Genomic DNA, 72089 nt, shown 5'->3' on the forward strand with positions numbered 1-72089 from the left:
CTGTGTTCCATCCAATAGCTGACTGTGAGCATCCACTTCTGTAATTGCCAGGCACTGGCATAGGCTCACACAGGACAGTTATATCAAGGTCCTGTCAGCAAAAACTTGCAGGCATATGCAATTGGGTTTGGTAGCTGATTGTGGGATGGATGCCCGGTTGGGATAGTCTCCGGATGGTCCATCCTTTCTTCTTAACTCCAAACTTTGTCTCTGTAACTCCTTCCATGGGTATTTTGTTGTGTATTCTAAGGAGTAATGAAGTATCCACGCGGTGGTCTTCCTTCTTCTTGATTTTATTGTATTTTGCAAATTGTATCTTGGGTATTCTAAGTTTCTGGGCTAATATCCACTTCTCAGTGAGTGCATATCAAGTGACATCGTTTGTGATTAAGTTACCTCACTCAGGATAATGTCCTCCAGATACATCCATTTGCAGAAGAATTTCATAAATTCATTGTATTTAATAGCTGAGTAGTACTCCATTGTATAAATGTACTACATTTTCTGTATCCATTGCTCTGTTGAGGGGCATCTGGGTTCTTTCCAGCTTCTGGCTATTATAAATAAGGCTCCTATGAGCATAGTGGAGCATGTGTCCTTATTACCTTTTAGAACATCTTCTGGGTATATGCCCAGGAGCAGTATTGCTGAATCTTCCAGTAATACTCTGTCCAGTTTTCTAGGAACCGCCAGACTAACTTCCAGAGTGGTTGTACAAGCTTGCAATATCACCAACAATGGAGGAGTGTTCCTCTTTCTCCACATCCTCGGCAGCATCTGCTGTCACCTGAATTTTTGATCTTAGCCATTCTGACTGGTGTGAGGTGGAACCTTAGGGTGTTTTGATTTGCATTGATATGCACTCACTGAGAAGTGGATATTAGCCCAGAAACTTAGAATACCCAAGAACTTTTGACGTAATTGGGTGGTTAATTACTTAATAGAGTCACAATATGTTGAGAATATCAGGGGGTGGGATAGATGGGAGAGTCACTGAAGTAGGGATGACAGAGTTTGAGTTTTGTTCTTTCCCTAGCCTATTCCTGTAGCCCTGTTCTCTGTTCCCTGCCTGTCACGATGCAAACTAGTCTGCTCTGTCATGATGGACTGACCTCTCTGAAAGAACCACACTTGTGTTTTCTAACCACACCTTCCCACTTATCCAAAATTCCATGGATCCCAGGGTCTGAATCTGAGCAGGGTGCAGTTCACCCTCTACTGGTGTAAGTTCAACTCTATCTTTGCCTCTGGCTTGATCTCTTAAGTTCTAGCAAGGTACTTTGAACCTCAGTTCACTTTTTGTTTTTTTTCTCTTAGTTAGCTGGTGTTGGTCCAAACTTCTAGAATCTGGCACTAGGCAGTTTATTTAGGCATATTTAAATAGAGAACAACTTTGGTGAAAGTTTCCTGGTAACAATTTGCAAAACACAAGAAAATCAAGAAGAGGGAAGACCACCGTGTGAATACTTCATTCCTCCTTAGCATAGGGAACAAAATAGCTATGGAAGGAGTTATAGAGACAAAGTTTAGAGCTAAGACGAAAGGATGGACTATCCATAGACTACCCCACCCGGGGATCCATCCCATAATCAGCCACCAAACCCAGACACTATTGCATATGCCAGCAAGATTTTGCTGAAAGGACCCTGATATAGCTGTCCTGTGTGAGCCTATGCCACTGCCTGGCAATTACAGAAGTAGATGCTAACATTCATCTATTGGATGGAACACAGGATCCATCCAATAGATCCTAGAATGTACCCAAGGAGCTGAAGGGGTCTGCAACCCAATAGGTGGAACAGCAATATGAACTAACCAATATCCCCAGAGCTAGTGTCTCTAGCTGCATATGTAGCAGAAGATGGCCCTGTGGGTCATCATTGGGAAGAGAGGCCCCTTGGTCTTGCAAACTTTATATGCCCCACCACAGGGGAACGCCAGGGCCAATAAGTGGGAGTGGGTGTGTAGAGGATCAGGGCGGGGGGAGGGTACAGGACACTTTCTGGATAGCATTTGAGAGTCTGCTCAGGGGAGAGTATGGACTGCAGAAGCTAACAGCTTCTGGGTCAGGCGGGAGCCACAGAGCTTCTGGGGCAGACAGCATTTCAGGCTCCAGACATCTGGGCACCAGAGGAGAGGTGTCCACCCCGCCCAGGGGGGCTTTGCCACAGCATCTGGGGGAGCCATCTTGGTTCTGGGATTCTGCCTAGACTAGTTTGCGCAGGGGAGAGTGTGGACTGCAGAAGCTACACAGATTCTGGGTCAGGCAGAAGCCACAGAGCTTCTGGGGCAGACCACATTTCAGGCTCCAGACCACACTTGTGTTTTCTAACCACACCTTCCCACTTATCCAAAATTCCATGGATCCCAGGGTCTGAATCTGAGCAGGGTGCAGTTCACCCTCTACTGGTGTGAGTTCAACTCTATCTTTGCCTCTGGCTCGATCTCTAAGTTCTAGCAAGGTACTTTGAACCTCAGTTCACTTTTGTTTTTTTCTCTTAGTTAGCTGGTGTTGGTCCAAACTTCTAGAATCTGGCACTAGGCAGTTTATTTAGGCATATTTAAATAGAGAACAACTTTGGTGAAAGTTTCCTGGTAACAATTATCTCAATTCCATGTGCACAATAAAGTTTAAGGTGTGACTACATCAGACCTCTTTTGCAAGATGCCTATCACTTCTATCATGAGAATGAGTTCTGTAGCTAAAGGGCCTAGAATCTGATGTAGCATTGTTAATACATAACACAGAGGTCATAAGGCTATGAAGCACAAGCAGCATCCCCCCTTAGGATGAATTCTATTGACAGAGAAACAGTGCTCAAGATAAAGGTCTCTGGAGGGAAAGTAACACATCTATTGGTACCTGTTTTGCAAAACTGTAGCCAAATGCCTTAGGAGAGGAAGGATTTATCTTTGATTACTCTTTCAGAGAGGTCAGTCCATCATGACAGAGCAGACTAGTTTGCATCGTGACAGGCAGGGAACAGAGAACAGGGCTACAGGAATAGGCCAGGGAAAGAACAAAACTCAAACTCTGTCATCCCTACTTCAGTGACTCTCCCATCTATCCCACCCCCCGATATTCTCAACATATTGCGACTCTATTAAGTAATTAACCACCCAATTACATCGAAAGTTTTAAGTACTGTGTGGGTTCCATTTCAGACACACTGAATCATGCCTTACTATTTCCTTGGATGTTTCTTTCAAGTTGACAATCAAAAATAAGCTTCCAAGCCATCCAGATGGTATATAATGTAACCTGTGTTCAGAGAATCTTTAGCCATATCATTAACAAACTCAACTGTAATGCAATAAAACCATAACAAAACACACTCCCCTGGACTGCTTTGTTACCCTGCAAAGGATTCTTCTCAGCCCTGCTCTTAAAGCAAACAATGCAGGCAAGAGACACAGGCAGTCACAGATATTCAACAAAGCTGAGGAAATGATTACTCTAAACACAGACATAAGAAGGTGTCTCCAATGGTGGGGAAACCAGCCTTTTAGTTTCTACATGTGGATTTAAAAGTTTTTAATGAAAGTTTATGAACTGGCTGTCATATTCATGGATTATGGTGACATTTTTCTCCACCAAACCATTATGAACTGGATTTCCCCTTTAGAGTATTTCTTCCAATCGTTCTCATAAAAAGCTCCTAGCGGTAGGGGAGGCAGCACAAACTCCTATTGTAAGTGACATTATAAGGAAGGCAGGGTCTTTGAAGATTGCTAGTTGTTAGTTGCAAGTAGGAAAGTGTTGTGGTATATCACACTGGGAACAACTTAAGCGTAACATTCAACTGCAGAGGGGCATACTGACTGTCGGGGACAGAGTGACAAAGCCACAGCTCTGCTTTCCTTGGTTCTCTCTCATAGCGCCCCGTACATTCTTGGTCTCATTATTGTCTCCTTGTTCCTGAGGACGGCAACCTTAATCATCTCTCCAGCCTTAACACTGTGACTCTTACCTTAGGGTAGAATGAGTTTTCCATGGTATAATTGTAGACAAGTCCACAGGAGTGTGGCAATTAATATGCATGCTGCCTTTGAAGGAACTGCAGAAAACAGAGAATCTAAAGATAAGAAGAAAATCAAAGCCAGTCCTTGAATTACAAGAGTTGTAAGCAGGCAAATGTTCTCACTAAGCATCAGGGATAGGAGCAACTGTTTTTTCTCATTAGAAGCACAAGTCGTTGTTGAGGGACAGCATTCATGACACTTAGACTGAGAAGGCAAAGAGCTCATGCAAAGAGTGCATCGTTGGAATGTAGTGAAGTTTTCCAACAAGCTCCAAATAGGCATATTCTCCCCAGCTTCGAATGTTCTAGGAGATCTCGTTCTGTTACTTCCTCTGGCTACTTTGTCATCATAAGGCTATGCATTTTCTTCCTTCCTTCTTACCCTGTAAAGAATCTTTCCATCTCTGTAGATCTCTGAACACAAAGCTAGGGTGGCTATCTCACTCTCTGTTCAGAAAGTCCACCTTGCCATCTGTCTCTACACCCAATGCTGGAATTTAGCATTTCAAGAGTGGACCACAAATCTGAAAGGCGTATTGGCACCATAAGAATAGGTCTGGAGTTTTTACTGGCAAGGTGGAGGTTTAAGCAATACTGGCAGCAAAATTTGAGATGAGGTTCTATTTGTCCAATCTGAGAAGTAGCAGCAAGATCTGAGAAAATGTTAACCATACCAGGGTGGGAGAGATGTATCTTGTATGATGAGTATTGAATTTCAATCACATCTCTAAGTAGATTAGATTAATTTTCTTAAGATACAAAGAAATTGCTGCAAATAATTATTTAAAAAGTATTTCAACTCAACTCAGAACACAGCTAGGAAGGCTGCTCAGGTGTCCAAAATTCTACCAGGTGTTAGAATAATTATAGACTGAACTTCAAAGTATGTATGTTCAAATGCACATGAGCATACGCGTGTGCACGTGCACACACGAGAGAGAGAGAGAGAGAGAGAGAGAGAGAGAGAGAGAGAGAGAGAGAGAGAGAGAGGGGGGGGGGGAGAGAGAGAAATAACTGGTTGGAGATCCAGTACTAATGTGTATTGTATTAACAACAGAGGAAGAAAGAAAGATAGAAACAGTTAAGGAAATTGGGGTGATGCACAGAGTTTTTCTTAGTTTTGGAAGTGATTGAGATCTCCTTGTCCACCAGCATACACAGTTACATATGCCAAAATCAACCGGTGAAAGGCCTATGAGCAAGGGTTTGACTTGTGTAAACTTGCCTGGCTGCTTAGCATCTGCACTTTAGAATGTCTGCATTTCCATTCTTGTCATTACCCATGGCACAATAATGGTTTTTATAGGTTAGAGGAGATACTGAGTCGTCTGATCTTTAGAATTCATTGTGTTTTATATCAGAAAGTGTCTGCTAAAGTATTTCTCCAAACATAGGCAAGAGTGAGAACCTTTGAACATATTTCTGAACATCAAATGCTCATTAGATTGGTCCCGGGGCTATCTTTGTTGTTGCCATAGAGAAGAAGCAGAGGGGTCTAGAGATGCTGGATAGAGAACTGAGCTAAGCCGGCAGGCAGGCAGGCAGGCAGGCAGGCAGGCAGGCAGGCAGGCAGGATAGCAGGGACAGCTCATGATAACACTGAGGCCAGAGAGGAGAGCTGCCCCTGCTTGTCTCCCCTGTGCAGAGCCACTTCTATCACATCCGACCTCTGCAAGCTCCACTTCAGAAAGTTGACATAGGGGCCAGTGATGATGTCCCTAAGGCTATGACTAGGTTCCTGCTGCTGATAGGTTTTCTGAGCTGGTGACAGGGGGAGTCCTCCTTTTTTTATTGTGTCCAGGGATTTCTGAAGATGTAAGACAGAAACTGAATTCCTGAATCCCCCAGGCTACCACCATCTTATTTGGAACCTGCAGCTAAGGCGTCTGAAATGGGCTGTAACTAGGGCTCCGACTCCTCTTAGCAATCATTTCCTCAGCTGAAAAAGAAAGATATATTTTTCCCAAGTGGATGTGTGGCTGCCTACAGCAGCCTCCCTCTAAATGAAAGCATTCTCCCAGTCTCCGGGGAACGGCACCGACAGGATTTTGAATTTCCTAGGTTTGTTATTTGAGCCTAACAAAAGAAAAATCCCATCTTAGATGCAATTAGACCATTTCTTTCTTTGTCTACCCAGAGAAAAGGAGAAACGCAAAGGGCAGAATTTTACAGCCAAGATAGGTCATTTGAAGCCCGGTGTGTGTGAGATACAATCTGATAACAAATAAGAGCTTGTGTGTGTCCTTTCTGCTCTTTAAAAAAGGCAATGCTGTGCCTTAAGAATATTCTGAACAAGAGAGAGAGAGAGAGAGAGAGAGAGAGAGAAGCTTAGAATACTCAAGTAACAGGTAATTTTCTGACACAGACTGGAGTGTAGAAAGGCCCCCAAAGAAATTAGTTTGAGGGTAAGGACCACAGACTGGGAAGGTCCTATTGATTCCAAGGGGTGACAGAGCAGCAACCATTCATTATTCTGTGCTACAAACTGTATCACTGCCCAAGGTTATGAATCAGAAACAGATATTTTCCTAAGGAACTTTGTTGAGTTATAATTTGCCTACAATAAAACTAATGAGCTTAAAAGGTAGGATTGGCTGGGTTTTGACAAATACATATGATCTTCTTCCCATCACAAAAATGCTGGTCCCACATCCTGCAATGTTTCCTCTGACTGTCGCTGTCCTCTGTTCAATGGCAATCTTGATCTGTTTTCCATCACTGCAAGTTTCTCATTTGCTTTGTTCTCATTTTTTATTTTCTGAGTAGTTAGCATGTTGTTACTCTAGCTAACACGACTGATCTCCTTTCAGCTACATCCTTATTGTTGGCATTTAGTCTAGGCTCCACCCCACAGTTTCTCAGCAACACCAGGTGTGCCTGGATCACTATATAAGGGGCTACTTGCTTCTCTCTCTCTCTTGCTCTCTTGCTCTTGCTCCTTCTCCTTACCCTCTCTTTCCCCATTCCCTTCCCCCTCTCACTACACATGTTCATGGCTAGCCTCTCCCCCCACTCCTCTTCCTCCTCCTCCTTCCTCTCTCTCTCTCTCTCTCTCTCTCTCTCCTCTCCCATCAACTCGCCTCCCCATGTCCTAAATAAACACTATTTTATATTATACCCCATCTTGTGGCCGGTCCCTCATGAGGGAAGGGTTGCCTCAGCATGGGCTGGCAGAGGCGCTCCCTCCCCCCCCCCCCATACTAGGCCATGACTCCACCAAACATTTCTGGTTGTTATCTTTTTATAAAACACAACACTTATGATCCTGGACAGTTTTCTCTATGAGGTAAGGGCATGTTTCTACTTGGGTGAACAGAGAGTGAACATTATGTGTTTGGAGTCTAGCCTTCATTTCTTCTATTTTCAGGCTGTCTTTGAAAACTTAAATCTACATTTAAAGCTGTGAAAGGAGATCCCATATATCCTGGGGTGAAGGCAGAGAGACAGTGACCATCAAGGAGAAGTACCTAGATCTGATGTCAAAGAGTGTTTTGATGCTTTAGACCTTGAAAGAGAGAAGATGGCACATTAGGTTGGTTCTGTGGCGGGGGATGGGTGGTGAAGTTGATGGGTTAACCCAGATGATGACGATGCCAGGGGCTCATATGATGTCAGCAACCTGACTGGACAGTTAGGGATTCTAGGCAGTGTGCTGTAAGTCTTTATTTAATGAAGGAAGAACAACACAGCAATGGTATAGTATGTAGACACACACACTACTCAGGGGCCCCTGGGAGTCTTTATTATTTTAGAAACTATCCAGGTACTTTTTTTGTGGTGCTCATTTGGCCACTTGGAACCTCCACCCACATTAAATGCCATTTCAATGATATTTTTCATACCTATTTTCATAAATGTTCATTGTACTAACTAGGCATTCATTTGTAGGCAGTCCATTGTCAAAACCCTATTGCATTTGCTGTATCTCTCTATCATAGAAAGCCTCACAGTATTACCCTAATTATTTTTGCAATCACTGTTACCTTGTTGAGCCATTTGAAAATAGTTTTTCAGTGTACATAATGATAGAGGATTTATACCGTGGCCTTTTTTGAATGGGCCATCTGTGCAATTCCCACAATCCTCAAATGTAACATTAATATAATAGCACTAGCTAATATGCAGCTCTTATTCAAGTGTACCCCGTTGTAAGGGTTACATTTTAAATGACTTTCTTAAAGACCAAAATAGATCTCATGACTCAAAACAGGATACCTTGGGGGAGGGACTAATAATTCCTGGGGTTGTCACATGGGAGCAGAACAGCGGCACTAGTTACATTTGAAATCAATCTTATGAAAAGTGTCCAGTAAGTATAGTTTAATTGATCTAAGGAATTTGTATATTGATTAAAATCTATTACCTCACTTTCACTTTTTTTTATTCCTGGCTTTGTGAGCCCTGCTGGTAATGAAGCAGCAAGACTGAGCCATTAGCTTCTTGAAACATTCATCTCAGCTCCATTTCTCCAGTGACTTGTAACCAGCCTGGCTACAGAAGAAAGCCCCTTTACTGCGCAGGTTCATATCAATCAAAGACCAAGGAAAGGATCCTAATACATTTTAAAAATGTTTTCATTCATCTTGGCGTTTAGTTGTCATAAAAACGGTATGCTTAAATTGTCCATTGGGTGCAAATGGCTCCATAAACTCTTGTAACTGAGTGGCATGGCATAATGGGAATACCTTCACAAAGAACAACCGAATAGATCTTTTTTTTATTGTAATCATCAAACAGCGTGCCCCAAGGTATTGATTGAATCATACATAAACCTGATATAGAGCTATAAAAAGGGTGATAGCATGCTGATTCCAAACAAACCCCACACAGGTTAGTCTGAAGATAGCTTAGTTCTAATAACCTCCATAATGTATGTTGGAAGGATCACAAATAAAAGAAAAATAGTTATAAAGAAAAATATATCCTGTGTGTATGTAAACTTATAGGGTACATTGTGTGCTATTTCATCAATTAAAAGTAAGAAATGTTTATTCAAATAAGAAGAGGCATGTTTAAATAGGGGCAGGACTAAATACTGGGTAATGTGGACAGTAGTTCAAGGAAGTACCTGAAGATGTCAAGTCAATGCAAATAGTGCTCAGAGAAGGGTAAGGTATAAACAAATCTGGACAAAACTGGTTTAAACAGGGTGTTTTGTATATTTTCTATTCAAAATAGTGAAGTGTTTTATTTAATTTTCTTTGAGACATGTTCTCACTATATAGTCTCGGCTGGCCTTGAACTTTTGATTCTCTTGGTCTCCAACCTGCTGGGCTCATGGGGTATACCTGCTTGCCTTACTGTGGAACTTTTTAAATAAAAAGGTGTTTCTTTGATTTTTTTTTCAAGTTGATTGATTCAATGAATACCATGAATGGTGTCTCCTTGACAATGTGTACTCTCTCATCATCTTTATCTGTACAGCATATTCGGGGATGGAAAATATACCTTCTATTCTTTGCTTGGGTTCTATTTTTGTTGTGTGTCTGTGTTCATTGTTATCCCCTTATCAATGATTACACATCTTCTGGAATTCTCTTTTTCCTTTTGTTTGCCAAGAGAAAAAAAATCCCGGCCCCCAACACTATGCTCTATCCACCATACCTGTTCCTTAATTATAAGTGGTAAATCTATAAAATATCACAGAGAAAATGGAGGGAAAATGACTTTGACCTTAACAATTACTCTGAACTAGCAAATAAATAATAGTACCAGCAATGAATGGAAAATATTGATACATTTTCTAGAAGGAAGGTTAAAAAACAAATCTTCTGTAAAAGAGACAAAAAAAAAAAAGACAAAAGCTTGCTTTCATCATAAGAAAACATGCACATATTTACGAAAGACTCCTATGTGGAATGCAGAAGGTGTTCTTAGAACTTAACAAGAGGAAGATAAAACAGCCATTTAAAGAAAAAAAGGGCTTCAAAGAATCTTGACTAAGTTGTTATGCAAACAGCAAATGTATGTGTACAGATTCACAGTGCTATTGCATATTAGAGAAGTACAAATTAAAACCCTGAGCTGCCCACGAACTCCCTCTCTGTTGACCACCACAGAAAGACTCACAACCTTGAGCTTTATCAAGGAGGGTGGAGAGACACCAGGAATACGGACCTACGCCTGGTGAGCATATAAAATGGCATTACAACTTTGACAATCAATTTAATGGTTTATTAAAACAGTAAAAATATGCCTTGTATAATACTTGTTCTACTTTTAGTTCTTTGGAGTGCTTACCTAAAGTGAGAAAGCGTGGATCTACAAGAGGCTTACATATCTGGGCTTTACCCTCACCATGCATCTTCTCTTATTCAGTGCAGATTACAAGGTTTCTGCATGTATATGTATAAACAGAATATACTCATATTTAGAATATATGTACTCATTTATATTGTATATACATATATACTCATATGAATATATAATGAGTATATCTATCTATCTCTATATTTATATTATACAGGGATTTGCAGTTTTGAACTCCGGTTGCCACACCCATGTGGCAGGTGCCTTTATACAGCTTCTCTTTAATAACACTATTATCTTTAAGAAATACAGCTGTTTCTCTACATCTGCTTTGATATCTCAAGTGTAACAAACAGATACCTAATTGGGCCTCAGGGCCTCTCGATAGGCAAGAATAAATGCCTGCCTAGTACTGTGGCTACCTGTGGCTGGTGAAGTTATGAATCCTAGAAGAGAACTTATCACTGCTGTTTCTTAAACAAGAATAATCTCAAATACATTTTAGTACTTAGCCCATGTTGGCAGATAAGTATATTTCACACCTCATCCAAGGAGGGCTTGTTTGTTTGTTTGTTTGTTTGGCTGTCAAAGACAAACACATCACAGAAACACTCAACTGTTCAAAACAAAGAGAATCTCTGACCATGGAGTACCCATCCCCAACTGCAGCACAACTACTCTATACCTAAGCTCAGAGAACATAGCAAAGAAAGACTGGAAAGATTATAAGAGCCAGAGGACTGCATGCCTGCTAAAAGATCATGTCTTTTAGCTACAAAAAAGAGTTGCACCTATAAAATTGTAACAACATGGTCTCTTAAACAATACCTGCATAATTATAATACCATTGATATACAACAAGGATGGAGAACCTCACAAGACCTCACCACTAGGTGAAGAGCTATGGGTAATTAATGGATGCTAAGAGTGGGAGAATCAGTTTTTTTAGACATGATAGACATGAGGCCCCTGGTGGATTGTCTAATCCTAAATGTGAGAGTGAGTGTGTGTGTGTGTGTGTTTGTGTGTGTGTATGTATGTATATGTGTGTGTGTGTATATATGTATATATGTAACACTAAGTGAACTGAGCTGCTAGTCTACCCACCATTCTTTCTATTTACCTATCTAGATAACAAAAATTAAAGAAGATTTTGTGAATTTGATAGAAAATGGGGGTGGTGTACATGGGAAGAGCTGGAGAGTGAAAATGTGGGATGACCATGATGTAAATACAGCTGTAGCTACTGGTGACCGCTCCCCCCCCCCCTGCAGTTTTCCAGAGGAATGTAATCCAGGAAGGGAGGGGTATCTACTTGCTCCATCAACCTCCTCTCTCTTCCAGGAAGGGAGGGGTCTTTATGCTCTGGGATCTGGTGGAATTTTCCAAATGCTCTGAGCTGACCTGTTCATTATAAAATTCTCAAAAATAATATAAATGTTAATTTTTTCTGCAAGTATCTGCTCAAGCAGAGGGTTTAAGTCGTGTTTTGCTTAGCAGGTAATATACCATGGGTTTAATTTCCAGGCACTGTCTAAACCGAAGAAGATAAAGAACAAAAGTTGAAATGTTGAGTTTAGATTCTGTCACAGTGGAACAAACTTCCTTCATGCAAGTCTATATCCACTAAAAAAATGGCTTTAGAAACATGCTTCCCCTAGCTCACAGTGACTAGTAAAAACTGAATCATATTTAGCAGACTTGAGAATCATGATCATGAGTATTGTGAGGAGAAAAACTCACATACTATTCTGATGTCCCACATATATTAATTACCCCAGTTATGAAATATTTTCTTTAATTACAAAAAAAAGACATTTAAGAACTCAAGCAAATACTTCCCCTAGTCCTTATGAAACTTCCATATCAAGTATGCCATACATGGTATTTCCGTCTAGCTGTTCCCTTTTCTTTCTTGGTCTGATATGAAAGTGCAGGAAGTTACTGTGAAACAAGTACAAGTGTCCTATTTTTAAATATTTTCAGTGAGGCCACAGGAAATCTGTTTGTTAGCCTGAGGCATTCTGACACTTAGAGGCTGCGTCTTCCCCAGGATTGATCAAACCAGACAGAAAACTCCTCTCTGGACCACTAGGGAGCCAGCCAAGAGCTGCTGCAAGAGATCAGCTGGCTAGGGGCTCTTCCTTAAAATGCAGCAACCATTTAAATAGTGACTGTCATCACAAACTAACAAAACAACGAAGCAACAGACAGAATCCTTTCACACATTCTGTCTTGATTAGTCTTGACTTTGCATCGCTCAAATAGAACTAGGACTGAACTTTGTGATTGCTTAGAAAAACAACTTTTCTGGGATTTTTTTCCTAGCCATTGTTTGCTGGAAATGTAATAAGGGACCTTAAAATTCTCAATGATATTAACCTCTCAAGAATATGAATATAATTTAAGATTTTTCACTCATGGGAGGCTCTTACACCCACAACAAATCACACAGCTCAATCTCTTCTCTGCTGAAGATGGAAAAGCACAATCTTCTAATTACCTTTCAAGAAGACAGGTAATATATAAATAAGTCGATAAGCATGGGCCCTGTAGGTGACGCTGCAAATCCCCAGCTCACATCCCCATGGCAGTGTACTTCTTATATTCCTTTTTCTCCTCTTCTTCCCTATACCTATAACTGCACTGGGGTATTTTTATCTGGCTGTTAAAGTCTTCTAGGGATTACTGAAGGAGAAACCTGAAATTGCCCACAGACTTCTCATTCCCATTTAGATGCATGGTCAGCTCCTAGCCCCAGTTTATGGGACTCGATTAAGGCCCATGTTTGTTTTTCTTGATCTCTAGAATTCAGAGGTAGCTGGATGCACAGTAGTAACTTGAGAACATAGCCATGTCAGAGTCCTTCTCTTTTCTGGCTCATTCTTTCCCAGTGTTTCTTGGGATCACATCCTAAATGAATTCTGACATTTGCTTTCCCAACTCAGAGTCCTCTTCTTCAGGAATCTAAATGAGGAGACAACTGAACACTTTTAGGTTTAGACAGTAGTTTACCTGACGCTTCTTCTGATTTGCATGCTCTAGATAAGAGGTTCCTTCTCTGCAAACTTGCTATGAATCGGTTAGCAAGGGTCAGGTCTTAAACTACTGATGAGGACTCTCCATAAGACAGAGAAGGTTAAGAATAGGGTTACATCCTACAGCTACTTTTCTCTTATAATTCTTTCCTGGAGATAGCATGTAGTATTCATGCAGAAGAGCTGGTTTCAGTTTCTGGGACTCACATTAGGTCACTGGAACTACAAGCTCCAGGGTTTTTTTGTCTTCTGCAGGTACCTGCACTTACAAGTTTAAATTTACATGCAGACACACTTAGAACTGAAACTAATAAAATAAATCTAAAAGGAAGAATCAAAACAAAAGGATGAACTAACCCGGACGGAAAATTAACCTACTTTATCTTAATTTTAATATTTCTCAAATTCTTGCCCTAATCACCAAGTATATTGAAAAGGTGTTTGTAGCATATAATAAATATGAATATATCTACAATCATACCATGTTTTAGAGGGAGGTAATTTAGAAGATCTGAGTCTGAATAATGTGAACTGATACTGGAAACCATCTTCATGAGCCATCCCAGCCCTTATAAGATATGTTTCTGCCGTGGAATCTACTTCAGCTTCTGTTTGAAAATGTTGAATATTTGTAATGATACCTTGAGACCAGAGAGAGTACTAAAAAATTGATCACTCAACTGATATGTTCTGGATCAGTGGTTTTCATTTTTCCCTCTGTGGTATGCTATTTCATTGGTTTTATTATACACAGATACATGCATACCTATAATATATTACATAATATAGGAATCATGAATATCAGGTATGAATCATCTTAGCTAACTATTACTTAAAATCACATTTTCTTATATTTACAATTTGTTCTGATTATTTTTAAATGTTTTAGGATGTATTAATTTTAACAGATTACTTATTACAATATAATTTAGGTAATGTTGCAATGACCATTTTAAAAAATATTATTTCCTTAATATAATACCAAAAACTATTGGACTAAAGTTATGAATATTGCTCATAAGCATTACTGTTCTACCTTCATATGTTTCTTTTGAAATTCAGAGCTTAAAACATTATTAATAGGTGTAATATCTCATTCTAGGAGACTTTTTTTAATAATTATCTTGATGAATTTGATCTGGAATGCAACTGTGTATTTTCTTCTTTTTTCATGGCAAGGAAAAATATTCTCCACATCTTTACTGTGTTTTCAGAATCAAAGTCCCAGTTCTTTAGAAGCTTTCTTTTCTTTTTTTCTTTTTAAGATTTATTTATTTTTATATATTTGAATACACGGTGACCGACTTCAGACACACCAGAAGAGCACCTCGGATCCCATTACAGATGGTTGTGAGCCACCATGTGGTTTCTGGGAATTGAACTCAGGACCTCTGGAAGAGCAGTCATCGCTCTTACCACTGAGACATCTCTCCAGTCCCCTTTGGAAGTTTTCTTAACTTAAAAATTTAAGTTAACTAGGTACTCAATATTTCTGATTGATTTCATGATTGATAAAACTTGGCCCACTGCTTGCTCTCCCCCAACATTGTACAATTAGAGGGAAAAATGGATGTTGGAAGAATGGGGTAATTCTCCGTGTCTGATGTTGGTTGCTGTGAGAGATTGTTGCAAAGGGCTTAGGAGCACCGCAGTTACTTCTGGTTTTCTGAGCTCCACTCTTTAGCAAAGGGAAACATGTCATTTAGGAGTACTTGAATTCCCTACAGACTTGAGGGGAGTGGCATTTATTTTCTGTTTTACCAATGAAGGTATCAGAATGAGCTTTGTGACCTGATATAAAGACCTCTTTAATCCAATCACTCTGCCCTTGCCAATTCATACGATCTTATGAGAAATGGAGTTTTTGTATAGTCAGTTCTACTTGCATTCCAGTCCAATTCAAGGTTGCTTTGTACCAGGATTTCCAGAAATAGAAGAAGGGGAAGCACTTAGTGACAGCATGCTCATGAGATTAAGAATTTAGAAGTGTCTTGTACTACAATGTTAAAGTGTGACTACCCACATGGACTTTTACTACTAGCCAAGCAAGGTATGGGATGGTTGGTTCCAAGGCTTTCCTAACTCTAACATGTGGTTCTGAAAGTTTTTTTTTGTTTTTATGTGACGGAAAGAAACAAAGAGACTACCTCTATTAGACCAAAATCCTCCATAATCAGTTGCTAATCTCAAGATTTTAAAGGCACCTCATGTCTGGGCCACAGGACATGGAGAAATCAATCAAGAACTGGATTGGAAGCTTTGTCCCACTGGATAGCCCTCACAGTGTCAGAAGGTGCTATGGAAGCTAGTGGGGGAGAATTGTAATCAACAATTTGTTAAGGTGTTGACCTCATATGCAACAATACTGATGAGCCGTCAAAGATTTGCCCACTGGGACAATTGCTATGTGGGAAAGCAAATGTTTTCTGGCAGGATCTGAAGCCCACACCAAAGAAAGGAATTAATATCTCATACTGTAAACCCAGTCAAAGACCTGTTGCCGGAGAGGCTATATGCTCTATTGAGAAAGCTGCTGCTGTAGATTTGCTCAGCGGATGTGATATGTCCATCAAATTTGCCTTTTAAATAATTATCTTCACACAATGTAGTAGTGCACCTGCCAGCTTTGATTAGGGAGGCTTCTGTTTGTGCTAGTCAGTGGTACCTGGTTAACGAAATGAGAAGTGACAATTGGCTGCTTAGACATAAATAGCATATCTATCTCACTCCATAAAACTCAGGAAATATCACAGAATAAAGAGCAAAAAGGATGTAAGCCTTAGAAGCTGGAACATGGTGTGGAACACCAACATTGGGGCATGCCATAACCAGGACCACTCAGCAGCTATGACTCCATACACAAGACTGGACCTACCAATATGCTGTTGTCATGGAGAGGGAAGGAGCTCACTGGTCTTACTCCTCATTGATGATTTATGCACAGACAGCAGGTGATGGGGAGGGAGAGAAGTTTTCTTCAGTTCTGCAGCCATTAAAAAAAATATCCCATAAAGAACCCTATTCTCATGATCCTGTAAGCAGCCATAATGAAATATGCCAGGTTATTATATATTTAAAAAGCCATCAACACAGAGGGTATTACTGTCTCATTGGAGACTACTTAAAAATATATATTTATATAAATTTTTAAATAAAATTTTCAAGTTAGAAATTAAAAATATTGAATATTGCATAATCAAGGTGTGATTTAGCTTAAATAATGGTGTGACTTTTTAACAATTGAGAACTTGAGCCTTGACTTGTCACTAACCGGTAGCTTTTCATTTTCACAATAGTTCAGCTGCTCTGGTATGGTATGATAGTGTACCATCTTGTCAGTGTTTCCACTTGCATCTTCTTCCTACGATCATGGTTAAAATCAACAAGTCAAAGATTAAAAATGAAACCTTTCACTTCGGTAATGTTTTATTTAAAAGACTATTTATTGTTTTATTTTTCAGTTTTAAGGTAAACTTTGTTGAAGTTTCATGCCCACAAAAAACAAAACAAAACAAAACAAAACAAAACAAAACAACATTTCAGTTTTCAGACAGTGAAAATACGTGTATATTTCTCTCTTGAGGAATAAATTAAAAATAAACAGAAGATAAACACACAGGAGTGACCACTTATCTGTATAGTCAGGGATCACTCCTGACTTCTGCCTTTTTGTAAAATTTGCATACTGCTCAAGTCCATTGTGCCCTTTCTTGTGTTTGATTTGAAACAGCAATCAAATTTGCTAGGAGCATCTGATATACACTAATAACATACTTGGGTGTTACTTTCTCAGTGAAGATTTATTTTAGTATATGATCATTATAAAACATTTGAAATGTCACTATAAAAAGTAAAAACAACAAAACCAAAGACCACCCTACTTCTCATCACCCCACAAACAATGGGCATTTTGACATCTAATTATGTTATCTATATAGCCATTCGTTGATAAACTTGTGAAAGGAATATGAAAGTTGTCAGCATGAGAGTTGCTTGGGACAATACACTCACAAAAGGCACACAAACCTAGGAGGTTAGGAAGCCACATTCTTGCCCAGAATATTCTGGTGGAAACTGTCATGGAAGGTTGACCTACAAACTTTCTCAGAGGCATCTCCAGTCTTGCACAAAGGAGCTCCTACAAGGACATCTGCTGAGCAACTGTCTCTTCAACTTTAGACTGACAGAATGCCTATCATATGCATTGTGATATTGTAGTCAAAGAAATGTCATTATTCTCTGGAGAATCTCTCTATGATTTGTTGGTTTTTATAGATTGACAGATATATGCATCAAATATTTATGGAATTTCCACAAAATGTAAAATGCATGCACTATGCAGAAAGCAAAACAAAGTCTTTGGCATAGGCACGGTTACTTTTAAATAGCTGTAACAGTGAAATGCTTTGCATTTAACTGTTCATTTAACCTTGCAGTATAGTGCATTTTCATTTTCAGGTCTCCTCTGGAAGAAGATATCTTGACCTTCATATAAGAATATCTGTATGACATTCTAGACTGTGTCAAAGGGATTTAGGTAATTTTCTCTGTGGCTTGATAAAAATAGTCATTACTTTTTCATGATAAGCAACTACAAACACAGCAAATACAAACACAGAAGAAAGTAATAAATATAAAAATGCTTAGCAAATTATCTGTGAATTTTTAAAATCTATTTTATTGAAAATGCAGTCCACCTCTTTACTACAAGGGTTAATGAAAAAAAATGACTACATAAAATTTATGATCAAGAGTTTTGAGTATCTTTAAGTTCTCAGTTGTCTCTGTCAATAAAAAAAAAATTCCAATCCACAAAAGGTTTAACCAAAAACTTGAAATCCATTTTTTTTGCAATTACCTTCCATTCTGTAATATTTGAAATTACATATAAGTACATAACAGCTCTTCTTCTTCCTTCATAAACTAATGCTGGCATTTCCTGCTATAATGTGAGACGATTTGGATCTAATCGAACTCTTTCATGTGGCCTCTTTAAGATAATGGTGGAGTTCTAATCTGCAGACTGAGAACACATAATGCAAGTGCTAAAGGCTACAGGATTCTATGTATTCACATAAGCTCCCACATGCAGGAGGAAAGGAATTCAGGTCTGTTCAGTGTTTGTCGCACCAAGCATTGCCCCTGCACTAGGAACCCTGCCCCTTCATCCACAGCCAGTCAACATCTTGCATTAGGTAGAAGTGCAGGACAGCTTTGTATTTTGTGATCGCCTCTGGAAACTCATTTCTCCAACAACAGTGTGATCTGCAGCTGACTTTGGCAGTCACCCTGAGTGAATTTGTCCTGACCAGGTACAGAGCAGTGGAGGTTGTCCTGACGCTTATACCGCCCTTTGGCCTGAGACTGCAGGACCTCAGTCACAGTTTTTCTCCACAATGTCCCAAGAAGCCACCAAGGGGCAGAGTAGAACTTAAGCTAACGAACTCATTGGCTCTGATGGCTTCAGCTCTTCTTGGCACTGGCTGTAAACATGCATTGCCAGAAAATATGTAGGCTAGAAGGATATGTTTGCTCTCCATATGAATCCATAGGAAAATTACTTTTTAAGTTTCTAGGTCCTAAGCCTGCTGTTTTGACCCAACATTTCACTGAAAATGCTTAGAAGCAGCTCATTTGGCAAGGCAGGAGGTGGCTAAGTGAAACTCCTTGGAGGATAGATCCTTCTGCCAGACTGGCATATTTCAGATCACAGGCAGCTGCTGGCTGCATGCCTCGTGCCTCTCCTCATCTGTGTAAGATGGAGATAGTAACAGTACTATGTCCATATTATTGAGAGGGCCTCGAGCTTATTTCATGCTTCAGAGTTTAGATAGAGTACAGTAAATGTTTAGTAGTCTCTGGCGATGCTTGGATTATGGTGAGGATAACACCATAATTATTAAGAAGTTGGTGATCTCCAGTATTTGTCTTCCATGTTAGATATTATTTGTGGGTTCTAATACTCTCCCATTTACATAAGTGTTTTAGGAACCAAGGTGAATATTATCCATCCACTTCAATCAGATATAACAAGGGGAGAAATTATGTATAAAGTTAGCAGTGAGGCACGGAAGAAAATCTAGCTACTCACTTTTAAGATCAGGTCTTTATACCACTGAGTTTGAAAATGTAACTTGAAGCTGCAACAAACAAACAAAAGAACAAAGCAACAACAGCAAAAATCTTACCTAATGCAATGACATAATTGAAAAAATCTTAAACTTCCTTAGTACTTTTATGCAAATATAAAATTATTAAATTTGTGTGCGTGTGTTTCCATGCTTTGGCAGGTATTTGGAAAGCAGAGGATGACCTGCAGGCGTTGTCTCTTGCATCATGTGGGTCCCAGTGCTGGAACCCCAGTTGTCAGACTCCACTCAAAGCCTTTACCAATTGAGCAATCGCATACATCTAAAGCATCAATTTCATTTTTTTCCCATTTTTGAATCATGAACTTAACAAGACCAACCCAAGCAACCACTACTTATAATTTTAGTCCTTTAAGAAATGATGATTGGTTCCCACACCCACTACTCCCTACCTCTGTCAGCTGCATATTTCCTGGCCCTCTGAACTTCTCTTCTCTCTCCCCCATACCCAATTCTGCCCCCTTTTTCCCTTTCCCTCTCCTCTCCCACCAAGCTCCCTCCTTCCCCCTGCCTCCAGTGTCTAGAAAGTCCCAGAGACCTGGGATGTAAAAGGTTCCCAGGACTCAGTGGGGGTGACATTAACCAAAATGCCCAACAGTAGGGAGATGGAACTTAAAGAGACCATCCTAGTAGTTAGGCAAGGCCTCCAGTGGAGGGATGGGGACACCAACCCACCTTTAAATTTTTTGACCCAGAATTGTTCCTGTCTAAAAGAAATTCAGGGACCAAAATGGAGCAGAGACAGAAGAAAGGCCCAACAGTGACCAGCCCAACTTGGGATCCATCCCATGGGTGGGCACCAAACCCTGACACTATTACTGAGGCCATGTTGTGCTTACAAACAGGAGCCTAGCATGGCTGTCCTCTGAGGTTATACCAGCAGCTGGCTGAAATAGATGCAGATATTTACAGCCAACTATTGGACTGAGGTAGGGACCACTATGGAAGAATTGGGGGAAGTATTGAAGGAGCTGAGGGGATGATAACAACACAAATACAAACAACACAAACAGAGAGATAGAGGGAGAAACAGAAAGAGACAGAGAGACAGGGGAGAGAAAGAGAGAGAGAGAGAGAGAGAGAGAGAGAGAGAGAGAGAGAGAGAGAGAACACCACCAAACCAGTAAACAAATATCCAAACAGAAGACCAACAAGGCAAAGAAAACACAAATATATATGAAACAAGACTACAAAAATACCACAGATTTTGCATTGTGTTAGTTGTCTAATCCAGTGAGACTTTATTGGAAAAAACTAATTTTTTTCTCTGCAAGTGGGTACCAATTGTAATAACTTCTTGGTTACAGATAGGAACCATGTCCACTTCTCCTCCTCCCCCCACGCTTGAACCAGTGCAGGACCTGTATGTGCTGCCAGTCTCTCTGAGTTTGTATGAGCCTCAGTCCTGTTGTATCTGGAGGACACTGTTTCCTTGGAGTCATTTCTCACCTCTAGCACTTCATATCCTTCCATCTCCTCTTCTGCATAGATTCCCGAGTCCTGAGAGGAAGGCTTAATAAAAACATACTGGTTAGGAGTGTGTACTGCAATATTTCTCACTCTCTGTACATTTCCAATTGTAGGTCACTGAGTTAGTATTTACTTCAAGTGGATTCTGATTTTCAATCCAGTCTGTTACTGTGTGTTTTTTAATTGGGAAATTGAGACTAGTAATACTGAGAGTTATCAGTGTTTATTGATTCCTATTCTTTTGTTGTTATGTTGTGTTTTCCTTTGTCCCTCTACTGACTACTGTTGTGAGATTATTTATTTTTGTGTGGCTTATGGAGTGTGATTAGCCTTTTAAGACTGAAGTTTTCCTTCTAGTGCTTTCCATAGAGCTGGATTGGTAGACAAATTTTGCTTAAATTTGGTTTTATTGTGAAACATGATTCTTTCTTTTTCGGTGATAGTTTATAGTTTTGCTTGGTATGGTAGGTTGGGCTGGCATCTGACAGCTCTCAGAATTTGTCAGATCTGTCCTGGCTCTTGTGTCTTTCAGATTCTCCACTGACATGTCAAGTGTGATTCTAGTGATCTGCCTTTATATGTCACTTGGTGTTTTTCTTCCACAGCTTTTAATTTTCTTTCCTGGTTCTGTTCATTGAGTGTATTCATTGTTGTGTGTTGCCGGGGCTTCCTTTCCTGGTCCTGTCTATTTGGTCTTCTGTATGCCTCTTGTACAAACTTCACAGGCACCTCCTTCTTTAGACTTAGGAACTTTTCTCTCATGGTTTTGTGAAAAATATTTTCTGTACCTTTGGCCTGGGTTTCTTCTCCTTCCCCTATCACTTTTATTTGTAGATTTCATACTGTCCCAGATGTCCTGGATATTTTATGCCTAGAAGTTTTTAGAGTTAACATTTTCTTTGATGGAGGTATCCATTTCTTCTACCTTTTCTTTAAGACTTGAGATTCTTCTATATCTTGTACTCTGTTAGTCAGTCTTACTTCTGCAGGTACTTTATAGTTCTTAAAAATTTAATTTCCTAGTATATTCATGTTTGGATTATTTTACTGTGCCTCTTTTAAAAATTCTACTTTCCTGTCCTGAATTGCTTTCACTATTTCATTCAATTGTTCCTTTGCATTTTCACAGAATTCCTTAAGGGATTTATTTATGTATTTTTAAGGTCCTTGAGAATATTCATAATTGCTATCTTGCAGTCCTTGTTTTGTGAGTCAGCCATATTGAATTTCCCAGTGCCTGCTCTGGTGGGGTTAGTGGGTTCTGCTGGGTGGATATTGGCTATTAATGTTTCTGGTTTTTGTGCTGAGGTCTAGACATTTGAAATTATAATGATTAAGGTGTTTCTAAGTGATGACATCTTTCTTTGGTGCACTGGTTGCTGCTGCCCTTCTCTGGATTCTAGGCAAGTGTAAAGGGTGTGAAGTGCCTGGTACAGAGTGCTCTCACCAGGTCAATAGGTGACAGAAAAAAATAGAGGTGGGCTGTGGGGGAGGGGGAAGCTGAGAATGGATGAGGAAACAAACAAACAAACACCCCAAACAACCTGTGGGGATCAGGACCACACCAGTAGATCGAAGACAAAGAATACATTTGGAGAGAAATGGGGACAAAAGGAATAGGGGGCCCTGGGTCAGTACCAAGAGGTGGGGTCTCCAGTGATGGAAGTTGGTGCTGAAGAAGAGGCCCCGACAAGCAGGGTCCTCCACAGCTGAGGCAGAGAATCAATAGATGAAATGGAGAACAAGACGGATAGTGAGCATCACCTTCTGAGTCCAAGTCTGGTTATGAGTTTTGTTTTAATTAAGCATGTATGTTGGCCTTGTAATTAAAATGTACATGTCTATAGAAGGAATCAACTTTATTCCATTTGCATATTTGAGATCTTGGCACAGAAAAGTGATTTAATAGAATAACACTTCTTTGTAAATGGACATTAATAAATACTAAATTACCACAGAATTCCTATGGAACTCCATATACAAGCTACTTACACATTCAAAGAGTTTTTTTTCATGATTAATGTTACTGTAATGAGTTCCAAAGAGATTAATAACCATTTGCCACCATTTGCTGATTAATTTTATGCTATTTTTTATTCTCATTTGTCATAAGAATGAGGAGCTAGAATTTTAATGTCTAATATGTGGTACGAATTAAAGAACTGGCTTTGTCATGCTGACCTTTTCAATATTCTAATCTTTATGCTGCTGACCCTTCAGACTTCTCCTTAGCAACAATGTGGTCTCTGAGTAGAGGGATGAGAAAACCTATTAGGTAAACGAATGCTATGAGGAAATATTGTAAGATGAGCTTTCATAACTCACCATCTGTATTGGAAATTCAGATTTTCAACCTTTCATTATCTTGACAAACATTGTAATGTGTGCAGAGTGTGGCTCCACATAAATCCATTTGGTGACAAAGAATGTAATGACTGTGGGAAATAGCAGAAACTCAAAGCAATCACTTCACAATCTGGAAGCAGGAGAGTGCTTGAGTCCCATCGGGGTTCACAGAAGCTCTTTTTGGCCTTTGCACAGTTGCTTTCAACAGATAACACAGCATGACACCAGTACATTCATGTGCTCAGAATTTGAGTTTGAACCTAATTACTTGGAACAAGAACTCCACCCAAGTAGAACATCATTAGTTTAATGAATTAATGCCCTGTTCTCTCTCTCTCTCTCTCTCTTCCATGAGACAATAATTTGACATCATTATTTATTTATACAAGAAACGATTTATCTTTGTTTTGATGAGAAATATTCTTCTCAAGAATAACTTGGCTCATTTACTTGTTTCTATGACTAAGTATTCAATGAAAAGTCACCAAACAACTAGACTGTATGTCATTATACTAACATAACGGTCTACCAGTCGAATAAGGTTAAACGTGAATGAACGGTCATCAGAAGTAGTAAAGGCTGAGAAAGAGATCACTTCAGAGTATGGATCCATACATGTGCCACTTGAAGCTGAGATGAGAACTGAAGGGAATTTCCCTCAGCAAAGTCCCAAGGAACTATCTCTACTGTTACAGACACTGGTATTCAGACTTGTGAGGGGACAGATACATCGTTAGAAACAACCTATTTATATTAGGCAAGGTACTTTAGAGTCATAGAACTTATGGAGTGTGTGTGTGTGTGTGTGTGTGTATGTGTGTGTGTCTGTGTGTGTGTGTGTGTGTGTGTCTGTGTGTGTGTGTGTGTCTGTGTGTATAAATTTATTGGCATGACTTGCAGACTACAGTCCAACTAACCCAACAATGGCCAGCTGTGAATGGAAAGTCCAAGAATCTAGTAGTTGTTCAGTCCCACAAAGCTGAGTGTTTCATCTGGATTTCTGCATAAACTGGAATCCTGAAGAAGCAGACCCCAATAGATGTGCTTCTGGCAAGTAAGTGCAAGCAGGTGAGGAAGAAACGAACCCTTTGTTCTTCTATTGTCCTTCTATAGGCCTCCAGTGGAAAGTATGGTCCAGATTAAAAGTGTGCCTCAAGATCTAGATTAAAGGTGTGCTTTGATTTGGATTAAGAGCATGTGTCATCGCACCTCAAGATCTAGATCAAAAGCTTGTGTCTTCTAGCCTCAAGATCTGGCTCACAAGTGTGCCCTCCATCTCTGGATTGTAGTTCATTCCAGATATAGGTCATGTTGACAACTGACAGTAGTCATCACACCCTTCCCTAGCAATTTGTTGACAAGGTCCTAGGAAAGGAATCTAGACACTCTTGCTAGCTAAGGAGCTATGAGCAGTGAATGTAAATCTGAGTGTGTAAAATGGGGTTGACTCGCAAGCACCATTGTCTTCTAAGATAGTACCTTCAACCTACCACTAAGTCAATTACTGGTCTGCTTGTGAGAAGGGTGTCACCTGTCCCACTGGGAATCTGATGATCTGCTTTAGATAGAAGGGGAGGTTACTGGATCAATCCTGTGTCTATTTTCAGCTCAAATCGGTCAATGTGACATAGCAGCTCTTTGGAGCAGCCCGTTCCAGACTTGTTCAGCATCTGTGTGTGTTTTCTGCCAAGCGTGTGAGTCTCTGTTTACATTTCTTTAATCTATTTTCATTCTGCTCTTCAGATGTTATAATTTCTATTTTCCTAGCTTCAGAATCACTGAGTTTCTTTTCTTGTGACCACAATTTTGCTGTTGGGGGTTCATATCTTCTGGATTTATTCTTTTTTGTGTTATTCTCTTTCTCTAATTAGAACCCCTGTTGGTTGGATGGAGGCTGTCACTTTTTTCCAGTGAATTATTTCATTTTACTATATACTTATTTATTTATTGGGTATGAATTTCATGCATGTGTATAATGAAATATGACCATATCCATCTCCATTTTACTCCCCAAGCTCCCCACTCAACACATCGTGCTCTGAACTTCAGGTCTTTCTTTAAATGAACCCAGTAAATCCAGGTTATCATACCCTTATATGCACTGTCCACTGGATCATGGGCAACCTTCCTCTGACCACACTCTCCCAAGAAGGCTGTCACTTTTGTCTTTAAATCAATGAGGAGATTTCAGAGAACTGCATTTAAATGTTCATTTCAACAACTCCTGCATCCTGGCCTTTTTATGGTCAGTCATAGTAAGTGCCCTTTTCCCTATACAATATCCCTGCTTTCCCTAATTTTTCCTTATGTACTATAATAATTATAATAACTGGTCAAAACTACACAATTTTAAAGCATAATAATTCTAAATCGAAATTCTGATTTTGTTTTCACTCTGCCTTCTTTCCCTGCCTTTTCTTCTTCTCTTTCCCTCTTCCTCACAGCCTTTAACCTTCTTCCCTTTCTTTCTCTTCATTTGTTTCCTGTCCTTTCTTTCTTCTAGACTGGTACAGGTTCTCAGTGAACATAGATGCATATGGAGCTCATGACCTGTGCCTTCAGTGGAAATGATCATATCTGGGGCAAAATCATTGCTCTTGCTTACACTGTGCACTGAGGTGGGCTCAGGGTTTAGGCTCAGCCAAGTTGATAATATGCTGCTATTGTTCTTAGCCAATGAAATAGCAATTTTCTGTAAATGTACACTTTGAAATTTGTTTCTTATATTTGCTCTGTTTTCAGTCCTCACATGTTTTCTTTGAAATTTATTTGATTTTTAATCTTAGTTTTTGATTACTTGGTTGTTAAACCCTGTTTGGTACAGATATAACGAGAATTTTCTGACCTCTCTTTTCCTTCCTTGTGTTTTGTAAAGACAAAGTTTTAGATTATACTATGGCTAGAAGAAACTCATTGATTCTAGAGTAAATACACACACAAACACACACACAAACACACACACACACACATATAATAGTACATTACTGACTTATTTAATAGATTAGCTTTAAATTTAACATGACAGATTTTTTTTTAAAAAACAGATCTTGCCTGAGTTTATTTGTAAGAACAGCATAGGACACTGGTCATCTGCAAATAGTGTGTGGGGAGGTGTGTCAGAGCAGTCCATCTGTCTTCACACTGGTAGGAGCCTTTTCTATGGGGCCTTCACAGGGGCCTGGGCACCTTTGGGGGCCTGAGCACCTTTGGGAGCCTGGGCTGGAGCTGAAGCCTGGGCCTTAGCTGGAGCTTTGGCCCCTGCCTTGGTTTGGACCTTAGGCTTCAGTTGGCAGAATCTCTGACCCTTGGCCATGTAGCTTCGAATCCGCTTCCCAAGCTTAGGGCGAGCGATGAAAGCCAGCCACTTGAGTTTGGGGCCTTTTGGCATCTTGGGCTTGATGGCCTGAGGCTTCACCAGGGCCTTGATGGCTTCTGCACGCGCACTCACTGCCTTTGCATTGTTGGCCTGCATCTTCTTCAGGGCTTTCTTGTGCTTCTCGGCAAAGCGCATGTTTCTCAGGAACTTGGGGTCAACACCCTTAAGAGATTCGTATCTTTGCGACCGGGGTTTCTTGATGCCATTTCTGTGCCATTTGCAGGACTGGTTGTGTGTGGTGTGTTTCGTGTCTGCACGGTAACCCGTGGCTCCCGCAGTGCCTGGCACCGGAAGAGAAAACAACATGACAGATTTTAAAAGTGTAATCTTTGATCATATGTATGTCTATGTAATAAGTGTGTGCATATGTATATGTATACATAAAGGTATAATCTTCTCTTGTGTTAGATGGTGTCTTATGAGTTTCCATTGCTGTAAAGAGATGCCATGACCAAGGCAATGCTTATAAAGGCAAACATTTAATTGTGGCTGGCTTACAGAGGAAGAAGTTTAGTCGATTCTCATATTTGGAAGCACGGCAGTATGCAGACAGACGACTGGAGAAGTTGAGAGTTTTCCATTCACATCTGAAGGCAACCAGGAGAGACTGCTTCCAGGCGACTAGGAGTACGGTCTGAAAACCCATCCCCAAAATGTCTTCAAGGCCACACCTACTTCAATAAGGTCATATCTCCTAATGGTGACACTCCCTGAGCCAAGCATATTCAAACTACCACATTGCACTCACTGGCCACCATAGGATTGGTCAAACATATGAGACTATGGGGGCCATACCTAACCATAGCATAATTAAAAACTATATTTAGCCCAACTTCAAAAGCCTTTGTAGTCTATAGCAGTCTCAACAATATTAAAAGCCCAAAGTTCAATGTCTCTTCTTAGATTCATCCTATCACTTAACTATAGTCCACTATAAAATCAAAATAAAAAAGCAGATCACATACTCCAACATCACAGGATATACAGTACCATTCTAAAACTTCATAGGAAGGAAATAATGGACCAAAGCAATATCAAAACCAGCTGGGCAAACTCTGCATCTCTATGTCTAACTCCTTTTAGCTTTGATGACTGCAACACAATTCTTTCGCCTGGGCTGGTTCCACTCCTTTTTAGTAGCTTTTCATGGCAGGTATCTCACAGCTTTGGCATCTCTAAGATCTTGGGGTCTTCAAGACAACTTCAACTTCACAGATTGTTGTTCCAATGTCAGGGATCCAACATGATCTTCTGGGGTTCTCCAAAAGGCTTGATTCACACTTATAGTATGGTGCTCGGTAGCTCCAGGGTCTGGTTGACTCCACAACCAGTGCTGATGCTGTTCTTTGTGGTCGTTCCATGGTACTGGCATCTCCCAATTTGCTGGTGTCTTCTGTTGCAACTGGGCTTTACCAATAGCCTCTGCTAATCTCTCTTTTTAAAAAAATATTTTTATTAGGTATTTTCCTCATTTACATTTCCAATGCTATCCCAAAAGTCCCCTATACCCTCCCACCCACTCCCCTACCCACCCACTCATAATGTTGTTCTTTTTTTTTCTTATCTGTCATTTTTTAAAAATATTTTTTGTTATTATGTATTTTCCTCAATTAAATTTAGAATGCTATCCCAAAAGTCCCCCATACGCTCTCCCCACTTCCCTACCCACCCATTCCCATTTTTTGGCCCTGGCATTCCCCTGTACTAGGGCATATAAAGTTCGCGTGTCCAATGGGCCTCTCTTTCCAGTGATGGCCGCCTAGGCCATCTTTTGATACATATGCAGCTAGAGTCAAGAGCTCCAGGGTACAGGTAAGTACATAATGTTGTTGCACCTACAGGGTTGCAGATCTCTTTAGCTCCTTGGGTACTTTCTCTAGCTCCTCCATTGGAGGACCTGTGATCCACCTAATAGCTGACTGTGAGCATCCACTTACATGTTTGCTAGGCCCCGACCTAGTCTCACAAGAGACAGCTATATCAGGGTCCTTGCAGCAAACGCTTGCTAGTGTATGCAATGGTATCATCGTTTAGAGGCTAATTATGGGATGGATCCCTGGATATGGCAGTCTCTAGATGGTCCATCCTATTGTCTCAGCTCCAAACTTTGTCTCTGTAACTCCTTCCATGGGTGATTGTTTCCAATTATAAGAAGGGGCAAAGTGTCCACACTTTGGTCTTCGTTCTTCTTCAGTTTCATGTGTTTTGCAAATTGTATCTTATATCTCGGGTATACTAAGTTTCTGGGTTAATATCCACTTATCAGTGAGTACATATCATTTGAGTTCTTTTGTGATTGGGTTACCTCACTCAGGATGATGCCCTCCAGGTCCGTCCATTTGCCTAGGAATTTCATAAATTCATTCTTTTTAATAGCTGAGTAGTACTCCATTGTGTAAATGTACCACATTTTTTGTATCCATTCCTCTGTTGAGGGGCATCTGGGTTCTTTCCAGCTTCTGGCTATTATAAATAAGGCTGCTGTGAACATAGTGGAACATGTGTCCTTCTTACCCATTGGGACATCTTCTGGATATATGCCCAGGAGAGGTATTGCTGGATCCTCCGGTAGTACTACGTCCAATTTTCTGAGGAACCACCAGACTGATTTCCAGAGTGGTTGTACAAGTTTGCAATCCCACCAACAATGGAGGAGTGTTCCTCTTTCTCCACATCCTCACCAGCATCTGCTGCCACCTGAATATTTGATCTTAGCCATTCTGATTGGTGTGAGATGGAATCTCAGGGTTGTTTTGATTTGCCTTTCTCTGATGATTAAGGATGTTGAACATTTTTTCAGGTGCTTCGCAACCATTCAGTATTCCTCAGGTGAGAATTCTTTGTTTAGCTCTGAGTCCCATTTTTTAATGGGGTTATTTGATTTTCTGGAGTCCACCTTCTTGAGTTCTTTATATATATTGGATATTAGTCCCCTATCTGATTTAGGATAGGTAAAGATCCTTTCCCAATCTGTTGGTGGCCTTTTTGTCTTATTGACTGTGTCTTTTGCCTTACAGAAGCTTTGCAGTTTCATGAGGTCCCATTTGTCAATTCTCGATCTTACAGCACAAGCCATTGCTGTTCTATTCAGGAATTGTTCCCCTGTGCCCATATCTTCGAGGCTTTTCCCCACTTTCTCCTCTATAAGTTTCAGTGTCTCTGGTTTTATGTGAAGTTCCTTGATCCACTCAGATTTGACTTTAGTACAAGGAGATAGGAATGGATCGATTCACATTCTACATGTTAACAACCAGTTGTGCCAGCACCATTTGTTGAAAATGCTGTCTTTCTTCCACTTGATGGTTTTAGCTCCCTTGTCGAAGATCAAGTGACCATAGGTGTGTTGGTTCATTTCTGGGTCTTCAATTCTATTCCATTGGTCTACTTGTCTGTCATTATACCAGTACCATGCAGTTTTTATCACAATTGCTCTATAGTAAAGCTTTATGTCAGGCATGGTAATTCCATCAGAGGTTCTTTTATCCTTGAGAAGAGTTTTTGCTATCCTAGGTTTTTTGTTATTCCAGATGAATTTGCAGATTGCCCTTTCTAATTAGTTGAAGAATTGAGTTGGGATTTTGATGGGGATTGCATTGAATCTGTAGATTGCTTTTGGCAAGATGGCCATTTTTACAATGTTGATCCTGCCAATCCATGAGCATAGGAGATCTTTCCATCTTCTGAGATCTTCTTTAATTTCTTTCTTCAGAAACTTGAAGTTCTTATCTTACAGATCTTTCACTTCCTTAGTTCGAGTTACGCCAAGATATTTTATATTATTTGTGACTATTGAGAAGGGTGGTGTTTCCCTAATTTCTTTCTCAGCCTGTTTATCCTTTGTGTAGAGAAAGGCCATTGACTTGTTTGAGTTAATTTTATATCCAGGTACTTCACTGAAGCTGTTTATCAGGTTTAGGAGTTCTCTGGTGGAATTTTTAGGGTCACTTATATATACTATCATATCATCTGCAAAAAGTGATATTCTGACTTCTTCCTTTCCAATTTGTATCCCCTTCATCTCCTTTTGTTGTTGAATTGCTCTGGCTAGGACCTCAAGTACAATGTTGAATAGGTAGGGAGAAAGTGGGCAGCCTTGTCTAGTCTCTGATTTTTGTGGGATTCCTTCCAACTTCTCACCATTTAATTTGATGTTGGCTACTAGTTTGCTGTAGTTTTTTCTTTTTTTTTTTTTTATCATATTTAGGTATGGGCCTTGAGTTCCTGATCTTTCCAAGACTTTTATCATGAATGGGTGTTGGATTTTGTCAAATGCTTTCTCCACATCTAATGAGATGATCATGTGGGTTTTGTCTTTGAGTTTATTTACATACTGGATTATGTTGATGGATTTCCATATATTGAACCATCCCTGCATCCCTAGAATGAATCCTACTTGGTCAGGATGGATGATTGTTTTGATATGTTCTTGGATTCGGTTAGCAAGAACTTTATTGAGTATTTTTGCATCGATATTCAAAAAAGAAATTGGTCTGAAGTTCTCTATCTTTGTTGTGTCTTTCTGTGGTTTAGGTATCAGAGTAATTATGGCTTCATAGAATGAGTTGGGTAGAGTACCTTCTGCTTCTATTTCGTGGAATAGTTTGTGAAGCACTGGGATTAGATTTTCTTTGAAGGTCTGATAGAACTCTGCACCTCAGCACCTCATGGTACCTTCTCCAAAATTGACCATATAATTGGTCACTAAACAAGCCTCAACAGATACAAAAATATTGAAATTGTCCCATGCATCCTATAAGATCACCATGGACTAAGGCTGATCTTCAATAACAAAATAAATAATAGAAAGCCAACATTCACGTGGAAACTGAACAACACTCTTCTCAATGATACCTTGGTCAAGGAAGGAATAAAGAAAGAAATTAAGGACTTTTTAGAGTTTAATGAAAATGAAGTCACAACATACCCAAGCTTATGGGACACAAAGAAAGCATTTCTAAGAGGGAAACTCATAGCTCTGAGTGCCTCCAAAAAGAAACTAGAGAGAGCACACACTAGCAGCTTGATAACACATCTAAAAGCTCTAGAACAAAAGCAAGCAAAGTCTCCCAAGAGAAGTAGACAGCAGGAAATAATCAAACTCGGGGCAAAATCAACCAAGTGGAAACAAGAAGAACTATTCAAAGAATCAACCAAATCGAGGAGCTGGTTCTTTGAGAAAATCAACAAGATAGATAAACCCTTAGCCAGACTCATTAGAGGGCACAGGGAAAGCATCCTAATTAACAAAATCAGAAATGAAAAGGGAGACATAACAACAGATCCTGAAGAAACAAAAAAAAAAAAAAAAAACATCATCAAATCCTTCTACAAAAGGCTATACTCAACAAAACTGGAAAACCTGGATGAAATGGACAAGTTTCTAGATAGGTACCAAGCACCAAAGTTAAATCAAGATCAGGTTAATGATCTAAACAGTCCTATATCCCCTAAAGAAATAGAAGCAGTCATTAATAGTCTCCCAACCAATAAAGGCCCAGGACCAGATGGGTTTAGTGCAGAGTTCTATCAGTTCTGTGAAGTTTCTATCCCCTTTGGTTTGTGCTTCCCACAACTCTTCCATAAAAGTACCCAAGCTCCATCCAAAGTTTGGCTGCGGGTCTCTGAATTTGTTTTAGTCAACTGCTGGCTGAAGCCTCTCAGAGGACAGTCATGCTAGGCTCTTGTCTGTTAGCACAACAGAGTATCATTAATAGTGTCAGGGATTGGGTCTCAAGTTTACTTGTATATTGATTGGCTATTCCTTCAGTCTCTGCTTCATCCCAAGTCTATGCATTTCTTGTAGACAAGATAAACTTTGGATGGAAAGTTTTGTGAGTGGTTAGTGTCCCTATTGCTTCAATAGGGTTCCTGCCTGGCTACAGGAGGTGGCCTCCTCAGGTTCCATATCCCCACTGCTTTGAGTCTCAGCTAAGGTCCCCATAGATTCCTAGGAGCCTCACCCCTCCCAGGCCTCTGGCACGTCATCAAGATGTGCCCCCACACAGACCAGCTGCAGATTTCCATTCATTATCATGGCCCTCTGGCCTTCTCTACTCTCTCTCCTCACAACTGCTCTTGAATTCCCTCATTCCCCTCCTTGTCCACATTCCCACACAGTTCTCCCCAATATATTTACCTCATATGACTATTTTATTTGCGCTTCTAAGTGAGATTCAAGCTTCCTTGCTTGGGCCTTTCCTCTTGTTTAGCTTCTTGGAGGTCTGTGGAGTTGAGGGTGTGTATCCTGTATGTTATGGTTAATATCAACTTATAAGTGACTACATACCATGCATATTGTTTTGAGTCTGTGTTATCTCACTTAGGATAATATTTTCAAGTTCTATCCATTTGCCAGCAAAATACATGATGTTTTTCTTTTTAATGGCTAAATAGTATTCCATTGTGTAGATGTAGTATATTTTCATTATTCTTCAGTTGAGGGACATCTGGATTGTTTCTAGATTTCTGGGTATTACAAATAAAGCTGCTATAAACATAAGTGAACAAGTGTCTCTGTGGTATAGTAGGACATCTTCTGGATACATGCTCAGGAATACTGTAGCTGTGTCTTCAGTTAGAACTATTCCCAGTTTTTTGAGAAATCGACAAATTGATTTCCAAAGTGTTATACAAGCTTGTACTCCCAATAACAATGGAGTATTCCTTTTGCTCCACACCTCTGCCAAAATCTCACTTGAGATTTTGACCTTAGTCATTCTGACTGCTATAAGATGGAATCTCAAAGTCATTTTGATTTGCATTTCCCTGATGACTAAGGGTGTTAACATTTCTTTAACTGCTTCTCAGCCATTTGAGATTCCTCTGCTGAGAATTCTCTGTTTAGCTCTGTACCCCATTTTTAATTGGGTTATTTGGGTTGTTGGTGTCTAATTGCTTGTCTTCTTTGTAAATTTTGTATATTAGCTCTCTGTTAGAAGTAGGGATGGTGAAGATCCTTTCCTAATCTGTAGGCTGTCATTTTGTCTATTGACAGTGTCCTTTGCCTTACAGAAGCTTTTCAGTCTTATGACATTCCATTTATCAATTGATGATCTTAGACCCGAGCCACTGGTGTTCTTCTGTTCAGGAACTTGTCTCCTGTACCAATGAGTTCCAGACTATTCCCCACCTTCTGTTCTATTATTAGACTTAGTGAATCTGGTTTTTACTTGGAGCTCTTTTATTTGCTTGGACTCGAGATTTGTGCAGGGTGATAGATGTTGATCTATTTTTATTCTTCTACATGCAGACATACAGTTAGACTAGCACCATTTGTTGAAGATGTTTTAATTTTTCCGTTGTATGGTTTTACCTTCTTTGTCAAAAATCAAGTGTCTATAGGTGTGTGGGTTTATTTCAGGGTCTTCAGTTGGATTCCATTGATCAATGAGCCTGTTTCTGTACCAGTACCAAGCAGTTTTTTTTTTTGTTGTTGTTGTTTTGTTGTGGGATTTTTTTTAATCTTTTTTTTTCTCATCCTAATTTCTAACTTTAACATTACCTTTTCTTTCTTCAGGATTATACTGTTACATCTTTATTTTGGCATTTTTGTATTCTGATATAAAATCATTTTGGATACTCCCTGCAAAAGACTTTGAATCAGGAATATAGAGCTATTTTATTCATTAACCCAATAGATACTTACTGGAGTGACCATGGATACTGCCTGTTCCTCAGATTCTCTCTAAATAATGAACAGATAAGTAAGCAGCAGTTTCCCCTTTACCTCTTCATAACACTATTTACCCTTTCTTGAAAGATCCACTCCCCATGGACCCTTACAACCTACCTAACTTCTGTAATTATTTGAATCAAAACACACACACTGAAAGGTTAAAATCTACATACATACCTTCTTACATAAATATATACATAGAGATTAAAATCCTGCATATAAGATAAGATATGTGATATCTGAATTTCTGAGTTGGGGTTACCTCAGTTAAGATATTTGTCTCTACCTTCATCTATTTACCTGAAAATTTCATCATTTCATTGTTTATTTTTCTTAACAGCTGAGTGATACTCTGTTTTGTAAATATATCACATTTTATTATCCAATTGCCAGTGGATGGATGTCTATGATATTTCCAATTTCTAGTTATTCAGAATAGAGAGGTGCTAAATAGAGTTGAACTGAGATGATGCATAAAATAATGACACAATTTATTATTTTTATTAGATATTTTCTTTATTTACGTTTCAAATGTTATCCCCTTTCCTAGTTTCCCCTCCGAAAATCCCCTATTCTCTCCCTCCTCCCCCTGCTCGCTAACACACCCACTCCTGCTTTCTGGCCCTGGCATTCCCCTACACTGGGGCATAGAGACTTCACACGGCCAAAGGCCTCTTCTCCCATTAATGACCAGTGATGGTTAATTTCTATTATTTTGATGTTGGTGGTATTGGTGTGCATGTGTGTTTGTGTGTGATTCTCTTGTTTTTGCTGATATGGAATTACATATTTCCTGTGTCCTCTTGGATGTAGCTATCCTCCTTGGCTTTGAGTTTTCCATCCAGTATTTTCTGCAGGGCTAGATTTATGTATAGATATTTTAAAATTTGGATTTGTCTTGAAATATCTTGTTCCCTTCATTTATGGTGATTGAGAGTTTTGCTGGTTATAGTACTCTAGGTTCCCATCTGTGATTTTTTTTTTTTTTTTTTTTGAGGTTGCAAGATACCTGTCCAGGCCTTTCTACCTTTTCAAGTCTTTGTTGAGAAGTCTGATATAATTCTCATAGGCTTGCCTTTGTATGTTATCTGAACACTTTCCCTTGCCACTTTTAATATTCTTTCTTTGTTCTGTAGATTTCATGTTTTGGTTTTTATGTATTTTTCTAGTCCATTCTAATTGATGTTCTGTTGGCTTCTTGAATGTTTCGATGCATCTTTCTTTAGGTTGGGAAAGTTTTCTTCTATGAATTTGCCAAATATTTTCTGGTCCTTGAGGCTGGGGCTCTCTACCTTCTGCTATTTCTATTATTCTTAGGTAGGTCTTTTTGTGGTATCCCAGATGTCCTGGATGTTTTGTGTCAGCAGTTTCTTAGATTTAACATTTTCTTTCACTGAAGTATCATTTTTTCCTACTGTATCTTCTCTGTCTGATATTCTCTTTTCCATTGCCTGTACTCTCTTGGTGATACTTGTACCTGCTGTTCCCATTCTCTTCCCTAGGGTTTCCTTCTCTAGGATTTCCTAAGCTTGTATTTTCTTCATTGCTTCTATTTCCATGTTCAGGTTTTGAACAGTTTTATTTCTTTCCTTCACCTGTTTAATTATATTCTCCTGTAGTTCTTTAAAGGATTCATTCATTTCTTCTTTAAAGGTCTCTATTATCTTTATAAGATCAGATTTAAAGTAATTTTCTTGTGTTTCAGTTGTATTAGAATGTCTATGGCTTGCTGGTGCAAGAGAGCTGGGCTCTGGAGGTATCATACTGACAGGGCTATTGTTGTTTGTGTTCTTTTGTGGCCTTTAGGCATCTAGATGGTTTAGTCCCTGAATATTCTTGTTGTAGTAGGTATTAGGAGGGTGCCTAACCTCAATGGCCTTTGGTGGGTATCCTTGGGCTGTAAGATTCTGGATCTGCAGGTCTGATAAAGATGGGCAGGAGAATGGAGGTCTAGTAAGAATAACAGCCTGCTCAGGGCATCTGGGCATGGCCCAGAAAACTCCACAGGCAGGGAAGATGGGTGCAGGAAAGGTGCTAGGTGAATATTTTATCTTAATAATCTCTCTCTCTCGCTCTCTCTCTCTCTCTCTCTCTCTCTCTCTCTCTCTCTCTCTCCCCCTCCCTCTCTATCTCTCCCCCACCGACGTGTGTGTGTGTTTGTCCTTCTTGGAAAAACACTATATACTTTACTTTCCAAGCCTTAATTAACTATATTTTGTTTCCTACCGAGGATGGTGAGGATATTCACAGATTCCCTGGGCTTCCCTGCAGCCTACTGTGCTGCACATTCTTATTATGTCATAATTCTACTCACAACTTAGCTGTCTTCATTCTGACTTTATGTCAGGTGTGCTTTCAAAACATGGAATATTAATAATTTTCAAATCTAGCTGTAAAATTGGTTATTTTCTGGATCTCAGCTTCCTCTTGCTCACAAAACCTACTTGCCATCACCCTATATGTGTTCTGGATGTCATGCCTTTACAATTCAAGGGAGGCAGTCAGATAAATATTATTTCTTGCATTTATATACAAGGTCATTTCAAATCAGAACACCTGATTAGAAAATTTTATTCAAATGTAAATCAGATCCTGTAAATTTTCTAAACCTGAAATAATAAAGTCACTTAAAACTTACCAATAAATAAAAACATAGACCCTCTAAATGTTCCTATCTTAATAAACAACTATTACCTTGTCTATTGAAAACTATTTATCTTAATGAAACATGAAAACTTCAAATATGTATAGTGTCTTAGAAGATTTTCATTGTTTTTTATAGAATATCCAAGACTGGTAAATTTATAGACAAATAGCATTGTTTTGGCTCATAGCCTCAGAATTCTAAGAACATTGTGACTATATCAGCACCAACTTAGCATCTTAGGGCTTCCTGGTGGGAAAGCAGTAACTTCAAATTGGAAGAGAAGAAAACAGTTCCATTCCACTCAAGTAACAGCTAACTCATTACCATAAATAAAGCAATCAATTCATGGCTCAGCTGTAGTTTAAAGGCCCTGCCACCGTCTAACACAGCTTCATTATAAACCATGACTCACTTTGTGCTTTGGTAGAGAACAACCCATACAACCACAAAAGGATGCAAAAGTGAAAATAACAATGAAACAAACTCCAGTTATATTAAATTCAGCTTCAGAAGTTACATACTGAAGACCAATACAGCTTTGGCAATACCTCTACCTACTTCTGTACTTAGCCCCATCAACAATTCTTATGAAACAAACCTTAGAAACTATACTATTTAATTTGTAAACCTTTCTAGTATATATTTCCAAAAATATGTTGAAAATAACATTTGCATTGTCATAAGCAAAAAAAAATGTTGTTGTTTTTTAAGTTGTCTTATAAATTTCATAGCTTTATAACGGTTTGCATCCATCAACTCTGAAAATTTTAATGCTTGCTTGTTGAAGGAGATTGGGCACTTATTCTGTAATTTTAATACTTATAGTGTTGAAGGAAACCAGGTATTTGTCTATAATTCTTTAGAGTCTAGATTTTGCAAACTGTATCTTTGAGGTACTCAACAAGTTTTGAAACTTTATTTTTATATTTTTACTTTCCTTATAGATTAGCACTTGGTCAAGTCGTTTAATAAAATCTAGATATTGGGTTTTAAAGTGAAATATATCTCACAAGCTCATGTATTTGAATACTGACCTTCAGCTGGAGGTGGGCTTTGCGGTGGGGACTGCGAGGACCGTCGCGGTCAGTGGGTCGGCCCTAGAGGCTTCTTTTCCAATCTGACTTGTCTTCTTTGCTTCCAGGGTATGGAAATGTGTTCGTGGCCTCGTGATTCTGCTGCTGTGCCTTTCCTGCCCCTGTGGACTGTCTCTCCTAGACCTGGAAGGCCTAATAAACTCTCCCTTTCTTAACTTACTTTTAAATCATGGGTAATGAGAAAAGTACGTGAAGCAAGTGTACTTGGTAAATGTCAGTAAGCTTTCCAATGTGAGACACTGGATGGTTGCCTGTCTTTTAGCAGCAGTGAGAGTCAATGACCAGATCCTTAAACTTATTCAAGGTTGTAAAACAAAGCCATTTTAACTCTTCCATCATTTCTTTAGTCACTTACAAATATACATAAATGCCAGTATACTTCATATTTGATAGATGAATTTCTGAAATACATTTGTAAAAATAGTTTCAGACACAAAATTGTATAGCTTGTATAAAAGTTCATAGGACATGTAGAATACTATACTTCAAAAAATGGGCTATAAGCATCAAAACATAATTTGAAAATGCCTTACAAGATATCCCCAGTGTTTTGTTTCTCTTGGGCTCGAGAAAGTTATTTGTGTCCCATTGTTCAAGAATTCTAATCCTGATTGTGATGCTTTTACATGTAAAATAATTGTATATGTAAATATACATGTAATTACATGGAAAACATTGTAGAAAATGATGAATACAAAGAAGAAAGAACATTATTTATAATCTATTACATAGAGAAATATACAGTATGTATATTTCCTCAGCGCTTTGGAGTCTATTAAAATCTAAGTCTAGCCTGGTATGCTGGCACATGCCTTTAACCCCAGAGCTAGGGAGCCAAAGGCAGGAGGATTTTGTGAGTTCAAGACTAGCCTGGTCTATAGAGTGAATTTAGGACAGCTAATGCTACCCAGAGAAACCCTGTCTTGAAAGAACAACAACAACAACAAAATACAAATCAATAAACAATACTTTTTGAGATGTTGACTAGAGAGAAAAAACACCAGTTAAAAATTTTATTATAGTAAACATATATAGCATAAATTTTTTTGTAGCAACCATTTTGAGATGTGTTACTCAATAGCATTAAATACATTAGTGTGCTCCACAACCACCAATACTCATTATCCAATCACAGACTATGAATAGCTCTGTGGCTTCCTGAAAATAAATACATACACACACACACACACACACACACACACACACATATACACATATACACACACATATACACACACACACACACTCTAAGTTGCTAAATTTTAGAGCTACTTTATTTACTTTATTTTATTAAACAATGAAATCGTAATAAATGACAGCACACCAGGCACTTAGGCCTGCTTTTGCTAAAAGGTGTTTGATTTAGACCCAGAAGATACCAAAAATCAGCATAAAAGCCTGACGTCACTGCCTTCATTTGAATCTGTCTTCTTTACTTCAAGTCAAACTCACAGTCATGTTACCCTGTCAAGAAAAACCTGTCTAACTTATGTTACCCTTTTCAAGAATGAAGGCGCACAAATAAGTCATTGATTTAAGTCAGCTGTCACCCTAGACAGCAAAGAGAGCAACCAGAACCCCTAGAATCATCTAGAAGGGATAAGCTGAGGTGTCCCTTGGAGCAGGCTGATCATTCACAAAGCTGACTGGTAACTCCAAGAGATGGCGGTAGTAAGAACATAGACCAACTCCATTGTGAGAGACAGACTTACTGAGAGACAGACACTGATAGGAATAAAGAGAATTTGTGTTAAGTTAGATAAGGAGGCTTGTTGGAAATTTGCCACTGGCAAGCCTTGAGAGACGTAGATTTGAATAATGTAAGAATTAGGGCAAAGAACAATTTTCCAGTCCTGGTCAATGATGCTAGCGATCATCTTTTTCAGCTCCCGTTCTGGAAGGGGGTCAGAAGTATGAGTGGGTTGGTCCTGTTCCCGCCCTCTAATGTCCTCTTCATTCTCAATAAAGACCATGTTTCTTCTGACGACTCACTGACCAGTTGGCAAGACCCTGGATCCGAAGAATCTGCTCTTTCTTCTTTCCTTGTAGCAGATACAGTGAGAACATCTATCCTTTTGATAGTTGGAACACAAGCGTGTTTTAGGGAAACGGAGCCCGAGTTCAGTTGCCTGCAATAATTTGTGGTTAATGAATTGTCTTAAAGGTTTTATGTGTCTCTGTTCCACTCCCTAGCATGGTAGCTGTCTCATCTCCATTAAAGGACTTTTCTCATTTGAACCGTTTTTTTTTTTTTTTTTCTTTTTCTTTTCTTTTTTTTTTTTTAATGAATACGGGCTCTTTCATTCTTCACAGCCTATTTCATTTTATGGTCTTTATTGCATTTTAACAGGGAGACAAATGGCAGTGTAAACAGGGGTGTGGGAGACTCCCTTGCCTTGATTTTATGTGTTTGAACTAACCTCTATTCATCCCTTAGCTCTGGTCAGGGAGACCTTTACTGCAGGCCATAAAAGAACTGCCACGGCTGAAGGTCTCTGGAAGAGCCTTCTGATGGTCTTGGAACAATACTTGTTTTCTATAAGTGTGCAAGGATTTGTACTGACAATAGTAAGAATGAACATGTAATTCCAGACACAGGTACATAAGTACAAGGGAACATTTATTTATTGTCCATTACATAGGAGGCACTCTGTATACTTTATTTAGTATACAAATAATATATTCTTATGGTGAAAATTTAAAAGTTTCAGGAGTGTATATAATCCATGCTGATATTATCTTATTTTTCTCCCATCAGCAGTAGTTACTAATAATTATATTTATATGTACACATATGTACTTATATTCTTTATGTTCTGTTTACTCATAAATGGGTTAAACATCCAACCTCACCAATTTAATTTATTTTTACTTATTATATTCTAAAAGTTCTTAACCATTGCCTTTGTATAATTTTTTTTAGCATTTTCTTATTGTCCTCAGTTTCACTATTTTTGTTACTGTTGGTGTAGTTCAAGTTGCAGTGAACATCCTTTAACGTCTATCTTGCTATAAGATACATGTCTAGCAGCAGAGTCTATGTGTCAAAGGATGTGTGCATCTTACTGTTGCTTAGATATGACAGACCCTTGCAGGAGCTGCTTCCTTCAGGCCACACATGGTGATGGAGTGTGACTTCAGGCTCTTAGCATGTCCTTCTAATCCTCAAGATTTCTGACAAAAGAAAACTTTAATCCTTCTTTCTGTCCGCTGAGAATTAAAGCTCCAGATGCCTTAAACAAAACTGCCTGAGGCTACAGAGTGGCAGTGTTGGGGGCACGTTTTATGCAGCACAAAGTCCCAGCTCTTATGGAGCCAAGACTTGCCGACACAGAATCCGCACTGAGTTTTGTCACTCCATTGGTTTTTATGTCTTAAAGAAGCTAGATTGAAAGTGGAGTGCTAAAACATTGGAGCCCAAAGAAATAAGGAACTCCAGGCAGTGGGAGGGAAAACTTAAAGCCCAGTGTCAAAGGAGGAGCTTACTGCCCAGGAAAGGATGGCGTTCTTGCCTTTGTTAAATCGAGTTAGCACATGTGTGTTTCCTGAATTTTGTCATGTCTTTTTTATAGTGTAGTAATGCTGACAGAGGAAAGATAGTGTGGAAATAAAAGTTCCATTTTCCTTTGAAAATTTCCATTTCCTAATTTCTTTTGAAAAACAGGAATATAATCGGAGCATATAGTCTTTCTTTCAAATTTCCTTCTCTAGAATGTCAGTCAATTTGGATTAGATGGTTTTAAAACAGGTTTGTGGTGACCTTCAACCTTACATCCTTCTACCTCCAGCTTCCAAGTACAAGATGGACCACGAATGGCACAGGGCTATTTTTCTTCTCAAATTTTGTTTCTTCTATTTACAATGCAACTCTCAAAGAGGGAAACCATTAGGACTGGAGTTAGCTTTAGTGATTTTCATAAGTGACATGTGTAAGCAGGTCCTACATGATGATTCTGCTACTCCCAGTCACTAACTGGTGTTTTTCCTGTGTTCTATGGAGTGGTGTGCAGTTCCTGCCTTAGTTTTACAGAGTAAAATGATAAGAAAGAACAAATAACTCCCCTAAGAGCACACAACTCAAAGCACGTGTTTGAATATACTGTCACCCTTCAGGGCCTAGGCACATAAATGGTCTTGTTTTTCAGGAGCATTTGTGCAGCAAAAAAGACGCCCTTCCTTCCTTCCTTCCTTCCTTCCTTCCTTCCTTCCTTCCTTCCTTCCTTCCTTCCTTCCTTCCTATATTTCTCTTCTTTTTGACCCCTACTAAAAATAAATCAAGAATTTTCTAGACAACTAAAACTTAACTTTGTTGTGAAGTTAGCCCACCAAAGATCACCACATGCCATTCTTTTTTTATTCTTTAGGTTTTCTTTTCTTTTCTTTTCTTTTCTTTTCTTTTCTTTTCTTTTCTTTTCTTTTCTTTTCTTTTCTTTCTTTCTTTCTTTCTTTCTTTCTTTCTTTCTTTCTTTTTGTTAAAGACTTATTTATTTTATGTATGTGAATACACTGTCACAGTCTTCAGACACACCAGAAGAGGGCATCATATCTCATTACAGATGGTTGTGAGCCACCATGGTTCAGGTTGCTGGGAACTGAACTCAGGATCTCTGGAAGAGCAGTCATTGTTCTTAACTGCTAAGCCATTTCTTCAGCCCAACCACACACCATTCTTAAAGCCAAAAGAAAGTCTTTACTGCAGGCCAGTTGTTTCATGGAGACTTGCCTAAAGTGTCTTGTAGCCCTGAGCTCTTTGTCTTTTAGTCTCTCTCTCTCTCTCACACACACACACACACACACACATACACACACACATCTTGGTTGTCATATTTTATTTAACAAGAAAGTAAAACTACAGAAGCCAAAAAGCAAGGTTAGTACATTTAGGAACTTTCCTGGAACTATGGGAAAGGTCTCCGATGAATTAGCGCTTTGTTTCTGTTTTCCTAGGGGTTGGGGCCTATGTGCTAATCAGAATGTTACCTCTAATATAGCATCAGTCTGGGGGCCTGTTACATCTTCTGGAAAGAAACTGAAGAAGGCAATAGTAGCTCAAGATTCCCCCATGGCCATGGATTGTCAGGAATAATACTGTGGAAAAAGTTATGTTGCCAAAGATTACCTATAGACTCAATTTCCCTGAAAGTTCTAATGATACTCTTTGTGGAACTAGAAAAAGTAATTTTAAAACCATATGGAAGCACAGAAAGATCCTAAATAACCAAGGGAATTTTAAGCTGTAAGTGTAATGCTGAAGACATTTCAATATGTAACCCCAAGCTGTGCTACAGAGCATTAGAAACCAAACTATGCAGTATTAGCAAAAACAAACAAACAATAATCAGACATGTGTACCAATGTAGCCAAATGGAGGAGTCAGAAATAATTCTAGGTGCATGGACACATCTACACTTTGAAAAGGATGGTCTCTTCAAACAAATTACAAAAAAATAAAAATAGTTTACTCCTAGAAAACAAAACCAGTCCTCCATCTCACATTCTTCACAAAAGCCAATTCAAAACAGATTGAAGACCTGTAAGCAATATGAGAAACTTGGACTCTGCTAAAGTAAACCATAAATAAAGACATGAGCATAGACAAGGGATTTCTGGAAAGCAGCATAGGAAATAAACAGGAATTGTCAAACGAAACTACACAACTAAAATCTTTTGCGCAGAAATGTAAATAATCATGGGCCCTAGAGGTGTTGCAGATATGGCAACTGTGTCATATCTGTAGGTGGCGGAAAGAAGAGAAGCTATTTTTATGCTCAGTGTTCTGACATGTGTTGAGGTTTGCCCTTTGCTTGCATTGTAATGCTAACTGGCCCCCAAGGTCTGTTTTCCCCCCAGGGATAATAAAATCTGCACATACACAAATGATGCTCTGTAATCTTGCCCCCACCCCCAAGTTATCCACTATTGGTTAAATAAAGATGTAGACAGCCAATAGCTGGGACGAATAGGCAGGGTTTGAGTTTCCCTGGGATCAGGGCCTGAGGAGAATCATGAGAAGGAAGAAGAAGGTGGAGAGAGGAGGAAGCTGCCATAGGGTAGGTGAATCATGAAAACATAGCCAGGAGGCTGGCCAACTGGGGTTAAGAGCTGCCTAGATAGAACATGGAAAATTATAAAAAGGAGTTAATAATGGGGAAACAGATTCTAATAGCACAGAGAGTAGATAACGGCAAGCTCTAATGGTGATTAAGGCTGATTGTAAATATAAAAGTTGTGTGTCTTTTATCTGGGAACTGATCAAAGGCAGGGTAGAAACCCCTATTTGAGCTTAAATAATTAAGACAACAGCATGGACATCTGAATGATTAGTAGTCTAACATTCACTGAAAAATACAAAGCCTAAGATGACCACCAGTCTTGTTCCGTGAAGTCCTGGATTGGCTCAGGGTGGGAGTAATCAGGAGACAAGAAGAGCCCCATCTAAGAATGCAGACCCTGGGTGGGTGTGAGTCTGAGACAGGGCCACTCGGGCTGGTCTGGGTGAGAAGTGAGCCCAAGAAGATCATCAGACCAGTGTCATGGGACCTGGCCAGGGTACTAGCCTGAGATGAACACCAGTTGGGCACCACATAGGCTTGGTGGGGATGGGCAGACCATTCTGAAGGTGACCCCTGCCATAATGGACTAGTGGGGCATAGCATTTCTGAGACCGCTCCTGACACTACCACAGACACTCAGAGACCCTAGTCACCACTAAGAGGAGCAAGTAAGTGGCGGGAAAATGGGAGAGAAAGAGAAGCAGGAGAATGTGGGCACAATGAAGAGAGGTAGAACTGGGGACGAGAGGGTAGTGAGGAACAGCTTGACTTGAGTAGTTCCTGATGGGGATATCACCCAGGACCATTTGTGGTGAGGTCTTGACTTGTCCTGCCACTGGGGGCCATGTCTGGGTCAATGGCCCTGTAGCACTAGGAGTCTGTTACCATCAAAGGCCAGGTGAAAGTCCCTTGTCTGGGTTACACCCTGGAGCTATGTTCATGTCTGAGGGCTCTGCAGAACTGGCTCCCTGAACATCATTGAAGAGCTGGGCCTGGAAACATGAGAGCAGGAGAGCTGACCCACCCTAGCCAGCTGCAGTATTCAAGAGAGTAGAGTTGCAAATTTAGGAAGTTTCAGGTGAGCTGGCACTTAGAGTATGAGTGTGAGAGAGTTGGGCCTAACACTCATCTCCCATTGCAATGGCATGGACAAGGGAGGGATGCCTTCTTCCCCTCTCCCTCCTCAGGCAGCAAGCAGGAGACCTGATGCTGGGGCTATGAAAGCCAGAGAGCTGATCCTGCCCTCAAAGGCTGCAACACCCAGGAGAATGGCCCTGCACCTCACCTGGGCAGCATGGTAGAACTGGTCCTAAGGGCATGGCTACAGGAAAACATGCCCTGCCTTTTCTTGTTTGCTGTACAGTGGCATAGATGAGGGGGAGATGCCCTCCTCCCCTCCCTTGTCCATTACCACATATGGCAGAAGGAGGGTGGGACCCAGATTCTCAGGAATGGGAGAACTGACCATATGTATCCCTCACCAGCTGCAACACGCAGGCAGGAGAGTGGACTCTGCACCGTGCCTGGGCAGCAGGGTAGATCTGGCTATGGTTTCAGGGGATGCGAGTGGGCAGAGCTGGACATCCAGCGGCCTGATCAGCTCAGATACCTTTAAGGCCCAGATCCAGTCCTTTGATTGGCGCACCCCAACATCTACCCTGAACATCTGCTGAAGCACATGACTGGACAGATCCAAAACTACAGGATCTCCATGACACAGGGCAGCAACAGCATATATGAGATGAGTCCCAGTGAGGACCCAGTATCAACAGAGTAGGGGAAGCCAGAAACCTCTTACCAGACCAGAGTCATTGTAGTAAACATTTGCAAGCAAAGAAGTGTGGACAGAAGGGTATACTGTAAGACGCCTTGGAGTGTGACACACTCCAGCTTCCACAGTGAGATATTTTTTTTTCTCTTTGCTGGTAGAGAAGGTTGCAAGGGTAGAGGGCATGCATGAAGAGAAGAGAAGATGGGTTAGTTTGGGTGCTTGATATGAAATTCACAAAGAACTAGGACAAATTTTAAAAAGAAAGAAAAGTAAATAATCGGCTAAGCGAAGAGGCAATGCACAGACTGAAAACAACAGCAACAGCCACCCACCTGTTTGCCAGTTGTGCACCCAACAAGGGTTTAATATCTAGAGTACATAAAGGACCACGAAAATTAAATATCCCCAAACCAAGTCATCCAATTTACCAATGAGCTAATGGGCTGAATAGACAGTTCTTGAAGAATCGTATACAAATGACCAATAAATATTTGAAAATGTGCCTAGACAGCATTCTTAGTGGGAAGAGAAAGAACCAACCTGCTTTCAAATTTCATTTTACTCCAGTCAGAACATCTATCAGCAGCAGCAACACAAAGGACAGCAGATACTGGCAAGGATGCTCATTTCTTTTCTGTTGCTGTAATAAATAGATACAATAACTAAAAGCAACTTGGAGTGTCTTGGTTGTATTGTTTTTTGTTTGTTTGTTTTTGTTTTGTCCACTTGACTCAAGCTAGTGTTATCTGAGAAGAGAAAACCATAACTGAGAAAATGCCACCAAAAAATGGCCTGCAGATGAGTCTCTAGGAACAGTTCCTTAATTAGCGATTGATGTGGGAAGACTTAGCCTATAGGGGTGATACCAACCTGGATAGGTGGTCCTTAGGTGTATAATAAAGCAAGCTGAATAATCAAGCAAGCACCATTGCTTTGTGGCCTCTGCTTCAGTTCCTCCCACTTGAGTTCCTGCCCTGACTTCTCTCAGTGATGAGTTATTAATTGAAAGTGTAAGATGAAATACACCCCATGACCTGCACATACCCAAGTTGCGTTTGAAACCGTAAGACAAAAATTGGTACCAGGATTGTGTGGTCTTTCCATGACAGACGCAACCATGTCGTTTTGGGAGGATTATGGAAGGACTTTGGACCTTCGGGCTAAGAAAGTCACTGACTGCTCAGAGTTCAATGGACAGTTGTGTAGGCTAGGAAGACGGGGATGCTTAAAGATGACTAAAAGCTTGAGAGAGAATGCAGATGATGGAGGTCTGGGTGGTGAAATCCCATGGTATTTGGGATTCAGAATTTGCAATTCTGGTCAGCTGTAGCTGAAGAATTTTCTATAATTAACAGGAAACCAGAAACAATAAAGTGAAATCTTTGTTACGCCAAGACAATTGACACCAATCGGTCGGCTGAAGTGAAGAATCAGGAGTGATTTAAAAGATACCAGCACCACTGAGGCAGATTGTTTGAGAACGGTTGCCCCAGAGTCAGCACACAGGTGTGGTTCATAGGAGGCCAAGGCTGTACCAAGCTTGTAATGTCAACTATTTTCCACAGGGGACCCACATCAATCATTCATTAAGACAGTTCCTTATTGACATGACCATGGACCAATCTGATCAAGGCAGTTCCACGACTGAGGCTTCTCACCCAAGGTGACTCTAAATCAAGATGACAACAAAAATTAACTGGTACATGATGAAAAGGAGGCACTTACTTATTTACTGCTGGTGGGAGAAAAAACCTGGCATGACCATTATGGAAATCAGTGTGGAAGTTCTTCAACAAACTAAAAATGAGATCTGCCATAGGATACAGCCACATTACTATTGAGGTTTGGTCTTTTGCTGTGTATTTTAACTCTATTAAGAAAACCAGGAGGGAGAGAAGAAGGTAAAGAAGGAATTGAAAGACTCCATAGATTAGGAGTCAAGAAAACATGGCCCAGAGGCCTGGCCAATTGGAGCTAAAAGCAACCCAGATAAAACACAGTAAGTAATAATTTAGGGTTACCAATAGAAAAGTAGATTATCTTAGATTAGGTAGATATCTGCCAAACTTTTCTGCTGTTTAAGGCTTATTGAAAATAATAAAATTGTATGCATCTTTTGTCTAGAAACTAAAAGATCAAGGAGGGGTAGAAACCCTGAATTGGGATTAAAATTTTCTACCAGACAATACTCTTGAATACATACCTAAAATATTTGAAGTCAGTATATTCAGATTCTTTTCAGCCATATTTATTGTTACACTAAACATCATTGTTAAGAAAGGTAAATGATCATCAATAGATAAATAAAAATTGCCATGTCTGTGTGTGTGTGTACGCGTGCGCGCGCGCACACACACACACACACTGTTCTTCTGATATTTTTAGAATACTGGATAGAACTGGACATTATTTTAATAAATAAAATAAGGCAGGGTTTGAAAGAAAAAATATGGTTTCTACTATACAAGGAATTTAGATTTAAATAGGCACGTGTTTGTGTGCAAGCACACCCATGCGCGCGCGCACGTGTGTGTGTGTGTGTGTGTGTGTGTGTGTGTGTGTCTGTGTGTGTGTGTGTGTGTGTTTGTGTGTGTGTAGGACCTGGAAAAAGTAGAAAGCAGACTATGCAAGAGAAGAAAGGGTTATAGAGAGGAATGGGATAATCAAACTTAATAATATAGACACAAGTATATTTTTTCCTTTTTTTTTTTTTTTTTCCCGGAGTGGTCCAGACTTAGCTTGCATTTTCTCTTGATGTTTCCATTGCACCGAAGGCCTCTTGTGTGGAGAATGTCTGGTTTGTAGAGAGCGGACTCTCAACTCTACCTCCAAGCAAGAACACACTGGGAAAGAAATGGGTTCTGCTAATACTTGAGTGAGATGCTGTTTTAACTGAGAGACAAACTCCAAAGTTTTACTGTGTTGGCAAGTAGTTTCGTTTCTCTGAAAGGTTTCTTCTCGTGAACACTGTGCACTACTTTGTTGCAAGAATAAGAAACAATTTAGATAACCCTTTTAGTACACTGCTGGTTTCACCTGGAACTGCTTTCTCACAACTTGTTGAAAAGGACCAAAAGTACAGATCTGATACAGTAGCCGCTCCTTCCCTGTTAACATTATTAGTGTCAGATAACTAGCATCTTGCTCCTCCTTAACATATATGTGCCTATATCCAGTCTTTTCCTTCTGCATCCCGTTCTTAGCTGCTTGCAGTCTGATGTGAGAAAAAGGAAGCTAATCTATTATGATTGGGATAAAATCTCACCTTGAAGTCAGATATAACTTTTTCCCTGTACAAGTTTTCAACTGCTCTGACTTTGTGCACGACCTAAGAAATAAATGCTATTTACAACTGGCCACTGGATCGGTGAGGGCTTTTGTAGGAATTCTAAAAGCAAGAACACTGCCTTTCAACTCCAAAGGATTTTTAAATACTAAGGTAGTTCAATTCCATAAAAGCTAATTTGCCACTTCTTCTTAAGGAGGAAATCAGCGAAACAGGTTGGAACAGAAATTTTATGGCATCTGATAATTTGGGAGGTGAACTCGCAGAGTGCACAGAGCTCAACCATTTAATTTTTTGCTTCCCAAGAAAACAAGGCATATTTATAACAACTAAGAGGGAAATGAACTTAGCTGTGCCTTTTAACATAAAGGGCAAACAATTACATGAATATGTAATGCACTTTAATATCAAAGGGGCATGCAAGGTAAATTAAATGCTGCTGTAATTTTCCTGCATAGCTTAAAAGTATAAGAAATTGATTTTTCGTTGGTTTTCTATATGGGAATGAGAGCAAAGGCCATATTTCCTTTAGTGCTTTATCCCCAGTGTAGGCTCCGACACATGGTAGGTTCTTCTATGATAATTAATTGTTGAATGAATTTGTATTGAGGATGCAGTTGAGTATAATAAAATCTGCCGAATTAAGAGTTTTACAGTCTTTGATATCTGTGAGAATGTGCACAGAATAAAACAGTGCTTGCTTTGCTCATCGACATTTTCAGAGAGCCTGGTGGCTTGTTCTCAGCAAAAGTGAGTCATTTTATGGACTTGAACTACCCCAGTACGTGAGCATAGAGAGTCACAGTATCTGCTCATGCGTGCTCCTGATTACATGGTGATGATTTATTCAACCCTATCACAGAGTGTCTGCAACACAGTAGTCATTGTCCCATGTGCAAGGCATGGCCAAAGAAGAAGCCATAGGGAATGATGGAGTACACTGGGTTTAAGAAATATATATTTACTTTACGTTTGTATGTGTGCCTGAGTATTGCACTACACATATGCAGGAGACTCTAGGTTTAGAAACATACTTTAATTTTTTAGTGTATCGATCTCTTTTTTTTTAATTAGATATTTTCTTTATTTGCATTTCAAATGTTATCTCCTTTCCCGGTTTCCCCTCCAAAGACCCCCTATCCCATCCTCCCTCCTCCTGCTTACCAACCCATTTACTCCTGCTTCCCCTACACTGGGGCATCAAGCCTTCACAGTACCAAGGGCCTCTTCTCCCATTGATGTCCAACAAGGCCATCCTCTGCTATATATGCAGCTGGAGCCATGGGTCCCTACATGTGTACTCTTTGGTTTGTGGTTTAGCCCCTGGGAACTCTGAAGGTACTGATTAGTTCATATTTTTGTTCCTCCTATGGGGCTGCAAACCCCTTCAGGTCCTTGGGCCTTTTCTCTAGTTCTTCCATTGGGGAGCCTGTGCTCAGTCCAATGGTTGGCTGAGAATATCTACTTCTGGATTTTTCAGGCACTGGCAGAGCCTCTCAGGAGACAGCTATATCAGGCTCCTATCAGCAACTCTTGTTGACATCCACAATAGTGTCTGGGTTTGAACTGTATATGGGATGGATCCCCAGGTGGGACAGTCTCTGGATGGCTTTTCCTTCAGTCTCTGCTCCACACTTAGTCTCTGTATCTCCTCCCATGGGTATTTTGGTCCCCTTTCTAAGAAGGACCAAAGCATCCACACTTTGATTTTCCTCCTTCTTGAGCTTTATGTGGTCTGTGAATTGTATCTTGGGTATTCTGAGCTTCTGGGCTAATATCTACTTATCAGTGAGTGCATATCTTGTATGTCCTTTTGTGACTGGATTACCTCACTTAGGATGATATTTTCTAGTTCCATCCATTTGCCTAAGAATTTCATGAAGTCATTGTTTTTAATAGCTGAGTAGTACTCCATTGTGTAAATGTACCACATTTTCTGTATCCATTCCTTTGTTGAGGGACATCTGGCTTACTTCTAGCTTCTGGCTATTATAAATATGGCTGCTATGAGTATAGTGGAGCATATATCCTTATTACATGTTTGAGCACCTTCTGGGTATATACCCAGGAGTAGTATAGCTGGGTCCTCCGGTAGTACTATGCCCAATTTTCTGAGGAACTGTCAAACTGATTTCCAGAGTGGTTGTACCAGCTTGCAATCCCGCTAGCAATGGAGGCGTGCTCCTCTTTCTCCACATTCTTGCCAGTACCTGCTATCACTGAGAGACAGATCAGAATATTCTTTACTGTGAAGGCAGACTTTAACAATGTCAACAAAGCTGGTTGTTAAGACTGAGGTAATTATAATTGTTCTTTCTTTGCTGGTATGAAAACACCATAACAATTGCAGTGATGTTTCTTCCCTTCTAACGAGTGTCTGTGCATCTCTCTGCAGAACTTCCAGAAAGACCAGGGCCTTTCCTGGAGAAAGACACCTGGAGGAAACCATAGAGACTTAACCTGAGCCCTTCAAATGCCTGAAGCTTGTGACACAATGGTAACCTGGGCATTGTCTATCCCTGTAAGACTCTCTACTTATTTCCAGTGATCCCGAATGAAAATTACATGGAAACAGATGTTACTGTCTTCTGTTTATAGAAATTTCTACTAAGAGTCACTCAGGGGGGGGGGGGATGATTTTATTTTAAGATAAGACTAAGAGGCTAGGTCTGTAAAAGGCGAGAGATCTTAAATTTAAGAAACTGCCATCAAACAGGGAAATGAGGCAGAAGAAGGAGTCATTACAAGGGCTTGCGTGAATGGCAGAGCAGAGGTAGGCAGGCCTTGCAACTAGGTCTTCATGATCTTTGCAGTTTAAATAACTGGGCTATATCTTGTTGTGAATTTATCTTCTATACGCTTTTAAATTCCATAATACTCCCCTTCCTCTACCTGCCTCACAGGTGTTTCACTGATGGAAGTAATCGATGGTAGATAAACGAGCTACTATGCTGAAAGAGTTCAATCATTACAATAATTCTAGATACTATAGATGAGAGACTTACAGTCTTTCTTGCACATAGCTCTCCACCCACTTATTTTGTGGAGTTATTATAATCTAGAGTTTATGCAGAGTTCTCAGCATGCCAGGAGTTTTTGTCACCTCTGTGTATCTCAGACTTGGCCTTGAATCCATCCTGTGCTCTGAAGGCTGTGTGGAGGGCAGCCAACTTCCAGAGCTTTTGTTCTTAATCTTTCTTGTGCTCCTCAAACTAATCTCAGAAAACCAACCCCAGGCCCAACATCATCATTAAATATACTAGGCAAAATCAAGTCTAATTAACTTCCCTTTGCTCTGATCAAAAGCTGACACTTAAAAGACATTGATTCAGTATAAATAGTGACACAGATAGCTTTTGGCTCTATGTTAAATTCTGAAGTGCTTAAATGGGAAGGTCTAAGGAAGTCATGGGCTGCAAAAAATGAGATGTTCCCCTTATTCCTCCCATAGCTCATGATCCACAGGTAACAAAAATCCCAAACTATTTGATGTGTGTTCATCAAGTGTACCTAATTTTGGATTGCTGTCAGCCTGTGCAATAACATGGCTTGCAGAAGGGGTGGCTGGCATCTTGTGAGCCTGCTGTGGAGTGACTACTTTCCTTCACCAAATCCAAACCTCTTTGAGTGAAACTAAATGTACTGACTCTTCTAATCAGTGAGGGCTTTCTACAAATGATACCACACATGACACTGAAGAGCATAGATGTCAGAGAATAACAGACCCAATCTCATACTCAAGGAGGCTATAGAGTAGAAAAAAACAATAGAAGGAAAAAAGAGTCAGAGATAGAGAAGCTTAGGTGAGTGGAGGCATTGGAGTTGAGCCCTGAAAAAGATAGAAAGGATCTAATATGAGACAGAAGGAAATAACTAATTTTATGTAATAAAACACCTCTGAGACAGGCAATGATTAAAATCAATGATGAAAATAAAAATTTCCCAGGAAATCTATGATCACATAATTTTTTAATATGGTTGTCTTCCTCATTGCTATTTGTCCCATCAAACACCCTCTCCTATAAGGATTTAGATAGATACTACACAGGAGAGCTAAATTATTAATAAATAAAATATTGTAAAGCTTACAAGGCGATAACTAGTTCTTAATCCATAAGTTGACAAAGATTTGAATAACTACATATTACTGTCGGAGATGCAGACAGCATTCGATTGAGCTTGGAGAGGAATGAAGGACTCAGCTGATTCCCTAGACATTAGAATGTTTTAAGACCTGGCCATTTACCCACTGTCTAACATACAGCTGGTAGAAGACATGATGTAGTTATTGGGTAATAATTTGGTAAGGTGTGTCAAAATATTAAAAGGTTTTAAATCCTTTAAAGGATGAATCACATCTTCTATTAGTTCTCTGAAAATTTTGTACAATGTGTTTTGATCTTATCCCCCCTCACGAACTCCTCCCAGACCCACTATGTTCCTGATTTTGTGTCTTTTTTTTTTTTTTTTTTAAACATAAGCTCATCAGGTCCAGCGTATGCTGTCCATATCGTCTAAAGTATGTGACCAGTCATGGAGTTTTTGCTGTATTTACATTCTAAAACCATCCCCTTTACATTATAAAGACTCCTTGAATATATGTTCAGGGGCCTGACACTTGGCTAGAAATTTGAGGCACCGTAGACATGAAGCCTGTGTTTTCAGGAGTCTAAAGGCCATTGGCTCCCGTCAAGTCCAGTTCTTTTGGGATTAAAGCACAGCATGTGCAGAAGACAAACCTTCCTGAAAGGTGGTAGGGAAGATCAGATGCATGCCTGTTCCAGTAGTGAAATGGTGACAGTTGTGAAGTTGGTGTCCAGGGTGACAAAGAGGAAGTGATAATGTCTCATGCTAAACCATGAGAGTCTGGACTAAAGTTTATTCAGAACTCATCAAACCCTACCGTTTAATGTTCATGACGACATCAGGGGAACTCTGTTGTAATGTTAGAAACTATCATGTTCTAATAGGAAAGTGCTATCATTCCCTTCCATATTCCAGGTGATCAAGGCCAGGGGCCAGGAGACCTGCCCACTTAGTTAGCAAGAGGCATTGGTGGTGCTCATACCGTTCTCACTTCATTCTGGCCTCCAGGTCCAGCATGATCCTTCTAGAAAGAAAGAAGGTAAAAGGAGGGAGAGGATCTTCTTTTATGAGGGAATAGATATGTGTGGAACGATGAAATGATGGCAGGCCATACAAAAGACTACGGCTCTGACTTTCCAGGAAACTGGAAACTACGAAAACTACTACTGTTAAGCAGGGAAGAAGTAATGACCAAGCTTCCCTCTGGAATGCTCACGTTCGCCAATCAACCAAGTCTGAGAGGTATTCTCTCAGTGTCTCGCCCCTGACCGTGGGCCATGGTACAGCTACATGCTCCTTCCAATAAAATAGAATGGCTCACAAATGGAAACCGTTGCTACAGGGGGTTAATAAAATTGCAGGAGGCCAGGAAAGTCAAATCACAATTTAAAATCCTCCTTTCACTGTTGGCAGCCGGGGAGTGACTTGTGAGCGTGGGCGTCTGGCAGCGAGGCTTTCTTTGGCAGTATATTGTATCTCCTCCTCCTCCTCATAAACATTTCTGTTTATTTTGTGGGAGGGTAAAGTGCCTGACAGACTTTATCCAGCAGGAAGCCTTAAAATTTTCAAGTTCCAGCAACCTATAAGCCAACACACACACACACACACACACACACACACACACACACACACACACACACACAACCTCTCAGATATGACTCTTGGAAATGTGGGGACCTGACAGGTGTGGGCTTTGCCTGCCTGTCTCCCTCCCACCCTCCTCTCCCACATCTGTGACACTCTTTCTATTTCTCATCTTTTCTCTGGATTCTGCCTCCCAGGGGTCCAATGCTCTCCCATTGCCACAGCCTCTCGATGGATGCCGCTCCCCAGGGCATGTCTGCCCTTTGCACAACTGCCCACCTTTCAAAATTACTTTCCTACGTTTCTAGTTACAGGCATTAAACTCCTCCTGAGACTGAGCTCAAGTACATGTTAGGAAAAGAGAAATTTAATTAAATTGCCCTCCCATAAGGTATAAATAACTCACAGAGACACCCTGCCTTATTCATCTGATGGTTGCAGGTATGTGGGCAATTAATGAATTAACTGAATCCCTATTGCTGCACGGAGAACTGTGATAACAACAGCATCTTCCACGTGGGGCCATGCGTTAGGATCCTGACCAACATGGCTCCATGTCAGCCAGCCTGCACTAGCTTCCTTAGTTTAACTTAAACTGCATTAAACTTCCTTAGTTTCCTTCCTGTATGTGAGTAGTTCTACCCCCACCCCCACCCCCTGAGCAGAGCACACTTATCAGCTGTGGCCCTTCTCAACCCTTGGGTCTCCCTTGTCTTAGTCCTACAAACCCAAGCCTGACTATTTGTTCTTGCTCTGTGGGTGACACTGTGAAACAGAATGAAGAAGCAAAAGGGGAAGGGAAAGGATTAGGATAGAAAAGAGGTGTCAGCAAGCACACGTTGGTCTATGTTCAAATGAGAAATACAGTTCATTAAAAAAGAAATTGTGAGCAACCGTAGGGAAAATGTTGATGGGCCACAGGACAAGGGGGCACGGAAGGGACACTTTATATCCTATAATATAAAGACATGCACTGCACATTGTAAAAAGGCATCAACATAGCCACGTGATGTCTAGTTCAGCAACACACCTACACCATTAAGGATTTGTTTATTCTGAGTGAAACCCCTCTCAACCCAGGTGCCACTGGAGGGATACACTGTTGGCAGGTAACAACAAATGAATAGACTCAGCATTTCCAGACTTCAACCCAGACACCACAGAAGAAAGGCAGGATATGAGGGATCATAACAAGACATGATCATGCAACATGTGCCTCAGAGATGTGGCTTGCTGCCTGAGCAGAGGGGAGACTGAGCTTTAAAATGACTGAGAGCTTGTGTCCCTATCTTTTCCCTATGTATACTGTTGGGTGGAGGTTAGGTAGAAGAAAGGTCTTTAGCTGGTTACTCCACTGTTTTCTCACTGTTCTATAAATAAAATGCAGTTTTAATGACCTGGTTGCTGTTTCTGCTTATTGACATCTGAACATGACAGGCCGCAAAGAGCTGTTTGCTTCTGATTTCCCTTTGAGGAGGCAATCAAACTAAGAGACCAAATTTATGGTTTGGCCTTGGGTTTGAAAGAGCAGATAGACACATTAACATTCCCATCTTGCATAAGTTTGCTAATGTCTTTGGGTCCAAGTGTCATCATTTGTAAAATTAGGGGTTGCCGGAGATAGCTGCAGGTCCTGCGAGACTGTGAGAGCTGATTGGTACTCAATGCTACCCCACACTAGCTGTCATGAGGACAATCTAGACTTATGTGTCAGAACTATAGTCTGCTTTTCAAAGGTAGTAAGGACCAGGGCTTTGTGTCATTGCAGTATAGAAGAAAGGCCATTTGCACAGAGAGATGTGGTTGAAAGATCTTTCAAATTGTATCCAAAGACTAGGGCTCTTGCCCTATTCTCACAATAACTGAACTTCAGATTATAATTTAATTATGTTGAAACTCAATTTCTTTCTTACAATAAGGGTTATAAATATCTCCCTCTTCTACTTTATTGCAAACTTTGAAGGATCATAATTTCTGACTTTTCTTATTGTCCAGACCAGTTGTGTCTTGATAGTCCAGGGGACCTATTGCCCAGTGGCTGTTAAGGCAAGCAGGGACAAATGGGGATGAGTCTAGAGGGTTGTTTTTTTTTTTTTTTTTTTTTTTTTTGACATCAAATTTAAAAGAAATTGCATACCAATGACTGAAACAGTTCTCTTTGGAAGTCATATATTGGCAATCTATGCTATAATTCTTAAAATACAGGTTTTTATATTAAATACTGGATGGAATACATTATAGAATATAACAGCCTTGCTATTTCACCAGATGAGAAGTTCAAGTGTATCTTTTTCTTACCTTTTTAAGGACTGTGTTACAGAAAGATAAAGAGATGAGAGATTATCTAAGACAAAAAAGCTGGCCGTTTAGAGTGTAAATGCAGATCCTGGGCTGTCAACTGTGTCAACAGGAAGGCCATGAGGTGAGATTGTCTGTTACAGGCATAGAGGACCTTTGATTTTTTTTTTGTTTGTTTGTTTTATTTGTTTTTGTTTTATCTATCACTGAAATGATTCTGTTAGACTATATGAGTTTCAAAGTTCTCTCGGGAAGGATTGGGTGATTGACAAACACACATTTCTCATCCCAGACCAAGGTACTAATTTCAGGCTTAAGGAAAAGGAGTCTTGACCTCAGACCCCTTCAAGAGCAGGGTCCCTAGAGGATCAAGTTTGCTTTGCATGACCTGGAATTGCTTATCAGAGCTTTTCCTTCTGCTATGTTACACATTACAGAGAGTGTGGATGTCCCCTGCATATGACAAAAGCCACCTAGATGGACTCAGTCACTGCCCTCATTTGCACAGTCTGTTCCCTCTGGTTTACTCATCCAAGTAGAAAAACCATTTGTAGTCTGGTCCTGTTCACGTGTCTGTGTCTGATGTTCCAAGAGTGATGCTAAGCTCGTCTGGATCAGCAGATCTGCTCTGCCCTGCTTTTCACTACATGATAAGTTTGTGAATCAAAACCTCAGATATGAATGTCACCAAGATAGGCATAATAAAGACAGGAAGGAAAGAAGCACCCTAACTATATTGCTATTTTAGTAAGTGAATAAATTGTTAAAATGCAATTGAAATTGTAGTTAAGAAAGGGACTTATACCCTAAAAGGCTCAGAAGCAAGGTGTGCTGTGTAATTCATGGTTAAGGACTGGTATTCAAGACAAACTTCACTGTGCAGTGAGTGACAGAGAGTTACAGCAAGATCTATGTCAGCCCCAACTGGGTCACTCACTGCGCATCATCTATCAATGTCTGCTTTCTACTATGAACATTTACTTAATTGAATAAAGCTTGCCTGACTTCTTTAGATCACTGGTCCTTTTAAGAAGTGATGTGTTTTGCTGCCACAAGCCTGTTTGTTTGAACTTCCTTCCCTTTGTAGTTTTTATTTATTACGCTGCATCTCCCAAGTGCAGATACCTCCCTGGCAATAAGACAATAAGACACACCCACTCTTCTGGAAGATGACAGGGCTTGTGAGAGGGACAGGGAGATAAGTATCTATCATGGGCTGAAGTTCCCTTTTTCACTTACTTCATATATTTAAATGGTAATCATCGATATATCAAAGTGTTACTGTGTTTGGTAAGAGAATCTATAAAGAGACAACCAAGGTTAAATGACCTCATTGGAGTAGACACTAGTCAAAATGACTGATGTGTTTGTAAAAGGGGGAGACTGGGGCACAGACATTCAAGGGGAAAAGACTCAGACAAGGAGAGGGGTCTTGATGATGCCTCCCTGGCAACTCTGTGAACTTGACTCATTGCTGTTTCTTTCTTTTTTAATTTAATTATGATCATATCATTTCCCCCTTCCGTTTCCACCCTCTAACCACTCACACAGACCTTCCATTGCTCCCTCTCTCAACCTCAAATTCATAGCCTCTTTTGCTTTAAATAATTATATGTAGATTTAACCTGCTGATCCATATAAGATTATCTGTATATACTATGTGATTTTGGGAGTGACCACGTTGTATTGGGTATTAACTTTCCCTGGGGAAAACTAATTCCCCCTTCTTCCAGCATCCTGTAGTTGTAGTTGAGAAAACTAAAGGTTGGGGCCCTGGGAGATTTGCCATTCCATGTTAGAATATATATGGATAGCATCCTGGTTCAGACCTAATTTAGGTAGCTGTGGTGATGGGATTTCATGGATAAAATTTCTCTGACACTTCTAGAAGACACAATCTCACAGCAGGTTTCCTGTTCCTCTGGCTCTTCTAATACCCTTCATTGCCTTCAACCATGACCCATGAGCCTTAGGTGCAGGGGTTGTGTTGTACATGTGTCCCTGGGACTGGGCAGCACAAGATTCCTTACTCTCATCATTTCTGTGCTTCTTGAGAGTAAATACATTTCTGTTGTTGAAGTTGGCCTGTTTATGGTATTTTCTAGTGCATCCCTTGCAACCCAATGCATATAAATTAATTCAGCTCTGGAGAATGGACTGTGAGGGAAGATGTCTCTGAATGACAGATAAGTGTAGAATAATGACTTCTCCTTTAACCGTTCACATAGGCATAGAGGCGACTGTTGAGGAGAATCTATAAGAAGCTCTATTACTATTCTTACTTTGCAGATAGAAAACTGAGTCACAGAATGGTTTGTAAATTGCTTTCAGTACAGAGCTAGGCAGTGGCATTGCATGCATTTAAATCAAGGCAAACTTTTTCCAGCTAGTGGTTTTATGACTATGCTTTGTGTACCAACAGTAGAAACAGACTGGGGAAGGGAAACACAGAGTCGTCCAGGAGATACACAAATATGGTTTGAACACCAATTGAGTCCAGTACTGAATGGATCTTAAAGGTCTTATGAGTGACACTCACTTTGAACTTTAACTGGTATAAGTAGAACTTTGTTTGGATGTTATAGTTGTAGCTTAAGCTTTGATGACCTAAATCTTCAACTTAGAATATTTTCACCAACTTATGCTTATAACTGCTACATATATCAGGAACCAAAATCTTCCATGTCTTCAGATATTTTTATATTTTTTTGAACATTTTCTTTAATACACACTGACCTCTGAGAACATGAACTTGATCTAGCTCATGTTGGTCCTTTGTATAAATGCAATAATATAGAACATATTCACTTATATACAGTTGTTTTGGTCATTGTGCTACTGTGAGAAAAAAATGTTGCATGTTTCCATATACTTATGATGAGTCTTTTCTCTTTGATGTGTAATATTTCAGGGTCTATCTAACTCAATTTCTGTGTCCATTCTATTGTTTACTGATACATAGGTGGCTTCTGACTTAAAGACTAGAATGAAAAAATTAGATATATTAATTTGTACATAATGAGCATGCATATATGTAACACACACACAGTGATTTCTGGGTCCTAGAATTTTCATATGCTCAGCAGTAGTGAATAAATACTACATACATTTGATCATGAAATGCTAAAAATTTACCATATTTGTATTATTTCTATCTACCATTAAAAAATGAAAAGGAAAAAAAATTAAAATTTCACTGTGCTCCTTAAATTATCAATTAAGCTGTCTTAGGGTTACTATTTCTATGATGAAACACCAAGACCAAGGCAACTTTTAAAAGGCAGTATTCAGTTTGTGACTAGCTTACAGTTCGTGGCTAGCCTACAGAGGCATACTCCACAGCCATCATACCAGAGAATGTGGCAAGAGGCAGAGAAGCATGGCTGTGGAGTACGGGCTGAAGAGTTTACTTCCTGGTTTTCAGATAGCATGGAGAAAGGTTTAGATGGGGTCTGAGATAGGCTTTTGAAATCTCAAAGCCCATCTCCAGTGATACAACGCCTCCAACAAGGCCACACCTCTTAATCTTCCTTAACAGTGTTGGCTACGTCACATGATAGACATAGGAATGAAGAAGGCTAGCTAGGTACTAGCTCAGCATTAGTGCATTGCTGTCTGCTTTTGATCTGGGTGTCATGTGGCTCACTACATCAAGTTTGTATCCCCTCAATTTCCTCAAAATAATGAATTGCAACATGAAATTGTAAGCCAATTAAATTTTTTCTTTCTCCCTTAAGTTGCTTTTATTAGGGTATTTTCTCATAGCAACAGGAAAAGAAACAAGGGTAACAGTCATTGTGAATATGTTTTCAGATATTGTTCTATAGTATAAAATAAAAATATACTTATGTAATTATATTAAAAGTATATCATACCACATATGCTGTTTATTCTGAAAGCTGCTTTTATCAAATTATTAGATTAATATTAATAATTTAGAATGATCACCATCATTTTAAATAGTTGCATGCTATGTAGCTGTGTACTCTTGTTTACTTACTGGTTATCAGATAGTGGATTCATTTCTAATTATTTCATCTTCTAAACAACACAGCAATAGCGAGACAAATTCATCTATGATTTTGTATTTCACAAAATAATGACTCCTGAAAAGAGGTAGAATACATATCGGTATTTATTTAATTGAATTGTGAGAAAAACTTTAGGATAGTAGCGCTGGTAAAAAAAAAAAAAAAAAAAAAAAAAAAAAAAAAAAGGCCAGGTGATGTAGGTTTGCTCGGTTTGAGAAAACATCCCAGAACAACATGGCTTAATTTTGTATTCACATCTATACCAGACACACTATTTGCACTTCTGTTGGACAGTAATCTATAAGTCATCATGCAAGATAACAATGTCTGGTATAGCAGAGCTATTGTCTGGGAGATTTAACTATTCTCTGTGAGCCCGCATACAACAGTGCTCCAGGGTAGTGTCTGAAGGATTAGCAATCCATTTGTTCTTATTTCCAAATTCTGGGTAATTTTTCCTGAGACATATTTGCTGTTATACTTTGATATATTGAAAATGAATATGGAATAATAAAGCCTGGGGTCTGGAGTGAGAACTCCACTTGGAAGAATGGCGGGCGTGTAGCATCTCATGTGGACTGTGAAGAGAGCCATCAAGAGCTTTGTTACATTTGCTGACCCTGAATTTCCAACTAAGCTATAAGTGCCTCACAGGCGCAAATTGCATCTGAAATTTCTCCTATATTTGTTATACTAGTTAAACGGTTTTATTGAAATGACCAGTTTGAACTAAATTAGAAGCAATTTCAATATTTAGAATGTGTTTTTTTTTAAGTGATGATGGCTGTGGATTTCCTCTGTACATAAATTTTTGAACTGTTTCAGAGACCACTGAGCATTATAGAATAGGAAAGCACTCTCTTACGCGGGTGCTTGAGATCTGGATAGTGATGTGTGCTTGTGACCTCATCACTTGAGAGGCAGAGATGGGGGAAGGGGGACAGAAGGTCTCAAGGACATTCAGAACTAGCTAAGAAGACTATCTCATTAAAACCCCAAACAAAATATTAATGTATTAAATAATACATAAAAGAATGATCAGTATTTGGTCTGGAGTATTGGGCTACGTGCTCTAGTTTTTTTTTTTTTTTAGAATGGAAGCTTGTGTTTTTATTCATGGCTCACCAGTTTCCCTCCTGTCCAGGAGGGTGAAGTAAGAGGGGTGAGTTTTAGTCTAGGATGGTGCAGACTGCAGCTGCCCTTTGTAGACGTATTCCAGCGCGGTGGCAATGGTGCACATGTCCAGCTTGATGCTCCTAGCCCAGTTCTCCACATCCCCAATTTCCTTAAGCGCCTGGTTGAAGTTCTCCACCATTCCAATCCACTGGCCTGTCTGCTTGGCAAACTGGGCAGCCTGGACCTGTAGGGTCTTCACCTCATGGTCCAGCTTTCTCTGGTTCATGTAGGCCTGGGCTACACCCACGTTGAGGTGATCCACCAACGCTTCGGTCAGGCAGGTCGCTGCAGCGATAGCTTCTCTCCTCTTCTCCTGCAGCTCCTTGCGTTCGTTCTGCTTGGCTTGGTGTTCTTTGAGCAAGCGGGACAGCATGGTCCAGTCTGGCTGGGTGTGGGCACGGCGGGCCCCTCCCTAGGGCTGCGGGAACTGGACTATGCCTTGGCTCACCCAGAAGGCGTCACGTGATTCATGCTCTAGTATTCTTAAGAGAACATCAGCCATCAATTTTCTATTGTCTTCGCAGTCAACCCTTACCCAGCACTCTCCCCCAATTCCTGGGAGAAATGAAGTTATGTGCCAATTTCCTATCTTCATGCTTTTCCCTCCTGTTTTGTCTTAATCTTGGCTTTAAAATGAATCATGACTGGTTTACTGGAGTGAACCAACACTGTTATCATAGCTTGCCAACCTTTTCTTGGCTGCAGCCAAAAGAAATCTAGCTGAAGGCTGCTTTTCATGCTGCATCCTGATATGTAGCAGCACTCACCAGTGCCTGGGACCCATCACTCATTTCTAGTTAGTATTCCCTCTAAGGTGTTCACCTGGGTCATTTGGCACTTCTGTTCTTCCAATTTGTTTCCAGTTAGATAAACGATGACAAGAAATATCTTAAACAACAACAACACAAATTGTTTTAGGGACATCACTGTTGCTGTCAGAAGTTTTTCTTTCTGTCCCATAGGAACAAAGTCACTGAATAGGACAAGGGACTGGCTTGATTGTTCTATCTTGTTTGTCTGCCTCTTGAGTCTTATGGAGGAGTTAAGTAGAAGGCTGAAGAAAAATTTCCATAGGTTTTGATAGGCATCTCTGCTTTGGACATAGTAACAGTGTCGTCGGTAGTCTTAACATTAAACATTTTGTGGAATAATTCCTCATATGCCTTAGGGAGGGTATGTGACTCCTTTTAAATTAAAGTAAGATCACATGGTGAAATCGACTAGCCTCATGGAGCCCTTCTTCCAGAAACCACCTTAAAGGAGAATTGTAAATGTTTCAAGGTTTATTTTAGAGCATTATTAAAAAGAAAAGTATGCTCTATGTGTATTCCTCTGGGATCAATATAGATTGAAGCCAATATATGCAATCATCTCTTCATTTCTGTGTGCAACAAAGAAGCCTGGAATTATATGGGATATCCTCCTCTGTTGGCCCTCATCCACATACTGCTACATAATGGGCTGACCAGGGAGGAAGCTGATTGGATATTTCAGCATTTCAAATTAAAAGGTAAATGCAATATCTGCATTCAAACGACTTGGGAGTTTGGTATGAAAGACACAATTTTGGAAGAATAAAAATCATAGAACCTTACCAGTGTCTTCCTGTGGAAAATAAAGATGAGGATTCTGTGATTGCAGAAAAAGCACGGAGTTGCACCAGAGGGTGAGGTATGAGTCCGAGAGGGACCTGCCTCCCTCAGATTCCCTCAGGCGTGTGTACCCCCGATGTTATCTCTCTCTTGAATGCACTGCCTTCCCTAGTACCCTGGAGAAGCTGAGAAACCATGAGGGGTGTGACATACCATTGTTTGACCTCAATGGGAAGAACTTTATTTATTGAATTATGGGGGAAAATATTGTCCAGTGTGTGTGTGTGTGTGTGTGTGTGAGAGAGAGAGAGAGAGAGAGAGAGAGAGAGAGAGAGAGCATCTACTGGAGCATGGGGAAACTACCTGTGGTTTTGTTTCTGTCCTTTCTTTTTTGACAATTTAATAATGTGTTTTAGTCAAATCTAGCCTCCCTCTACTCACTGCCAATTCCTCCTGTCTCCCCCCCCCACTCCCCTCCCCATTCAACCTTATGCGCTTTACAATAAGTAAGTCAGAATGGAAGCAAACAAACAAACAAAAACAACAACAAGCCCCTTAGTGTTGCCTGTATGTGCTTGGATGTGGGATCATATTCTGGACCATGGCTAATTTGTTAGTGCCAAATCCCTGACAAAACGTATTTCCCCTTCCCCAGTAAACATCCACTGTCAATATCTTCTCAATTAAGGGTGGGTGGGTTGGACTTCATGAGCCACTTACTGACAATGCTGGAACTTTGTCTGGTTTGACCTTGTGCTGGTCTTATGCATACTCTCATAACCACTTTGAGTTCATATGTGTAATGTTCCTAATTGATTTTGGGTTTTTTTTTTGATATGAACATTTAATTTTAAACCACGTGCTTCTATGACATATATATTTTAAGTCCACATGTAACTATTTACAGTTGCATAGCTAAGTGTCTTTAAAAAGTCATATTAAGTCCTTCTTCCCTCAGCTCTGTGTCTGAACAGGATTACCACGGGTGCTGTCTCACTGAGGCGAGAGACAGAATTAAGACTGTCCTCTCAGCTCTGTGCTTAGATAGTATGGTCATGAGTCCCGTCTCATGGAGGTAGACAATCTCTAGTCATGGTGCCTAGAAGCCAAAGAAACATACATCTTTGCTCTATAGAGTACGATGTCTGGCTTCCTTTCCCTGGTTTTGAGTATTGGATTGGTCTATCACCCTGCCTGCTCCCATATTATAGGGCCATGGAAATTCTTACTTCTGCCTCCACTTCCTACACACCCAGGAGAAGAAAGGAAGATATGAGGCTTCTTATGTCTACATTTCCCTTGCCATATAGCTTGATGGTCTGTTTGGCCATCTTTAGATTAGCTCACAGATTCCAAGTCCTGTTGTAGAGGTAGGGTAAGCAACTGTAATTAAGCTCTGTGAATAGAACCCTTGGATCATACAGGAGAGACCATTACCATGGATCTGCCGAATGTAAACACATCATAGAGCCTTCAAAGTCTTGTCTTCTGTGAGTACATCACATAGCCTTTCAGAACTGGCTTCCTATAAGTACAAGAAATAGCCTTTCATAACTTATCTCTTATAAATATGTCATATAGCCTTCCAGGTCTTGTCTCCTATAAGCACATGAGAGCCTTCCAAGACCTGCCAACAGCAAGATCATCACATAACCTTCTAGAAACAAAGCACTTCTTCTTCTCTAACCCAGTCTCCATTCCTGGAGGTGTGAATAAATTTAAGGATTACATGGGTTTGCGTTGAACTATTTTTCTTTATCTGTACTTTTGCAAGGTGGACAATTGTAGGAAAAAAAAGCATTGAATGCCATCTGAACTGAAGATGTTCTGAGATGAGAAACAACTGTGCATGAAATCAGGAAATCTTCCTAAGATGACATGACTCAGTAATTATTTTTCCATTACTCATAATAATTATGATAAGCATTAAACCATCCACAGGCTTGGAATTGCAACTCCTTAAGAATCTCAGGAAGATAGATCAGGAGTTCAATGACTAGAGTGAGCTCAAGGCCAACCTAGGAAACTCATAGAAAACCTGACCTTAGATTAAATATGAACAAAGAACCAGGCAGGGAACTCAGTTAGTGGAAGTCTTGCTGGGAACACATGAGGCAACTCTAGAGCAATCCCAAGAACAAACAGAACCAGCAATACCAGTGAACAACTAAGTTGTTAAGATCCACATGCCAGCCTGTGTATCAGGACTATACACATTTCTCCTGACTCTCCCAGCCAGAATATTTTTAATTTTTTGAAGAAAATTAAAGGAAAAATAGAAATAGGACCAAATATCAATTTCCCCACATCTCATGCTGTACCTGTTTATTACAGACACAAAGTTAAGTACACAGTTTCCTGACAGCTACTACTACTTATTATTATTAATTATTATTATTTTTACTATTAGTAGTAGTAGTAGTAGGTGTTTTTGTTTTTGTTGTTGTTTTTGTTTTGCCTCTGAAAGGAAGCTCATCAGCTCTTTCTAGAGATATGATAGCAAATGAAGTATTGAGGACTGGCAGCCAGGAGGGGGCTCCTAGGAGATGACAACAGAGCTGTCATTGAAGAGGAGGACAGATCGGGACTCCTGGAAAGGACAAAGAAAGAAGGTGCCCCTGGTGAATGATAGAAGGGGACAGAGTTCAGAGGAAGTGAAAAATCAGTGAGGATTCTGGAAGTGATTTTTAAAGTACGAAGCTTATAATGATACCCCCCCACCCCCCACCCAAAACAATTAGAATGTCCTTGGGATGAGTAGAAAGAGAAAGTCTTGGTGTCTTATTCCCTTAAAGACTGAAGAAAACTGAATTGCAATGGGAACCCAGAAAGGAAGTTCCAATAGAAAAGGTAGCAAGGAAAGCTTCAGCTCACCACCTGGGAATTTCCTGATCTAATCAAAATAGACCTATTTAGATTATTATTCCTTTAGGCAAAAATACCCAATTAAGTAAAAAATTTAGCCAGTGTCAGTAAATAGTTTGAGGAGAAAGCTGCAGTTCAGGAACAAGATGCCTGGCTGTGTCTACTGTTTCCTTGAGGTTTCTTTTGCAGCTTAGAAACTCAAGTACTAATTTATATCAACAACCAGAAATTATGACTAAAAATAATAGATTTGTGAGAAATGGGAAATCTGTGTGAAGTAGCTTCCTCATTCCTTCCACTCTCTAATTAGCTTGTATATGTACATCTCCATAGGGGTAATTAACAAATAAGGTTTAATAAGTAACTAGGGCGTGATGCTACTAAGAAAAAAGGAGATTAGAGACTTCTTGTAACCTCAATGGGCACATAGCCTTGGGTAGGGCAGTGATTTGTAGTTTAATGGCAGCTTACCGCTACAGATCACTTCCAAAGTCATGTTGGCTAAAACTCAATGTGAACTGTGTTAGAAAGGGTAGATCTTAGCAACCATTCTCAAAGAGAATCCAGGGCAGACAATATCATCGTAGTAAAAGACTGCAAGTTTAGAAGATGAACCTAGAAAATGTAAGACAGAAGAGATTTGATAGTCTTTACCCAACCTCTGCAAGTGGTTATCCTGGTAAAAAATTATGTGTATCTAGTCTCTAAAATTAAACTCTAGAAGTCACTGAGGAATAGTTGTCCTGGAATGAAATTGTCTCTTTCAGAAGTGGAAAATTCCACCTCAATGAAGTGTCCCCATGCAAGCTGGAAGTCTATCTGGTAGGGCAGTCACAGCACAGCCCCAGCTACACTGTGACAGGTAGGAGAGGGCTGTGCTAGGGGTTATTATGGTTGCTTCTAAATGGTTCTCAGAGTTTAAATTCTATATGGGGTGATAGCAGGGATATGAAGTGGAAATTTGTGGTTTCTTTGGAAACTCGGTTGTGTCATGTGATGATCTTCTGTCTTATGAGAGGATATTTTTGCTGACGCAGACTTATGAGAGAATGTTTTGCTAAGAACAGATGTGGTGTTTTGCTGGAGGCAGCTGGGAAAAGGGCACGTGATGTCTTGCTAGAGCAGATGCTTGAGAGAACACTTGGAAAGGATATAAATATAACACAACCGCCAGGGGATGATGCTGGATGGTATTGGTACACCTTGCCATTCTTTACTGGTCATCATTTGTCATGACGACATAGAGAAACTTGAGATGTTTTGTCGGAGGCTTCTTGCCACTTCTGCAGACTAAGCAAGTTGGCAGAGCTTTGTGGTTTCCTCTGGACCAACCTGCTGATTTGTGAATGGTATTTGCAAGACCTGCCATTGCTTAATCATGAGTGGTATTTGCAAGAAAATCAAGCTGCTGCCACTGATTCAGGTGAACTGAGCTGCTGGCATCCTGACAACACAAACTGAAATTGCTCCAAAGAACTATTTCTAAACAGGTTCACATCCTCCTTTGCTCTATTAACCTTTCCTTTCCACTACCTCTGGTGGGTGGTGGGATAGATGGGACATTAAAGCATTTAATAGCCCTAGTGAAAAGTAGGTTTTGAAATACCTAAGGCTACAGGAATGGATAATTCATGCTACAGTTTTGGTACAGCTTCAAGGACTCTAAGGCTTCATGGCTTAATACTGAATATTCGCTGAGGTTCTAAGAGAGTGTGGGAGCTAGGTGATTCTGCTGTTTAAAGAAAATGACTTTGGGATTAGAAAACGGCTTCAGGGTGTCTTGTAATTTAGGATCAGGAAATGCCATGTAAGGAAAAGAGACAGCTCAGATTGGCACATGTCTTGCTGCTGGGTACATAGTGCCTCACATGACCTTTGAACTCTGCCAGTGTGATCTCAGTTGAGGCTGCCTGATTTATAATGCTCAGAATCACAAATCAAGATAAACCTGCTATCTTTGTAGAGTATCCTACCTTTAGTATTTTATTATAGTAATACAAACTTGACTAATAGAGGGGAGACAGAAAACAATGAACAGGATGAAGGTTTTAGCACTAGATTGCCTTGCTTCCCAAGGATGTGGCAAGAATGGTAAAAGCAAAGAATTCTGGAAGCACAATTAATTACTTAGTAAAATATTTTTGTGGGAATAGAATGAATACTATGGCAACTTAATAATTCCCAGGCATTTCTAGAAACACAGTGGGCTACTGCTGTCCTGAGTTAAGTTTATCTTTTGTTACTCCTATAACTTTGTACCTAAATATTTCTCATGGTCCTCTCTATAAGTACCAGGTAACCCCAAAACCTTTCCTTAGTCATTTTAGGCAGATTTCAAAATACAGAATCCTGCAATTCTCATTTTCTAATTACTAAATTAAATATTCACCTAGGTGCCACCATGATACAACATTGCTGCTGGAAGTAAATAATGACTTGGATGAATTTGAAGGAGCTGCTTACCTTGGGTTAGCTGAGTAGATCCAGTGGAATTACCTGTGTTGTCTAAAATGTACCTTTCTCCCTGCGAGACGATGCAAGGGTTTTGGAATAAGATGAGGGCAGGGAAATGATAAGCATTAGAGAGCTGCCACTCACTATTTCTGGTTTAAAAGATGAAGAAGAGACCCAACTAGTCAGGTAATGTGAGCAGGCACTGGAGGTGGAGAACAACTGGAGAAGAACTCCAAGGTAGTGCGCCTCAGTTCTACAATGTGGCTGGGATTCTGCCAACATTCTTGTTTAACTTACAGAGGACTCACTCACAGAGACTCCTAGAAGGACTATAGCCCTGCAGATGTTTTTGGTTTGGGCTTTGTTAGGAATGAAATACTGACTGTGATGTACAGACCTGTGAGATGCTGGGTGGCTCTCATTAAATGAGCAAATAAGTGGTCCTTTACTGGAAGAGCTATCTAGAGCCAGAGCATTGATAAGGTAAGAAGTACCTCTTAGGCTCTACAGGGAAAGTAGACACAACTGAGATAGGGGTGGGAGCAAAGCTCAGAGGATGCTAGATTTCGATCTCCAGCACTTCAGAAACAATCATACAAAAGAACTTTATTAATTGGTATGAGTAGCATGGTAAAGGAGTTAGATTTAAGCTTTACTTTTTTCCATTTTCTGTGTTGTTTAAGAGGAAGACCCACCACTAAATGGTTAGCCCTGAAAATAAATGTACAAACAAGTAACATTAAAGGAATATATATATATATATATATATATATATATATATATATATGCATGCAATAATAATTAAAGGAGAGGCCGTAAGCTTGAAAGGAAATTAGAAGGGGGGCGTGGGAGAAAGGGGGAGGAAGAAATGTAATTATGACCTCAAAAGTAGAAAAATAAAAACTAAAAAAGAAAGCAAGCTGTGCAAGCCATTGGAAGGAAAGACTCCTGTGTGGTCTTTGCTTCAGCTCCTTCCCCCATGTTCCTGCCTTGACATGCTGAGTTCCCTCAGTGATGGGTCCAACCTGAGAGTTATAAGCTGAAATAAACCCTTCTCATCTCAACAACAACAAAATAAAGACTCATTACTCAAAAGGAAGCTTCTGGTCCTTCAGGCTGTGATTCCTCTTGCTCTCTGTTTTCTCAGAGTTCTCTCACCCACATACAACCAGCACTGACCACGCTTAGCTTCCAAGACTCAGCATATTCTAGGTGGTACAGCCAATGCCTCTTTTTCTTTGATGATTACTGTTATATAAATAGGCTCAGCAGGTGCATACTGGGGTGTGCTCTTAAAGGTAACCTACTCTCCCTCTCCTGACAACGTCAATTGCTAATTCTCCACGGCTAGGGATGCGATTCATGCCCACCTCCCCTTTGCTTACTCCCACTTGATTTGGCTTGAGCTTTAACAAGTCTCGTGCAACAGTCACAGTTGTGAGGTCAGACGCTCAGCCGACCTGTTATGTTTGGAAGACACTGCTTCCTCGTAATTGTCCAGTGCCTGTCTCTTACACTCTTTCCACCCTCTCTCCACAATGACTATTATGCTTTGGGAGAAACCAGTATGAAATAAATATCTCATTCGGGGTTGAACACTCTTTTATCTCATCATATTCCGGCTAGTTGTAGGTCTCTGTGTTAATTACTGTCTATTGCAAATAAAAGCTTCTATGATGAGGAATGAGAGTTGCATTAATCTATCATTATAATAAGTCATTAGTGGTTGACTTAGTAAATGTCTGTTTAGCTTAATAACACTAGTAGGTTAGGTTCTCATCTAGGAGATATGACCTGTCTGGACACAGGTTATTGCCTAGATAATAGTACCAGATAAAAAATCTTGTGATGTGAGACTTAAATTCAGTGAGAAAGTGTTCCTTTTGTCTTTAAAAAAAAAAAAACAAAAAAAAACATGGTTACAATGGCAAAACAGAAACTGAAAGTCAAAGCAAACAAAAGCCAGTAAGTAGTATAAAGTGTGGTAGGAACAGATAATGGGAAACCTGAAAGCAATGGTGGGCTAGACTGATGAGGGCAGATAGGCAGTTCTCTGAGAAGCTTCTGCACAGAAGGAGGTGGTCATAAAGCTGAGCCATTCTAGAGAGCACAGGTGAGAGAAGCAAGAGAGCGGTGTGCAGATGACCTGAGAGGACATCGGGAGACCCACTAGGCCATGGTAATGTCTGCCACTTTGTGTAATTCCTTTGTAACTGGAATAAGGGAGTTGGCCTTTTCCTGTGTGCAAAAGGCTGCAATGTGTTTAGTGTTACAACAGATTTTTGCCTGTCTCTTCTGCTTGTCTTTGCCTAGCTCCATGCCTCTTATCAATTCTGACCCTGAAGATTAATATGCACTTGGAATCTGATTAAAATGAACAGCCTTACAGGAAAATGCATTCAGCCAGGAGCTGCCACTTCATGGGTGGTGTGATGGGGCCATGTCCTGCTGACCTCTGTACTACAGGAGTGTTTTTGATGACTGTGCATCAATGTGTAAACCTCAGCTTGCTGCATACACAGAGCACTGCAATCCTGAAATAGTGCAAACCACCCACCCATAGTACTAACTGCGATGAAATATGACAGCAACTTCAGAGTGAGTCCTCTTCCCACAGGCAACTTGACCCTAAGCTGGAGCAAGGGGTTCTGCCCGCAGTCTGGGAATGGTCTGAAGGCCAGATTAAGCCATAAAATTGAACACTCCTGTCACAGGATACTAAGATGAGCTCTTGCAGCTTTCTATTCTACCTAAGGTATTGCTGTTCCTATTAAACAATAGGAGATTAAGCTCTTGTCAGGCGAGCTAATGAATTTTGGATTGATTT

At 40.0% G+C, this 72089-nt stretch overlaps 3 pseudogenes; 1 reads left to right on the forward strand and 2 right to left on the reverse strand.

Moving 5' to 3' along the window:
* Positions 26314-26949, reverse strand: Rpl29-ps5 (ribosomal protein L29, pseudogene 5; annotated as a pseudogene).
* Positions 43756-43867, forward strand: Gm22870 (annotated as a pseudogene).
* An 18384-nt stretch (positions 43868-62251) lies between these two features.
* On the reverse strand, positions 62252-62783 carry Gm7936 (annotated as a pseudogene).
* Between the last annotated feature and the right edge of the window lie 9306 nt (positions 62784-72089).

This window comes from Mus musculus, chromosome 18, assembly GCF_000001635.26.
Source record: "Mus musculus strain C57BL/6J chromosome 18, GRCm38.p6 C57BL/6J".
NCBI lineage: Eukaryota > Metazoa > Chordata > Mammalia > Rodentia > Muridae > Mus > Mus musculus.